Source organism: Symphalangus syndactylus, chromosome 21 (genome assembly GCF_028878055.3).
Source record: "Symphalangus syndactylus isolate Jambi chromosome 21, NHGRI_mSymSyn1-v2.1_pri, whole genome shotgun sequence".
NCBI lineage: Eukaryota > Metazoa > Chordata > Mammalia > Primates > Hylobatidae > Symphalangus > Symphalangus syndactylus.
The window spans coordinates 26,316,939-26,389,027 of NC_072443.2; the positions used below are offsets into that span (position 1 = coordinate 26,316,939).

General features: G+C 35.9%; 1 protein-coding gene across 1 annotated transcript; it reads left to right on the top strand.

Annotated features, from left to right (window-relative positions):
* Positions 1–4,451: 4,451 nt before the first annotated feature.
* ZPLD1 (zona pellucida like domain containing 1) lies at positions 4,452–50,112 on the top strand. Its single transcript, XM_055259539.2, has 11 exons — positions 4,452–4,491; positions 7,780–7,893; positions 22,174–22,394; positions 25,429–25,610; positions 27,090–27,162; positions 31,548–31,645; positions 33,406–33,486; positions 39,229–39,400; positions 40,654–40,762; positions 47,285–47,314; positions 47,715–50,112. The coding sequence occupies exons 1-11, from the start codon at positions 4,452–4,454 to the stop codon at positions 47,888–47,890; spliced, it is 1,296 nt and encodes a 431-aa protein (XP_055115514.2). The 3' UTR covers positions 47,891–50,112.
* Positions 50,113–72,089: the final 21,977 nt, after the last annotated feature.

Consider the following 72,089-nt stretch of genomic DNA (forward strand, 5'->3'; position numbering starts at 1 on the left):
ATTTTAAGTCATAATAAAAAGACTAACCAGTTACTTAAGTAGGTCAAATTCTTTAACTCATTTGAACTGCTAAAAAAAACCAACATGCATAGATTCTTTAACATTAAAACACTTATCTAATTGTTATTTTAAACATGTGCTTATACATGCCTGGGGTTAAGTGATACTTATCTACTTGAAACGCATTTATCTTCTAAACTAACTGAAATTAGTCGAAGGTTTTGGCTGGGACTATGGCTAGATTCTTATTTGCAGCCATCATGCAACATAATCCTATTTATAGTCTATGTAAGGGCTTAATAAATTAGGGAAGTTCATGTCATTGTTGTTATAGCCCACACAACTCATCTAACTCATGTAATCTAAGTGTCTAACATCCCTTAGATGCAAATGACACATTACCCAATTCTCTCTGCAACCATGCAGCTTTTAATATTTGATTAAAACTTTGCATTTCTTGATTCTTAACATATTTGAATTACTTGTCATGCCACTTTATTTCTGATTTAACAAAATCTTGCATTTTCTCCCATTCTTCTGGTCTGGTAGGACCGTGGAATTCTTACAGATTTAAAATGTTATCTGAGGAGGGGGAATTTCTATATTACAAGAGACTAAAGGAATATAACAACCAAATGTAATACATCATCCTTTTCACTTAGTTGTATTATCCCCTTGGACTCTTTTTAGGGTTTACTGGATTGGGGGGAAAAGCTATATAATATATTTTTTATGAATTGAGAAAGTTTGACTATGACTTGATATTGGATGCTCTTATGAATTAATTGTAACTTTCTTGAGCTTGATAATGCCATTGTGGTTATGTGGAGAAGGGCCTTATTCTTATGAGATGTGCGCAGGAATATGGATCAAAATGTCTAAATCTAACTTCCAAATGACTCAGTATCTACCACCATCACAACAGATAGATGGATGGATAGATAGATGTGTATGTGTTTGGATAAATACATAGGTAAAAAAGATGAGAAATACAGTATCTGATTGGAATCTCCATATCTCAAGGCTGTATTAGATTCTGTTATAGTCCTAGTTTCTGAGAATATAACTTGTGAGTCGTTCTTGATTCCTTTTTCATACTCACTCTGAACCTAGAATGCAGCAAGTCCTGTTATTTCCTTTTCAAAATAATATTTTAAATATGTTTACTTTAATGCCCCCCTAGTATTATAACACTAGCACTCAATTCAAAGGTCTTCAATGATTTTCCATTCCACTTAGGAGAAAATGTGCAGCCCCACCCTGCTGCCTACAGGGAGACTTAACTTCTGGCCCTCTCCTCCTAGCTCAGGATGATGGACTTTCTTCCAAAAAAGTTTCACAAAGTATTGACTGTTTTGACATTTGAGGACCTATGGTCATGTGATGAATGCTACCTAGTTCACCTTGCTCCAGGCTTCATCTGACTAACTTGACTCAGTCCTTCAATACTTTTCAACTATCGCATTTCTCAGAAAGTCTTTTCTTGACACCTGCCATCTAAATCAGGATCTACTGTGCTTTATTTTTCTTTCATAGCACTTGCCTAACTCATTTTGCAAACATTTTTTAATGTGCTTGATTATTAATTTACTAACTCCCTCTGTCTTTAGTCTATAAGCTCCGTGTGGGTAAAGCTTATGTTTGTTTTGCTTACTACTAACTTCCCAAGACCTTGAGTCCAATGCTTAGAAACTGCTCACCAAAAATATGTGAAATAAATAAGTTAATTAATTAACAGAAATCTCAAAGACAGGAGTACTATAGGAAAAAGAGCTGTTTTATTCTTAGGAAAGGGTTGACAAAGATGTGAAATTATATTGCCATTATTCATTGTTGGTACCCATGAACATACTTTTGAATATTGGGGAGTGGGTTTATATTCAGGCAAAAGATACTGGCATTGTGTCCCTTGTGATTGATTCCTGTGCTGTGCCTTCTCATAAATATTTTGCCTATCATCTCTATTGAGAAAGAAATATTTTTATTCTGAAGTAATAATACCAATAGTCAAGTTTTAATTGGAGGGAAATGAGCAATTAAGATAACTAGTAAAATTATTATTTTATTGTCAATTTGTTATGATTACACTTCATGAATGGAGGAAGGAAGTCAATATGCTAGCGTATCTTCAAAGCTGCTTCAGAAGAATAAAATGTGCAAATATCTTGAAAAGGAACCTGGTGAATTATTAAGGGAAAGCTTTTAAAGTGACTTAGTTCCACCTATCATTTCACTTACTCCCCCAAAACTAAGGTACTACAAAAAATGTTCTCAACACAACACTGTAGATCATTTAAATGCTGTAGATTACTTGAGAAAACCCTCTACAGAAAGACAAATGAGGAAGGCAGGCAAAGGGAAATAAATGAACAGTCACTTTGTGTCAGGGAAAATTGGAGTAGGTTTTTCTCTTAGGAGCAGCCTTTAGCATTCATATTTCCTTATGGTATACATCAGCATCTTAAGAGCCATAAAATTTCTGAATGTCTTCTTGATGGCTAAACATATTTCCTTCTTTGTTTGAGGCATTATTCTGAAAGTACATGGTGTGTTTTTTTCTTTGGTTAGCAAAACAAGGACTTTCTACATTAATGAATGTATATGTACATAATAGTGAATATTTCCAATGAAGGTCATATATTTTCATTTTTCTTTTAATATATATGTTGACTCTAATGTCCAAGTGCAAGATAAAGAATATAGAGCTTCAGTCTAGACACCCCATCAGAAAACATGTTTCTTTATTAAGGAGTTGTGATCCTTAGCACTTTAAAACTAATGATTTAGGGCCAGGTGTGATGGCTCATGCCTGTAATCCCAGCACTTTGGGAGGCCAGGGTGTGTGGATCACCTGAGGTCAGGAGTTCGTGACCAGCCTGGCCAACATGGTGAAACCCCGTCTCTACTCAAAATACAAAGATTAGCTGGGCATGGTGGCGGGTGCCTGTAATCCCAGCTACTCAGTAGGCTGAGGCAGGAGAATCGCTTGAACCCAAGAGGCAGAGACTGCAGTGAGCCAAGATTGTGCCATTGCACTCCAGCCTGGGTGACAAGAACGAAACTCTGTCTCACGAACAAAAAACACTAATGATTTTGGAGGGCGAGTTAATATGTACTTTTCCTGGAGAGAAGACTGTGTAACATCATGATTCTTAACTGGGCAATACAGTTGCCTACCTGTGTGGCTTCAGTGCCTGTTTACCTAGGATCTATTAGGTGTCCAATGCTGGACTAGAGTTTCATCCTTTAACTTAAACTTTGATCCCTGTTAAAATACGCACATGTTTTTCTCCTTTTTCCTGAGAACTTTTAATGTTTCCAGTACTTTAAGCCTTAATGAACTGTTGTGATCTTTTCTGCAGAGCAGGTTTGAATGAGTGATACAGAAGCACCAGGTATGAGGCCAAGAATGAGAGGATTGCGGCATCACGATGCCAAAGAACTCGTTTCATATTTTTGTGAATCTGTATGATAAAAAATTAGCTTTAGTTTAGTGGGGAAAAGTGCATAAATCTCAGATTGATGTTTAACATTTGAAGAGATGATATTTAGTTTGAATTTTCTATTTTTATTTCAAACTGTAACAACAGATCAGCCTATATCAAGGCAATGAAATTAAGGAAATTTAAAAGTTTGATAAATCGTTGAGCTCATTTGTCTCTGTAAAAGTTATTTCTTGAGAGCAGATAAAGGCACTTTCGAACATGTGCACTTTTTTTTTCAGGTCACAGGGGTGCTATTTAATAAAGTACTTTTCTCAGGCACTAAGAGCCACCTTTATTCATCTGAAAAGGTTAATGCAGATTTTTAAAGTATCCAAGTTATTCCCAAAGAGTAATTTGTGCACTAGGAAAGTCTATTTTATTTGAAAAGTACCTAAATGGCAAGAAAAAAAAAAAAGCAAGTGAGGTATACATTATAGACACATAGATCTGGGTTGTTCATAATCAATGTTGCCCCCAGTAAGCTTCATTTATATGGGTTAGTTATATATCTCTGACCACTTTATTTAAAACTTCAATATTTCTTCCCTTCCACCTTAGAACTTCCTACTATTCTTCTTGCTATTAAAATCCAAGCAGAGACATTGGTTGCTGCACTTAGATGTGGTGGAGAAGGTGAAAAATGCTTCTGCTCAGATTCTCTGTCAAGAGTTTGCTGGAGACACAGTGGGGCAGCAAGCACCTTAGATTATTCCAGAGTAAACCACAGGAATCAGGTTCTACATTCTGAAAAGAAACTCCACTAAACCTTTATAACCAGATCAGAGCTAAAATACACACGTCTGGAATTGCACCTGTCTAAGATCTAGGGAGACGGAGCAGCCAGGATGATATGTTTTTGAGGAATGTAAAGGGTGTTAACATAAACCCCCAATCCCATACAATTCAATTTCAGAAAAGTATTTAGGGACTGTGCTAAAATAGCATCTCCAAGCTTGCTATGGCGAGATGATGCTCAGGTTTTCCATGTGCAGGGGAAATGATGAAGGTAAGGTTGAGGATGGGAAATTTGCAAGATAATATTTCATCAGTTTGTTTTAACTTGTAGTTGAACTATAAAGAACCTCCAGAAGGCTTGAAAATGTCGTAAGCCCTGCCAAGAGTATAGAGATTCAAAATGGGGATACTGCCTTTATAAGAGATGTGGGTGTCCTTTTAAAATTCCTTGCCTAATGTGCCTTAATATTAAAACACAGATCAGCATAAATATCATTGTGACTCAAATAGAGATTCAACCAATTAGGGATGTCACTAGCCCATGAGACAATTTGTTTTGTAGCTTAGCTCTAGAGTACATGGCTAGTCCAAAGAAGTTCAGACCTAGACATTGTTTTCCTGCATTAGATGCCCTTGTGGAGGGTACAACCTGCACATCAATATGTGGTGGCCTTGAAACTAAGCTTTCAATGCCTTCTGTATGTCCAAACTATACTATTCTTTATGCACTTATACTTTGTAAAGTCTGTGATCATCATCTTGATTTTTTTTTTTTTTTTTTTTTTTTTTTCTGAGACAGAGCCTTGCTCTGTAGCCCAGGCTGGAGTGCAGTGGTGCGATCTCAGCTCACTGTAAGCTCCGCCTCCTGGGTTCACCCCATTCTCCTGCCTCAGCCTCCCAAGTAGCTGGGACTACAGGCTCCCGCCACCACGCCTGGCTAATTTTTTGTATTTTTACTACAGATGGTGTTTCACCGTATTAGCCAGGATGGTCTCGATCTCCTGACCTCATGATCCGCCCGCCTCAGCCTCCCAGAGAGCCACGGCGCCCGGCCATTATCTTGATTTTTAAATGACAAATCTAGAGAATGGCTGAGAAGGGATTTTTCTGAATCTATACCTGCTAACATAAAAATCAATATAGTTTCTGTTAAAGAAAGCTGCCTTCTACTTCCACCTCTTATTCATTAAAAAATGGTTAGGGTATTAATCACTGTGAAAGTGCTGTAGGTTTTGTTAAAGAGAGTAGGATAGTGTCATGCCTTTTTGGGACAACCTGAGATGTGATTTAAATCTTTAAGGCTAAGAGTTTACTACTTGTTCTCAGTGAGCTGTTTCAATTAACATGAGTTTTTCATTTATTTTTGGTCAACACAAATGTGTCTAGTTTAGTTAACAATAAATTTTTTGCTGTTTTCACAATGAGAAATAAGTCTGTCTCTTTTTTAAAAATAATTTTATTTCTCATAAAGCCCCATTATAAAATATATCTATAAAGAAAATTGTATTAATTACATAAAAATTGTTTACTCATTATAAATGAACAGATCTATTAAAAGATACACAAAGTAAAAAGCTAAAGAAAACAGCTGATGATAAACGGCAATAAAGAAAATCTTAAATTTAATAACAGATGAAATTTAGGTAGCTTGTTCAACAAACTTTACTATCAGAAAGACTTAGGGTTGAATTCTAGTTCTTCCACTTCATTTTCATGTCATTTAAACCTCCTGAGACTCATTCTTTTTTCTGTACATGTAATAATAATTGCAACCTCACACATCATTATAAAAAACGTAAATGAGCAGCTATAGGAAAGTTATCTGGCACAAAGTGCTTTCTTTGTGCAAAGTGTACATTCAATAAATGTTATTTTCTCCTGTGAAAAAATATAGTAGCTAGAAAGCATTTCAGAACCACAAAATAACTCACCAACTTAAATTCCTGATTCTGTAATGTCTTAGGATACACCTCTATGTTGGGGACAACAGTGTGGGTCTAGAGTTTCCAATGTCTTCCAGGAGTTCTTGGGACCCATCATGAGAAGGAAGTGGTGGGGCATGGAATAAATGTGGGTGCAGTGGAGTGTATTGCTTATTCAGGCTTCTTTCTTTTCTAGTGTCTTCCAAAGACTCCAAAAGAGCAAGACTGTCTTATTCTATTTGAAGTATCTTGAGGAGCTAGATAATGATGGCACAGGTATGGCCAAGAGCGCCTAGGGTCTGGGTCAGCCACTGGTGTGAGTCTTTTGCTTATGGACTGTCACAGGCAATCAGAACTAACTAGGCATACAGCTGTTCTCTCCAAAGTCTTTAGATCTGTGCCTGAGTACTATGTGATAGTGCCAGAGGAAGGAAGTGCCTGCTGAATTAATATTTTTTTCAGTCTATTTTTGAGAGTAAGCATGCCTTTCTTTCCCACATCCTCACCAAAGTGACTTTATTCACTGTAAACTTGTTATTCTGAAATGATGATTCAAAAGCAAGATGTGTTTCCTTCCTTTTCCTAAAGACTTGATTAATTATCTAAGGGCTGATCTTTAAGGACAGCTAAAACACCATTTTCCTTCCAAAACCCAAGCTTTTAAAATGCACTAAATTATTTGAGTAAACCATTTGCAATTTTATTTTCTTTTTGCTTTTTATGCATAGACCAAAACCACCAACCCAAAAGATTCTTTTCAGTGTACAAACTATGCCCTGAGAATAAGTTAGGTATTCCTGAAAGATATTTTAACTCTATCAAGCCAATGCATGGGCATCCAGGAAAAAGAATTATTAAACACAAGACTGACCGGTGTTTAAGTATTAAAGTCCATTTCTATTTAACTGTTCAACCCACACTGACATATTTTAAAAATTCTTATCCTGAGAATTCAATGTTTTCTTATGTCTGTATCAGTCCTTAATACCCACCAAGGAGCAGTCGTGGGAGGAACTGCAATGTTGTTCACACACAGAGTATTTTCCTGTTCTTCCTTTTGCTTTATTACTATGTTTCCTAAGAAAATGACACACAAACCATTGATTTTGAAAAGTGGCAGTAGTCCGGAATTCTTCTGTTGGGGGAAATTTTTTTCTGCTGAGGGAAAGTTGTTATTTGGTCATTAAGATTATTGAGATTCCTCTTAGAATCAAGTATTCAACATTTAAATTCCTCTGACTATATATTTGTTGGTATTATAAAAAGTAGACTCATCTCCAAATTAGTCTTCCTAGTTATGCTGTTCCAATCTGCTAGATACTTGGTTTAAGTTCTTCCTACGCATAATAAAGAATTTTCCTTTTGTAAACTTTGTGATTTATACCTTAGCTCTTCTACTGTGAAAATCTAGCTTCATCACCCTTAGCCAACAGAAGGCAACGATGAAAACAATATTGAAATGTTATAACCCAAATATCTGCCTTTACTACCGATAATCCTCAGTTATTTTGTGAGCTTTGGCTGCATGGATGTAGACTGCTTATTCAACAGTGAGCTGAGATCAGCCTCAGTTTTTCCAGTAAGTAGGAGTGAAGGAGTAAGTGGGAGTGTCCACATGATAGATATCTCTTTTCCAGGTTTTGCAATGGAACAAATATGGTTGCTGCTGCTTCTAACAATTAGAGTGCTTCCAGGGTCTGCTCAGTTCAACGGCTACAACTGTGATGCCAACCTCCACAGTAGATTTCCTGGTAAGTGTAAGCCTAATCTATTCTCTAATTGCTTCTGGAAGAGTGATTATATTTGAAGAGCAAGTCATTTAAATATATATGGAGAACAGGGGGCTATCTCTTTACATTAAGTGGATATTAACAAATGGCAAATGACAAGTCATTTTTCTGGAGCTGTAATTTACATCCATATTAACATACAAAGTGTTCATCATAGTTAATATTATTATAATGGCTGCTCACAGATATGAAAAATATTGCCTACTGTGTAAAAAATTGGGAGAGACTAATTTCATTAAAAATTTGCGTCTTTTTTTCTCATAAATTAATTCAGACTTTAAAAAACTGCTCTTAAATGCTAATATATTTATTTAGGAATAATCTTAAGAAAATGATTGTGAAATATTGTGCAATACAAAAAAATGCTATTTCAATGAAATGATGATTACCACCAAAGTACACAGGTGAGCTTCAGAATGAATTTCACAGAAACCCATCAACGTTATGACAAATACGAGATTTGGCAACATTGATGGGCATGTCCCACAGGTTTCTAAAACCTGCACCCAATGAGAAGTTACTCAAAGTTTTACCTAGGTATTCATCATTTTATATTAGCTAAAGTAATGGAACCACAATTCAACATTTACAAAATAAATATTAGATAATTCAAAACACTTTTCCAAGTCTGCCATGCAAATGGAATCTCTTTGGCCGTGGTTTACATTCTCAAAACCTGCCAGTCCTCCTGTGTTTGGAGCATGCTATGAAACAGCAAACCTGTATAGAGCAATCAGTAGGTAGTTACGTAGATAAAGTGCGATTTCTACAACAGAGTCTACACCAGAAATTGTCTGAATGTCTTCATGAACTTAGACCTAGGATGTAAGCACTTGGTTTGTTAGTAAAATATGAAGGTCATGGTGGGAATGACCAAAGGAATTCGAGAAAAATATGCTAAGGCAGAGTTGTTAATGGCTTTGAATATCAAAAATGAGCTTTTTTTACATTTATTATTATGGAAAATATTAAATATATACAAAAGTAGAGGTTAGTAGAAAGAGCACTCATATTGATTATCTAGCATTATCAATTATTAACATTTATAAATTTTGTTTGATCTTTGTCCTTACCACTCCCATCTCTGGCATATATAAAATAAATGTATTATTCATGCTTTGGTGTTTATATGTGATGGAAAAGAACTTAAAAATTATTATCTTTTACATATACGTCTAATAAGCCCAACAGTAATTTCTTAATATCATTAAATTCAGCCAAGTTGCCTCTAAAATCTTCACATAGAGTATTTGTTGATATATCTTTTATTTCATTTTGTTTTATAACAGTTCTCCTCTGTCCTTTGCTTTTACAAAATGCTGTTTATCTCTTTGAGCAGTTTGGTCATTTGTCTTGTAGAGTTCTGACACTGGATTTGGCCAACTGCAACTCTCAGTTGTCATTGAACAGGCTCCTCTTTCCTGTCTATCTCGTAAACCAATGAGAGCTAGAAGTTTAAGTAAATTCAAGTACAATTATTTTGGCGAGAACGTGTGTTATGTAGTGTAATAAAAGTGTTTTCTCTTAATTTTGAATGCAATCAAGAGTCCCTGAGTCTTTTTAAACATACCTTTTAAGAGGTTTGATGTGGTCACATTTTGTTTTAGGAAGAGACATTAGGAGAAGTGTGCAAGACAGAATCAAGTTAGAATAGATTAGAGGCAGAGAGAAATATCCTGAAGGCAGTGGCAGTGGAAGCACTACAAGGGGACAGTTATTAAGAGATATTTTTGTGGTAGACTCAGCAGAAATGGAGAATTGATTTGATTTGGGAGGTGAGAAAGAGAAGGTTAAAGGGTGTTTTTAACTGGAACAGCTGGATGTTGATGCTGTTAACTGACAAGAAAAACACAGGACACTTGCATGTTTTAGAAAGGAAGTTCAAGTTTGGAAATAACGGGCTTGAGGCATTTTCAGAATATATAGTGGCAGTTTCTTTCTATTCAGTAGTAGGAAATATGGACCTGGGTCTGAGAAGAGAGATCAAAACTGAAGATTGCTGTATGAGAGTTGATTCCCTGTGCAGTGGATAAGCAATGAGTAGGGAGTAGGAAAATAAAAAGTATGAAAATAGACTACGATTTAGATAAGTTTCGTGGTTGGAAAAAAAAAAAAAAAAAAAAAGGAGCAACCTGAGCCAGGAATTGAAACAAAAGAAAGGAGCAACCTGAGGCAGGAGTTGAAATCAGTTCCTGGGACTATAGAGGCCTGAGCATACATGAGTAAAGGGGAGTATTAAAAAAATGGAAATTCTAATAAAGAACAATTGATGAAATGAGAAAAGAAAATACCGAAGCGATCAATGGTACAGATGAAGGAGTTAACCTTGGAAAAGTAGTAGCTGTTTGTTTAGGAGAGAAGGGGAGATAAAGACACAGTTGGAGAAGGCGAGAGACACTAATTGTGTTCACTCCCTCAGTGTAGTGGGAAGCAGTGGCTCTCATCAGAGTCACTGGAAGCCTGGGAAGGGTGATCAAGCCATGACCCTGTTATGGATGGATAAGAAGGCCAAGTAATAAAATGATTGCTCAACAGAGAAGATCTGACTGGTGTGGTAGTTATATACTTGTAAAGGTGAATAAGACATGTTAAAGAGCCGTGAAATAACTATGACAGGAAAACGAAGTATTTATCATATGGTGAATTTTTTAAAAATCATGTTAAAAAGTCTGTTTACAATGGCATCTACTGACCACCTGTATCAAAATCATATGGGTTAGTTGTTGAAAGTGGGACTCAATCTGTTTCACCTCAAATAAGTGATGTTAGAATCTCTGAATGGGGTCTTGGGAATCTGTATCTTAAACCCTGCAGGTGAATCTAATGTACATTTATGGTTAAGAACAACTGATAGTGTATTCTATCATTTTCTTGAGCCAATTATTCCAATTAAAAGCACAATTATTTGTTGCGGAAATATAATTAAAAACAGAATCTTCTCCCAACCTAGAAATCCTCTCTGCCTAGGTAGTAGAGAAATAAAAAACACTTTTATCATTAAATAAGCATTAAACCAGAATGTGATGCACATCACAGGTAATCAGTAAGAGATTACAAAAACAGAAATAAACCTCGCCCTTTTATATAGCCAAGCAGAGACAACTCATTACATATGTTTTCAATATAGACAATAACTAGTCCTCAAGTAAGAGGACTTGACAGGACCATTTGTCACACATATGAATCCTCACTTTACCTGGTAAGTAGGGTGACCATCTGTGTTAGCTGATTTGTTTTATCCAGAGGAAAAAGTAACTTCTCGTATCTTTATGACAGGAGGTAATTTTGCAATTTGGAGCAAGGCTCACATCAAAATTAGGCTCCTACCCTAAGCGCAGAAACAGGGACATAAGGCTACCATCTCCCTTGATGTTTACATTTCAAAGAGATGGCTCTCAGATCCTTGAGAAAGACATTCCTGGGTCATAAAGCTTACAAGAATCCTATCTAGTTTTCAAATGGATTAATACACACTTAAAAGAGAGGAGAAAGTACTTCTAATTACAAGTTTTCTAAAGTAAATGCTGTCAGAAAAAGGGAGGGAGAAGTCTCTTCCTCTATTTTCAATTTTATTTTTGTTTTGTTTGTATTTTTTCTTACACACATCAGCACTTTAGGTATTATCTGGGTTAGGCAACAAACACCCAAACTTTCCAGATGTATATTCATAAACACATACACCCATAAACACACACACACACACACACACAGTTACAATTTTAAAATTTGTATTTTAATAACACAAATGTTAATAAAATCTAAATAACGCTGAAGTCCCAGGAGAGACTTTGTATTTAGATGGGTATTATTTAACCCATGTTTTTGGAGGTTGTTTGCAAAAAGATCAGAGTGAGCAAATAAAGCCTAAAGATTAATTGCTTACTGCCCTCTTGACTCTCAGTATCTCTTCCACATCATGATCACCCTTGATGTCATCAGGGGCTCCACAAGCTGCTCAGAGCCTAAGCAATGGGATGGAATGAGAATGAGTCTGGCAAAGGAAAGGGGCTATCTAAATGCAAAGCAATGTTAATAATGATGAGAGTAATCATCTCACCCTATCTGACCTTTGCTGTTTCATGACATTAGAACTATTTTCTTTAATTTCCATGGCATTTATCCTGAGGCCAAGAGACGCACCATGGTCTAATTCATTTAAATTTAAAGGAATGCCATTTAATTTTAGAGGTGGTTAACTCTTGGTTATCCAAGCTAATAGCAAAAAGCAGACTCATGAACCACTAAAATTACAGTTGTGATGATTCTAGAATAAAACTCAAAGTATAGTTGAATTTAGAGTACCAAGGAATTATTTGGTTAAAGTAAAACATACAGATGAATATACTTGGCCTTTGTGACTGGTGTATATTTTGTGAAGCCAGCCCCCCTTCTTTGGAAGTATATGAGGATGAGGCTAAACTTTCTGGCCTCTAAAGAAATCTTTAATGATAAAGGCACATCCAAGGAGAAAAATGGCCTTATAGCACAAGAAACTTTATGGCTTGACGCTGTCTCATGGTGAACTAAGTAGTCATGGGAAGCTGAATATGAGTCAGTGTTTCGTAACATTATGTTGTAAATAATACTAATAAGGAAACAAGCAATAAGTTCCATGTTTTGAGTACCAGGCACCTCACAGAATTCTTTCATTTCTTACGGTAAACTTACAAAATCTTTTTAAATACCCCCTTTACAGTAGGAAAACTGAGGATATAAATTTGTTAAATATCGCAAATCTGCAAAATAGAGATATAAAACTAGGATTCTTTCCATCAAACAATGATGTCTAAAAATGAAATTTGAATAGTAAGTTTTAAAAATGATGTATGTATGGAGATTCTCAATGGAAATTGCCACGTCTAAGGATCGGAAAAGTCATGTGTTAGGGGAATTTGTTTCGTCTTTTCAAGACCTGCTTGACTAAGGAAATCTTTTATTCGGTAATATTTTTAATATTTTAATATTCAATGAACACAAGTGTTCCACAGGAGGTAAAATTGAGAATCAACTATTTAATCAATAGAATTCATGAGTGAGTTCAGTAAATTGAACTGTCTACTTTTGTGTTAGGCTTTGCTTAACCATGGCATTTTTCTGTGCCCAAAGACAAAGTAAGAGAGATTAGTGGAATAGTTATCCCAGGGAATATGTTCTGGTTCTCTGTGTAGAAAGGAAAGCCCAATTCTCCTTTATTCCTACTTTTTAGTGGTAGTGCTTTGGTCTCCAAGTTGTCAAGAGGATGCCTGCTTTCCACTTTGCACCTGTGACTGCAATTACTACAACAGATGAGGCTGAAGAACAGATCCAGGCAGCTATTGCTGATCGCATTCTGATTAATTTACAATGATAAAGTGCAGTGGAGAAAATAGCAATTAGCAAGTTCAATGAGTAATTCAGGGTCCATATTCTCCCATATTTTAATAACAGCGTTCTTCATTGCATGAATTTTCACTTTTTCTGTTTTTATAAATAAAACCCATTTGCTTTTTTTTCTGCCTGAAAAAGATGACCAAACTTTTCTGGTTCCAAAGAATGTGGAGCAGCAAGTGTGATTATAAGTCTGCAAAGTTTGCCTCAGACTGCATATGAATTTCCTAGAGCACTGGAAACAACAGCTTGCATTTGCTAACGAGAAACAGATGTTGTGATGAGAAACTGAGGTGGCACAAAACCTGTTCAATATACAGAGGAAACTTGAATTCCTAATCTACTTTAAGTTCTTCATCAGCTGTTGGTATTTCATGTAGATGAAATATCAATACCCCTTTAGGACTTCTAGCTCTTTTAGCACCAAAACCTCAATCTTATATAAAAACTTGGTAAGAGCAAATTTTAACTTTCAAAAATGAATTAAAACAACATATGTAGCATCTGATCTCTAGGCAATTTGTAAGCCCATGTAGTACCAAATATCACCACTCTCGTTTTAGAGATAAAAGCAGAACTGATATATAAATTATTATTATGGTCTACAAAGATGGTATAAATTAATATTGGAATATTTATTGGAGCCCAGAATGTAAATTATTTTCAGGTGAGATTTTCTACCATGCCACAAAGCACTCTGCAGCATACAGAAAAGGTTCCTCCCACTATATTGAACAGATTGCTGTTTATACTATCAGTTTTAAACCAATACTACTTTTAAGTACATACAAACCAGTACATCAATACTAATGTAATGATATTCACAGGAATCTCTGCATCTGAACCGTACAGAGCCTCCTGCCTGCTCTCTGTGGACTAGCCACTGTACCCCTGTCCTCTCCAGTTGCTTCTGATTCCCGAAGACTGCATGTCACACATGCTCAGGAAAGATCCACTTAGGTTCTTTGCTCTGGACTCCTTGACCACAGTGCTACAGGCACCACCTCTGCCAGAAATGCTTTTTTATGAAAACACTGCCCCGCTTGGCGTAGCTGCCTTTTGTTGTGGGCTGCTCTGCTTCCTCCGGGTGTTAAACTGCTATGGTTTACAAAATGAGACAGAGGTGGGGGTAAGAGAAGAGGCTGATCCTGTTCCCAATTTTGTTTCACACATTGCCACTGGAGCACTAAAGGAGGCTTACTTAGACTCAGCCTTACAGAGTATTTTATGAGCCTTCTTTCATTGAGATTCAAAACCAGTCAGTTCTTCAGACGAGAAAGGGAGTCAGATGCAGTTCTAACCCCTTCATGATTCTTGTCTCTCTCCCTCCCATCCCTTTTACAGCCAAACTTTTCTCTCTTGAAAGCATGTAAATCAGACAAATCGATATTTGGTAGGAGGCTTAAACTCACCAGGTGAAATCCACCTATGAGCTATCTTCTGTCCAGTCAAAATACAAAGCTGTGACTTAGCACCTGAATTGACTGAGAAGTTGTAACATCAGCATCACCTGGAAGCTTGTAAGAAATGCAGAAACTCAGGCTCCAGCTCAGATCTACTGAATCAGAATCTGCATTTTTATAAGATTCTTTGGTGATTCATCTGCACAGTAAAGTATAAGAAGTGCTGGTTAGAACATGGTACCCATGATGGTCTACTAGCTTTATGTTGTTACAAAACCACACGGTATTTACACTAGCCCGAGCTGGCCATCGTGCGCTTGCTTGCTATTGATAGTATAGGTATCAACAAACCTATCACTGTTAAAAATTCATTTTTAATGGGGTAAGATAACTAGTCACCAAGGCTAATACACTTAAAGAGATAAAATACAAATAAACAAATTGCAATAATCAATTAATTTTATATTATTTAATGAGTTGCATTTTCTCAATTTGAAGTTAGACATGAAGGATTTTGATGTTCATTGAAAACTCTGAAAACAGAGGCATCATCTCAGGCAATTGGCAGAATACAGATAGATGAACATTCAAGATGAACCCATATCAACTGTACACATATTTTGTTTGTAAATGTTGGAACTTGATATTAAAGACTTACACACCATTGAAATAAATATATTTTAATAAATATTTGCTGAGTATTTGTTATATACTCTAGGAAAACCCAGAACACTCTATTAGTTTATAATTTAACAGGACAGTAAATATCCACTCTCAGATATAATGTAAGTGAGACAGTAGACCCACAGTTAAAGTGAGATAGGATAGAACATGAGGGGATGATTACACTCCATTGGGAAAATTACAGAAAGGCTCATTAAAGGTCAGCTTTGAAATTATTTTTCTGTTTTAAGTTTATTTCTCTTCTTATCTGAATACTCTCATTGGTAATTTCAGCTATTACTATTATTATTGATATACTGAGTATTTGGTGATTCTCAAATTTGTATTTCTTGTTTTCTGTCCCCAAATATTAGACTCATATTTCCAACTATCTGCTGTACGTTTCTGCTTGAATGTCTCATATGTAAATCAGCCTTTCAAAAACTGAGCTTATCATCTTTCTCCCTGAATTTTTTTCATCTTAGAGCATAATCCACCCACTCATCAAAGCCAGAAACCTACACATCAGTGACATCCCTTTTTCTTCATGCAGTCTTCTAATCACTTCCTTATAGAATCTAACCAGTTGGAACTATTTTATTTCTTCCTAACAATCCCTTTCAAACACCTCTTTGCTACCAAGACAAGGTTGTTTATAATGTTGTTTACAAATCTCTAGTATATCATTATCAGGCTGTATTGTAATTGCTTACTTTTCTTCTGTCTTCTTTATTCAGCAAGTTCCTTAAAGAAACGGAGTCTTTTGTTAATGTTGTTATCTCAAAGTCTAGCACAGAGACTGGCACATGATATGTACACAATAAATGCTTTCCTGAAACACATTGTTGATATGAAGTGGCATGTAGTTTAGATCTTGAAAATAAATAAAACCAATTGCCTCTAGACTAGTAGAAAATTTATGGTACTGATTTTTCATGCTTGATTCTTGTGCATCTCATCTTTTTTTTTTTTTTTTCCTTTGAGACAGAGTCTCGCTCTGTCGCCAGGCTGGAGTGCAGTGGCACACTCTTGGCTCACTGCAACCTCTGCCTCCTGGGTTCAAGCCATTCTCATGCCTCAGCCTCCCAAGTAGCTGGGATTACAGACATGCGCGACCACACCCGGCTAATTTTTGTATTTTTAGTAGAGATGAGGTTTCACCATGTTGGCCAGGATGGTCTCGATCTCTTGACCTTGTGATCCACCCACTTCGACCTTCCTAAGTGCTGGGATTACAAACGTGAGCCACCACACCCAGCCTCCCCATCCTTTTTCTTTTACACTATACACTGAACTCCAGAATTTCTTTTCATACAGATGTTTACTTTTTCAGATCAATGATGAAGAAATATCTTGAGTCATTGCACTAAAGTGCTGAGTACCAGCCTACAGCCAAATTTTGGAGTGTTGCCATCTTTGTATTGCAGAATACATACGTGCAAATTCTTTGAATAATTTATTAATCTGTACTCATTATTCTATAAAATAACTGGAAAATATTAAGCATTCTGATGCTAGTGAAGGGAAATGAAGGCTCCGATGGTATTGAGATGATCTGAAAATGATGCAGTCTATCAAAAGCCTCACCATTAGCCTCAATTAAATGCTGTTAGATTTAAGCAAGTTGAGTATAAAATTGTTAAAACAAGAAAAAAGTTAGATGTATTATTAGATATGTAAATAATACATGCAAATATATTTTCAGTAATTGTGTGTAAAGGACAAGGTGTAATTAAATGTTCTAGGAATAGAACTTTATTGGGGGTAAAAAAGTTGAATGAATCCTTATTCGTATATATAGAACTGGATCCATACCTTCTTTACTTCCATTTATATAGTAACCACATTCTATGAACCTCAAATCAGGACACATTTTATACACGGAGAGACAGATGGCTGACAATATGACAGGATATTTAAAATTTGCAAAATTTTAGAAAATCTGAGATACATAAAACCGTTGCCTGATAGATGGACGACAGAGTACATAACATTATTTTACCCTATTCAATTGAATATTCAATTATTGTTAAGTTCTATGAAAAGCTTAGCTTGATTAAGATAAGGGGAAAAAACATTGCTGTTTTGGCAATGTAACTGCACATAAACTCTGTCTGCAGGCCTGCCATTTGACATACTTAGTATCTTTAAACATAAAACATTAAAAATCAAACCCCTAAAGATATCTACTCATTAGGTTGTTTAGTAGTCTTGAACATCATAATTCAGGCCAGGGATTGGACAGTAAACTTAAAAAATGTAGCTGTTGAGAGCAACTGTTATTTAGTAACTCTGAAAAAACTCTCTCTCCTTTTGGCAGAAATTGCCCTTTGGCAACTTGAGGTATCGTTCTTTTTTCCTCCTCAAAGCCTCACAAATGGTAAAGTTGTGCTGAATGGATGTCTTTAGTACCTACAATCAGGAAAAGAATGTGTTTCTCTGACAACAGTGAAAAGTCCTTAGAAAACTGGGTTAGGAAAGATTTGGACAGATCTCTTTTCTTACACTGCAGAAAGCCTTTAGTTTGTCATCATATCTTAAAGTGGGATAAGCTTGTAGCAAATTCAGTTTCATTGCAGGAGTTACAAATTGGTTATAAGAAAACAGAAAAGAGCACTACATCTGGTCACAGTAATCATTTGCCATTTGTTAAGATATTCTAAGCATTAATTAATCCCCTTAAACAGAGCTGAGGAAACTGGTCTTTAGTTGGTTTATGTTAAGAAGAATGATACCTCTCTTTTGTGACATATTCATTAATAGGTATTCACTTTGGTATATTTATGGTATATCAAGGAGTGCAGTGATACTTGTTCTATTTCACCAAGCATAAAGTGAAGTTGTAGTGAACTCTCTAACAGCTGAGGATTTGATTTGACATTCAGGTAGATGGTATCTTAGGCCATTTTATATATAAAGGTTCCCTGCGATCTCACCTGTGTCTAACACATGTCTTCATTGCCTGCTATTTCCTCCTTTGCATTTTAATTACAAATGGATGGGAACTACCTGGCTCCCAGCCAGCCTGAGCATATTTCATTATTCACATTTGTCCCCTCTGTGTTATAAAATTTCCACTCCTCTATCTAGCTAACTCCTACTGATACTTCAAGACTGAGCTAATGCCATCTTCTCCAGGAAGCCATTCCTAACCAGCTGGTCTGGGCAAAGTTGGCCTTCTACGCTACTCCATAGCTCTCCACGCAATCTTTCTGTCAATGTGGGTCACGCTAATGTGTCTGTCTCCTCTAATGGACTGTAATATACAGGAGTTCCCTTTATCTGCAGTTTCATTTTCATAGTTTCAGTTAACTGCAGTCAACTGTGTTCAGAAAATACTAAGTGGAAACCATAAATAAACAATTCACACATTTTAAATTGTATGCCCTTATGAGTAGTGTAAAGAAATCTCATGCTATTCAGCTCCATCCTGCCCAGGATGTGAGTCATCCCTTTGTCCAGCTTATCCATGGTACATTATCTACTAGTCACTGAGGAGCCATTTTGGTTATCAGATTGACTGTCTCAACATTGCATTGCTGTTCTCAAGTAATCCTGATTTTACTTAATAATACTTTACTCATAATAATTATTAGCATTATTGTTAATTTCTTACTGTGTCTAATTTATAAAATCAACTTTATCATAGGCATGTATGTATAGGAAAGAACATACTATATATAAGTTTCATTATAATCTGTGGTTTCAGGCACCCACTGGGAGTCCTGGAATGTATCCCTAGAAGATAAGAGAGGACTCCTGTGCTTGGGAATATGACCACTATGTTTTGAATCCTCAGTGCACTCTGTTGCTCCAGTACCTTATATGATTAATTAGCTAATTACTCACTGGAGTACATTGGTTAATATAAAACCTTTCCTGCCTATAGGACTTACAGTTTATTAAGAAAAATATACAAACACATATATGATCCTAAGGCAATACAAAAGCATAAAACAGAGTGGCATACCTTAGACTTGGGATCAGGTCAAGTATTTGGGTAAATAAAATGTGAAACCTGAAGAATGAGTAGGAGTTACTTAGGCAAAGCTTTGGGGTAGGCGGAGCATTCCAAACAGAAGAAAGAGCTCTGATACACGTACTTTGTGTGTGTTCCTGTATTATGCTTCCAAAAATGCCCACAGTATTTTAGTGAGGAATAATTTACATATAATAAGATGTGCCAATCTTCAGGGTACTGCTTGAAATGTTAACACATGTTTATACTTATATACCCTCCACCCAAATCAAGATAGAGAACATTTTTATCTTTCCCCCAATTGTTCTCATGCTCCTATTGTAGGAAATTCCACCCCGGGAGGTAACTACTTTTCTGGTTTCTATCACTCAAGGTGATGCATTTAAAGACATGAAAAATGTTCAGATTCAAATTTAGGAAGCAAGGTTGATAGAAGAGAGAGAGAGGGAGGAGCATGCAGAGGTAGGCAGGTAACAGATTATGGAGAGACTTGAATACCTAGTTCAAGATTTGGGCTTTTGGCCTATGTGAAAAAGTAGCTGTTGAAAATCTGAGCATGAGGATGACATGACTGGATTAATATATTAACAGCTGTACTAATTGAAGGACATTAAGACTGGAAATAAAGGAACCAGTTAGGAAGCTAGTGCAATATTTCAGGGGAGAGATAATGATGGCATAAGCAAAGGAATAGCATGTAGATAGAGAAAAATCAGTAGATTTGAGATACACTTCATAGATACTCATAAACATTTATTAAAATAAACTACTATTTTAGAAAAAAGTATCATTTAAAAATTATCTTTGCATTTAAATAGTTAATGTTGCTGAAGGCTATGGAGATAGCCCCTTAATTTTAAGTGGTGTTTATTATTTTCTAGGTTGGCAAAGTATACTTCATAATTAATTCATTATTTTTCCACCAACAAAGGAAATATTGCATCGATTTTCCTATAACACCTAGCCTTTTGCCTTTTGGCCATGAAAAAGATTTTTCATCTTTCTTTATAGGTAATTTTAATGAGTTTAAACTTACTACAAAACATAGACATTTCCATATTGCTTATTCACATTCCCCAAATATGACTCACTTTGCTAGAAAAAAAACCCAGTATGTATATAGAATAAACACTCTAAAGAGATAATGCTATTGAACATTTCTACTGTTAAATTAGGACTGAATTATTTATGCAAATTAATTCTATGCTAAAAACCTTGAATGAAATTTACATACTACTTAGGTGAACATGCCATCATTCACCAAAAATATGTGTTATTTTGTTTGGTTTTCCTCTTTTGAACAATCAAGGTCATTTCCCCATTGAAAAAAGCATAATCAGTTTTTGTTTGTTTCTACATGTTGAAAACTTGAGACTTGTTTCAGGCTCTTTATCTAATTGGTATAACAGGGTGATAAAAAATGGTAAAGTCACTCTCTTAGTTTTCTAGGGCTGCTGTAACAAAGTACCACAAACGATGTGATTTGAGACAGCAGAAACTTGTGTTCTGGGGTGATTTAAAACACAGAAATTCATTGCCTCACATGAATGTGATGGATGCCAGAAGTTCAAAATCCAGGCAGGGCCATGCTCCCTCTGAAAGTCTGGGAAGAATACTTTCTTGTCTCTTCCTAGCTTCCAGTGGTTTGGCAGCAACCTTGGGTGTGCCTGGGCTTGTAGATGCATCACTCCAATCCTCTGCCTTCTCATGGTCTCTCCCAGTGTCTCTGTCTCTTCATTAGATGTTTCTTTCATAAGGACACCATTCATATTGAATTACAGGTTCATTCTACCCTAGTATTACCTCATCTTACCTAATTTAATCTGCAACAACCTATTTCCAAATAATGCCTAAGGTACTGAGGGTTAGGGCTTCAGCATATGTTTTTTTGGGGGGACATAATTCAACCTATAGCAATTACCAAAACTGACGAATATAAAATAATCTACCACTAGGGAATTACCTACCAGCCACTCTCCCCATTTCCTTTATACATTTTCTACACTACATGTAGAAAAATAACTAAATAGAGATATGAAGACCGTGTGTGTGTGTGTGTGTGTGTGTGTGTGTGTGTGTGTGTTCACTCCTATAGACATGGACTAGACCCCATCAGAGATAACCCGTGGAGTCATGGAGAGCCATGCAAATTGTGTTTTACATTTCCATGTTTAGATCTTTTTTTTTTTTTTTACTGAGGCATGCATAGTCATTGGCAAAATTTTCTTACAGTGAGCTGGGCATTTTATCAACACTATTTTTCATTCCCTTTCTCTCTAGTGTGGTTTAATTTCGGCAAAATAAAATTGAATTCTGCTGGATGGCTTTTATTTATACAACCCATAAGATGGGTTACCAAATACCAAAGTGCTTGACAATTTGGTTTAGGGTGGATTTCAACTGCTTTCTCCTTATACTTGGGAAAGTGCATCATTTGTAGTGATTTTCACTACTCTTGACAGGTGATCTGAATAATCCAGTTGCTCTAGTTCTGAATTTCCTCAGTAACCTGATTGGTTTCCACTCAATTCTCTGGTCATTTGGCGATACTTGATCAACACTTAATGTACATCCACTGGACATCAAGCACAAGGAAACAGAGGTGAACTGTAGTCTCTACACTCAAAGATCTCTCCTTAAATAACTAAATAAAAGGCTATTTTTCTTGTCTACTTTACTTAATAGCTGGCACATTGGATTATGGTATATCAAATATAAAAATGAGTTAAACAGACAAAGGAGATGAATAAATATATCAGTGGGATGTTAATGTTATTTATCTTTTTGCTTTTCTGACTTATGTTTGTTTTTTATGTATTTTTATTTCAGCGGAAAGAGACATCAGTGTCTATTGTGGAGTGCAGGCCATTACGATGAAGATTAATTTTTGCACGGTACTTTTCTCGGGTTATTCGGAAACAGATCTGGCACTGAATGGAAGGCATGGGGACTCCCACTGCAGAGGGTTCGTCAATAACAACACCTTTCCAGCAGTGGTCATTTTTATCATCAATCTCAGCACCTTGGAGGGCTGCGGAAACAACTTGGTGGTAAGATTAGTGTGACATTGTGTGCTAGGTCTGGGGTCATAAATAAAAATCTCCCCATTTCATGAAAGAATAAGAAGCCCAATCTATCTCTCAAGAAAAAAAAAATTGAACAAATCACCTTCCTTTGACTGCACTCCCAAATATACAATTCTATCTTCCAATAATGGTTATGTTTATAGTAGTGGGGCAGTCAAAGGGCCTGAAGTCAGCTGTGCCCCTCTAAGCAGCATTATTTTGTGCGAGTGACACTGATGGATCTGTCTCTACAGTTTAGCATTAGCCATATTCCTCAGGCTTTATAAGAAAGTATCTGACCATTCAAGCAATGTTTGTTCCAGTGAGTCTGGCAGTGAACCACTTGGCCTGTTCTTTCAGTGACCTCATTTAGAAAGAAAGATGAAAGATAGAATGGGAAGCTTGTAATCTTCTTTCATGCTTACCATTGAATGATCAACATGAGTGCTTTGTAAAAAGGGGCTGTCAGTATTTCTGGTATAATATTCTTAAATGTGTGGGACTGTCCTTTGAATTTCAAAATGTTTATCATATCCAGTCTTACCATGAAATCCCAGTAGCACACTCTCTGTAGTCATTGTGAAGATTGAAACATCTCTTCAAACATTTCCACCCTGAATTAGAAATACTAGTTTGTAGCATTCATTTGTTTATTAATGCATTGAACACCAAAAATAGAATTGAATAAGGAATCGACTCTCCAGTGAATTAAAATTAATAGAAGTGAATATATTGTGAGTATAGTTAAATACTTATACTGAAATTCACTTAGTACTTTTTTTTACTTTGCTTATTTAAATATAATCTTATTGGTAAATTTGCAAATATAAAAAGGAAGTGCAAAGAAAGTGCAATAAACATAATCACTTAGCCCAGGGAAGGAGATATTGACTTTTACTATTCACAAGTTATTATTTTTTATTAAGGAGAAAGGATTGATTGTTCCAAGGCCAGGGTTCCTAAGACTTAGTGGGAGATGGAAGACAGAGAAAATAGATTTCCTTGAATCTTGTTCTTTATCTTTTCCCAGAGGGCAGTTAGAATATTGTGCCCATGACCATTTCCAAGCCTGCAGCTTGAGTATTGTTGACTCTTTTTATTAAAAACGTTTATTCAACTCTCTGAGTTGTGTGCAGAGAGGTTATGAAGTGGGCCTAAGGGAGGGTGATGCAGGTTGATTATTACATGTCCCTGTTCTATGTGGAAGGAAAGAGCCTGTGTGGAGATGAGCAGCATTTCCCCGTCTCCCACCATGCCCTGAAGCCTTCCCTTCCCTTTCTTGTCTGGATGTATCACCTTGCCCTGCTGCCTCAAAAACGATTCAGGAGAAAAGCCAGGAAAAGTGTGCAATGTGTGTGCTGTTTACCTTTTTAAAAAGCTGAATAAGTCTGCTATAAAAATTGCTAGGCTGGGCACAGTGGCTAATTCCTGTAATCCCAGCACTTTGTGGGGCCGAGGTGGGCAGATCACCTGAGGTCAGGAGTTCGAGACCAGCCTGGCCAACATGGTGAAACCCCACCTCTGCTAAAAATACAAAAATTAGCTGGGCATGGTGGCGTGTGCCTCTAATCCCAGCTACTTGGGAGGCTGAGGCAGGAGAATCACTTGAACTCAAGAGGCGGAGGTTGCAGTGAGCTGAGATTACACGACTGTACTCCAGCCTGGGTGACAGAGTTAGATTTTGTCTCAGAAACAAAAAAGTTGCTATATATATGTATGTATGAGTTTTATTTTCATAGACAGAATTGGTTTGTTTAGCTATCGAATCAAGCAAGTAGTGGGAGGAGGGGAAGATTTGCTTATCTTTCATTTTTGCCTTAGGTGCTACCAGCTTTGGCAACTGCTCTAAGATCATTCCTTCATGGGAAAAAAATTAAGTAGGCTACTAAGTCTCTGGATTGGAATAATGATGTTTTCATTCATAAAGATTCTTGTCCCATTTATAAATTAACTAGATAATTGCCACAGCTTTGCCCATGTGCTGTTAGGTTCATGCATAAAGTTTACTTATTGTTGAAAATTATCACGGATCTTAGTAATATAGTAATATCTGCTAAAATATTTATTGAGTGCCCTCTTGTATTTGACAAAGTCGAAGAAGCTAGAAGAACTCTCTGGTATTATGAAGGTCAAAAAATTATTGATTATTCCTAAAATGGTGGATCTTAAATTTTAGTAAGACTGGTGAATTCAACGAAAGCTAAGCAGACCCAAGAAAATACACATGGACAACATTTTTACGTAACTTCTGAAAGTTCATGAGCTCCCCAAACCCATCTATAAACTATTGTCCTAGAAGTAGATAAGTATATGAACTAGAGAGGAAGACCCTGAGAAGATTAATCCTCAGAAAATTTATCACCTTCATTCATTTGTGTGAAAATCCTTTCTGGGGCCCAAGATGCTGGTCGCTGTGCTATGCTGAGTTTGCAAAGGTGGACAAGATAGTCCCTGCCCACAAAGAGTGTCAATGATGGCTGAGGGAACTGCCCAGTGAGCAGGCTGCTCTTGCTCTGCCTACTAATATGATGGAGATAAACATTGCATATGGGGAGTCAGGGGAATTTCCTAGGGAAGGTGAGATCCTGGGGAGGAGTAGGATACATCATGGGAAAGTGGGGAGAGTGACAGCATTGTCATCAAGAGTTGGAGCCTGGAGATATGAAGCTAACAGGGAAAAGGATCAGATTAACAGGGTTTTTTTCCAGCCATGCCAGAGAATTTTGGCTTCATCCATGAGTGTTTTCAGATTACTTGTTGTAACCCTCTGAACCTATAATCTCCTTTCTTTTTTATAAAGTATGAGTAAAGTGTCTTTGGTAAATATGAAGTTTCATTTACTTACATGTCACTTATAAATTGCATTTCTCACTTATAAACTTGCAATTTCAAAACCTTCTCATTTTATAGTTGAACTAAACCCTAGAATTGATCTTGCTTAATGTTTTATTTTGCATATGAAGTGCCTAGATGTATATATAGCCATTTAATCATTAAACTGCATCTAACATTCTAACAGGTATCCACAATTCCTGGAGTCAGTGCTTATGGAAATGCAACTTCAGTGCAAATAGGAAATATTTCAGGATACATTGATACTCCAGACCCACCAACAATCATCAGCTATCTACCTGGGCTTCTTTACAAATTTAGTTGTAGTTATCCATTGGAATACCTGGTTAATAATACCCAGCTTGCTTCGTAAGTTTGCATTTTATTCCTGCTTTCTCATATTGCATTTTTGCTTCAGTAGTTTCATATCTTTCAGGGACTTAGAAAGATAGCAGGATTTATTGAAAATAGTTAAATTCTAACAATGTAATGGGAAGCATATTACATCTAATATATTTATCTCTATCTATTCTATCTATCTATCTATCATCTATCTATCTATCTATCTATCTATCTATCTATCTATCTATCATCTATCTATCTATCTATCATCTATCTATCTATCTATCTATCTATCTATCTATCTATCATCTATCTATCTATCTATCTCTAATTGTTATTATCCATAACAGACCCAAACCATTTTTTCCCCCAAATTAAGCTGACTCAAACTAGCCAGTTGTCTGCCTTGGGTTCTCTTCACTCCCTTTGCCCAAGAGCCTTGGGTGCTTCATGGCCCTGAAGGCCCTGTGGTGTCTCTAGTGTGTATGACATTTGGTAACTACATTGCTGAATTTTGCTTGGCTTCCCTCTTGGCCATATGCTTTCACTGCTGGGCTCTGCTACCCCAGATTCTGGGATCTCCATTCCTCTGTTGAGCTGTCACCTGGAAGGGTGCTCATGATTCTCCCAGAAACATGGCATGGCCTATAGGCAAGGAGCCTGGGGTGGGGGTAGCCTTTTGTTTATATTCATGTGTTCATTATTTCCAAAGCACATACTCCAGGAGAGGGCTATGTCCACATTACAATATAATCACCTGGATTTGTTGAGTATTTTTGACAAAATGGGATGATTAAGTGAACGCTTTCTCCAATTTTAGGATTTGCTATTATTAAGTCTTAGTTATTGCTTAATCTTAGTTATGAGAAAATGTGGAGGCCACATTCCACTTCACTGAAAAAATATTCATAGCTGGTTTTAATAGCACAGTGTTATAAGCACCTTGGGCAGAAGCAAGACTTTGTTGTGGAAAATGAGAAAGGAAAGGCCTTGAGTCAAAAGAATATGGGCGTACAGGGAAGCATCTCTCACTCTGCCCACCCCCCCCACTCCCCACGCTGAACACATTCCTGAGCTTCAATTCCATGGAAATTCATTGATTATTCAATTTATCACTTACCTACTATTTACCATCCAATGTTCTAGCAATGAACAAAGTAAAAGAAATTTCCTGATTTCATGAAACTTCTAATGGAATTGATGAAAGTGTATTTGCATCAGATTCAAGCCCTTATCTGCCAAAAGTCTCTTAAAAGTAATGCAAAACAAACAAAAAAGATTGCTTTAAAAATAAAATGATCATAAAGAATAGCTTGTCTTTACTTGTTTCCTCTGGCTTTTTTATTATTTTCTCTCTTCAGAGATTTAAACAGTATAGCAACTCCAAGCATAATTAACAGTATGTCAGAATTATTCAGGAGTTTTAGTGCTTTAAGTTTAACATCTAGGTATCACTTTTACTTTAAAATCTCGTCAGTGCTTTCCTTTTTCTAAATGTGTGTTTAGGTCCTCAGCTGCTATTTCTGTGAGAGAGAACAATGGCACATTTGTCAGCACTTTGAACCTGCTCCTTTATAACGTAAGTTGATGCGTGAAGGATGTTATTTTCTCTTTCACTGTTGTGAGGAGTCATTTATGTGAATGCCTTTTATATAAAAATCTACTGAAAGCCACATTAACCCTGTTATGCCTTGGTAACATTTATCTATTTTTGCTACCATTTTCATATATCTTAGTGATAAAGGTGTAATAACATCTCTATTAAATTTTCTAAAAGTTGATAAAAGATTTAAATTTTATATCATAAATGTGATTTTAAATAATTACTTCAAATGTCTACCTACATTTACATGTATTTATTTGTTTATTTAGGTAGGGGTGTGTGAGTAGCTACAGTTAGCTTCAAGATTTAGGAAATTTTTTTTTTTATGTGTGATACAAAGATTTTAACAGTACAAATGGTGTTTCCCTTGGAGGCATCCTTGGTGATGAATGTGTTAATATTTTCGATATGGGTTTTGGCTGATGACAATTCTGTCACATCTGAAATAATTTGGATTGACTACATAGCATTATCTAAATTTTTGTCATGTAAATATCGACAGTGGCAGCAAAACGTGAAAAATACATGGATTTCTATTTATAACTCTAACATTAATCCCCCAAATGATATTTTCATGTTGATTAAAAATTTTTATTCTTACATTTTAAATGCCTGATTTAAATATCAATTTTTCAATCTATCAACCAACATTTTTGTAAATTATGAATCAGATTTTTGCATTATTATTCATGCCATCATGGCACTGAGTTATAATTCATGCAACTGATTTAAAAGTCAGTGCTTTATACTTTGAATATAATGAGCTATAAATATTGTAGTAGGACATTTTCCAAAGGCATTTAAAAAAATCATGTTTATAAGTTTGTAGTCTGACACCACAGAGTTCTAAACAACAAATTAAAATGTGTTAGAATCAAGATTGCCTTTCTGTTGTTTCTAAACTTTCTTCTGCAAAGAGAAGCTGTTGGCTGGGTGCGGTGGCTCACGCCTGTAATCCCAGCACTGTGGGAGGCTGAGGCAGGTGGATCACGAGGTCAGGAGATCGAGACCATCCTGGCTAACACGGTGAAACACTGTCTCTACTAAAAAATACACAAAATTAGCTGGGCGTGGTGGCGGGCGCTTGTAGTCCCAGCTACTCGGGAGGCTGAGGCAAGAGCTTGGCGTGAACCTGAGAGGGGGAGCTTGCAGTGAGCCCAGATCGCGCCACTGCACTCCAGCCTGGGCGACAGAGCAAGACTCTGTCTCAAAAAAAAAAAAAAAAAAAAAAAAGCTGCCAAGATACTTGGTTCTACAATACTCAGCAAACGTGTACCAATGTTCATTTTTGATGTGGCCAGATGTTTACTATTGTTGTTAACAATATTTATATAACTTTAAACTGGATAATTCCTGTCTGTTAATTTATATGCATAAGCTCTCTGTGGTAGAGTTGAGATTACTAGTTGGATTTAATATTATTTGTTATAATTGAGTGACACAAAGAAGAGAATTCCTGATGCTAAAAAGTGAAAAATATATCCATATGACATTTAATGATACTATTATTTTCTGTGAAATTAAACTATTCTCTCACTGAAATAGCAGAAAATCAAAATTTAGAAGTGTGGATTCCAGGAAAGCTTTGTTATTAAGATCCTTCTTTTATCATTAGAGGTGGTACTATAGTTCTGTTGCCAACAAGGTATAATCCTTAAAAGAATCTCTGAAATTGTAATGCTTAAAAAAGCCTATAATTAGATGATAACCTTAATATTTTAATTATACGGTAACCAATTTTTTGATATTAGACTGCAAGTGAAATAGATGGTGCCAAAATACTTCTGTTTTTAAATCAGTTATAGAGCAGTTTTAGTTTGACAGAAAAATTGATTAGAAAGTACAGAGTTCCCACACATACCCCCTCCCCTTGCACATATTTTTTCTATTATTTACATCTTGTGGTAGTGTGATACATTTATTACAATTAATAAACCAATATTGATACATTATTAACCAAAATCCATAGTTGACGTTTCTTTTATGTTTAGGTTACTCTTCCTCTTGTACATTCTATGGGTTTTGACAAATATAAAGTGGCATTTGCTCATTATTACTGTACAATACAGAAGAGTTTCAATGCCTCAAACTAAAAATTTTTTAACACAGTGTCATCATAGTATTTCGCCATGTTACAGGATATTTAAAAATCAGTAATTTACACTAGAAAAAATTTTGATATACTTTCTTTAGTTGATCCAAAATAATACTTATTGTTTGAAATATTAACATGTAGCTAGCCAGATGTAATTTTATTGTAGCATTCCAAATGAAATATTATAATCTTTTGAAGCCATTAATTCCTATTTCACATGGAAAGTTTTTTATTTCTAACCCTTGAGGATAATGAAATTTTATATTACATCCCTACTACTTTCATTTTCTGATTTGTTATTTGGAGAGGAAAAGTTGTACTCAGTTCAATGCAGCACAATAGTTTATTTTTATATGCTCTGGGATTCAGTAAGTATACTGAGGGGAAATTATATTTAGAAAACCAATGACTTCTATCAACTGTGATTTTCATATATGCAGATTACTAGTTGAACTGTGGCTTTATTTTGTGCAATATAAATATGTCAGTTTTGTTCAGTGTGGAAATGAAAAGTAAGGATGCCTTTGTATATTGGAATTCTACCTAAATGTTAGATTCTTCTGAGAGGGTGGAGAGTCAGTAAATATTAGATAAGGTTATTATAATTATGAACATTTTTTAAATGTTGGAGAAAAATTAAAATGGATATAATTGTTTTTAGGAACAATATATTACTAATGAGTAAAAGCCACCATACAAATTAAAGTCGGAAAATTACCTCTTAGAAGCAATTTCAGTAGGAAAAAATTGATGATTCATAGTTAAACCACAGCTGAATCATATGTCATTTGCAAAATGACTCAGCAATATAATGTTGTAAGGAAAGTAAGCATTCTTCTGGACAATATTGATGCAAATATAGATGAAAGGGCTGTATAGTTAATGAAGTGTAGATTATTTGGAGAAGTTGGAAAAGGGAGCCTGAAACATAATCACATAAAAATACTACCTATCAGACATGGTTAGAGGAGCTATTATCATTTATCACCAAAATATAGAAAACAAAAGACTGAAGAGTATCAGTTTTTAAGTATATCTCTTATTTGTTTGGCTTTATTTGGCAATAAAATGTTCCGTATTAACATTTTTTTCAAAAGTGAAGCATTCAAACTATTACTGTCTTAAATTATAAAATTCAAAATATTTTGCTTTCTTCCAAGCCTTCTAAAGAGAGTATGGTTGATATGTTGTCTTTCCCGATGATTTTAAGATTTCATAATGAACATTAAAAACTTTTCTGCCAAACAGCAATGTCTTCAGAATTACTAAGTTTAGGGAAACAATTGGCCTCTATGTTAAATGATGTGTTTTTTTGGTTTGTTTTTTGCACTCTATTTTTTCTGGTTTTCTTCATTATCAAATTATACCTGCTACTTCTTAATTTCCAGTCTGATGCTTTAATCTACTGTGGATTTGAGAATAATACAAATAAGCTCTCTAGAATTGGTCAAAAATAAGGGTAGAAAAGTAAAAATGAAGTCCTGAGATACCCTTCTATAAATGACCTCTAAGGAATTTGTGCTGGAACCATATGGCATGTATTTTAGCAGCTTGGAGTCTGTTTGTCTCAAAAGCTGAATCTTGCCCTATAAAAAATGTAATGTGTAAATGTCTCATTTTGGTTTTCTGTGTATTATTATTTAAAGTTTGCATCTTGAAGATATTGATATATTCTAGAAATTTGGTTCTTCTGTACTTTCTCCTATTCTCCCTAGAAGAAAATGTCTATTCTTGTGTGACTTTAAAATGGTCTTACTTTGGTTTTCAATTAAATTTTAACAATTTCAAGTTGCCAGGTAAGTGATTTTGGGTGAATAAAATATTATCAGAAGTATAAGAACTACAGTGCCTATAGTAAAGGGCTTAAATTGAAGCAGATGTAATTTAAATAAACTGAATATTAGTCTCTAATATAATCAAATAAATGAAACATTAAGTAAACTAAATATTGACCATTGAATATTAACCAAACTGAATATTAACTAGTGATGAATGAATATAATTTAGATACACTGAACATTAGCCACCATATATGGTAAACTATGGAAACAAAAGGATTTATGCATGGAATCAATTTGTTACATGAATATGGCTTAATAACAGTTCTGCCAAGAAACCAGAGGGTCACATAAATCCTTTTTGGATTGATTCTGTAGATTTATGTTGATTTACTTTCTTTTTTTTTCTCTCTAACATTGTTGTTTTAAGTAGTAAGTGTTCTGTTGTTGGGGAGGTAATAATAGATTTTTTATTGTCTTGTCATTAGGATTCAACCTATAACCAGCAGTTAATTATCCCCAGTATAGGATTACCTTTGAAAACCAAAGTATTTGCAGCTGTCCAAGCCACTAATCTGGATGGCAGGTAATTTCAAACTCTTATCTTTTTTAGGTTAAAACACTTTGCCCAAACCCTCATGAGTCATAAAGTTGGCCCATTCATTTTTAAATTCAGTTTGAAAATATTATCATTGCCACAACATTTAGGCATGCTACTAAAAAGAAATAACAAATTACAAAGTTTAAGAGGTTACACTCATGTTCTGTCATTAATTGGAAAATAACAAGTCTTCCCATAAAGAAGGGGGGTGGTTCTTGGAAGGGGGGCATGGGAAGATCTGGGATGCCGAAATGTTGTATTTCTTCATCGGAAAGATGATTAACCAAATGTAGTCATTCTGTGAACACTTGATTTGCTTGCTTTTCCATATGTATGTTACTCTTCAATATGAATTTATTAAAGAATGAAAGGACTCTGCATAAGAGTGTGCCAAAATTACATAAAATGATCTCCAGAAACATCTCTATAAAAAGCTATTAAATTTCAGATGATACTTAAGAAAATTCAGAGCAATCAAACTGAAATGGAACTCAAAAGCTGAAGCTCTAACCCTGCCCTATTAAAAAAAATGTAATGTGAAAATGGCCTATTTTGGGTTGCTCATGTATTATTATTTAAACTTTGCATCCTGAAGAGATTGGTATACTCTAGAAATTTAGTTCTTTACCTTCTCCCTTCCTGTCCTGAGGAATATTTCTATTCTTGTATGAGTCTTTAAAATTGTCCTTTAATAATGCAGGAGTTTTTTCCATTTCATTGGCATTCACTTCCCATGGATTAGTATTTTTTTTTATAACATCGGAGTTGGAATGGACTAATGTATAAATGTAAGCAAAAGCTAACCTTGTGGAGGAAGGCTGTGGATGTGTATGTGCCTCATGGCTTTCTTCACCCTAACACAGTGTCTATTGTGGACTCCACAATCACCAAACCACTGATTCTGATATGCTCTAAACTCCTTTGCTGTATTTGGTGTTATAATATTCTTTGATTCTGTAAGAGACAGTAATATCTAGAAACAAAAAGCTATTGTTTATAGTGAGCATATAAGCATCTATGTAGCTCATTTTAAAGTTTACTTCTCAGACTTTGACCATTGTCTTGTACACAATTATTTTATGGCATTAGACTTGACGCCCCTTAATGTGAAATTGACAATTTGGTGCAGATTTTTAAACACTTTTGAGTTTAGGAGAAAGTTATTACTTTTTAAAAACTTGTATGGGTACATAGTAGGTGTATATATTTATGGGGTACTTGAGATGTTTTGATACAGGCATGCATGTGAAATAAGCAGGATGGAATAAGAGAAAGTTTTAATAAACAATAAACCTCTGCAAATAACAAGTAATAAACAATTATATTCCATGAGATAAGAAGTTTGTCAGGCCGAGCACAGTGGCTCACGCCTGTAATCCCACCACTTTGGGAGGCCGAGGCGGGTGGATCAAGAGGTCAAGAGATCGAGACCATCCTGGCTAACACAGTGAAACCCCGTCTCTACTAAAAATACAACAACAACAAAAAATTAGCCAGGTGTAGCGGTGGGTGCCTGTAGTCCCAGCTACTCTGGAGGCTGAGGCAGGAGAATGACATGAACCCGGGAGGCAGACCTTGCAGTGAGCCGAGATTGTGCCACTGCACTCCAGCCTGGGCCACATAGCAAGACTCCATCTCAAAAAACAAAAAAAAAGAAGTTTGCCAATATTTACTTCCCTTGTATTAGTAACTAATACCCAAAAGGAAATTCTGACTCTAGATTATGTTTGCTTACGTTCTTTCAGATGGAATGTTTTAATGGATTATTGCTATACTACCCCATCAGGAAACCCAAATGATGACATTCGATATGATCTCTTCTTTAGGTAAGACTTAGCTGTTTAAGTATTGTATTGATACCAACGACCCAGTTGTAGATAATTGAAATGGAATATCTAAGTCAGATAAATTATAAAGCACTGTTATAGCTTTTGAATTTCAAGTTTTACATTTTGAACTTTGAGTCCTTATAAAGCGGAAAGTATAAAATTTGAGAGCAGTTTTCAACACAAAATGCTGATAAGGCTATTGTTGAATCAGAGTTGTAAGTAAGTTAGGTCCACCAAAGATGTTTTATTCATGTTTAGGAGATATGGGAATATTTCACTGTCTTAGGAAAAGCATAGTTAGGATATTATTTGCAGGAAAAGACGCAATAGAGGTTACTATTTATCTGCAACTAGACCATCTCATGTGTCAAAAGGAGAGTAAAATTAAAGTAATGGTCTGGATAATTTAGACCCCAAGATACTTTTGTTTGTTTATCAGTATTTAGTATAAAACTATAATATAACTTACCACTCCTTTTCTTATTAGAGCCAATAACTTCATCCTCCTTCCCCAATAGACAGTGATAGAGTGAACGTAATATACATTTGAGGAAAGAGGACATTGATCATAAAACCATTCAATCATCTCAGTTCCTTTTCAGCATTTTTATCTGACAGCCGAACAGACTTGAGAGTCAAGCAATGTCTTCTAATCATGCTTATAAATTGCAGTTGGCTCAGCTCACTGCAGCTTATTGATACATGATGGAAGTAATATAATGGGAAACCAAAAGAATACACTTTATTGGCTAATCAAGGGCAAGATGATGTTCAGAGGGTATGGTCAAACTGTTATTCTTACATATTCTATTTTTGGAAATGTTAATTTGGGCAACATTTTTGGGAAAAAATGTCAGTATGTATCAAAAGCCTTAAAAGTTTCATATTCTTTGATTCTAGCTTTACAAATTGGGAAATATATTTTAAAATATTTATGATATTCTTGTCTATCAGTGATATTTAAAATAGTAAAACATGGGAACAAATTATATATTCAGCAGTAAGGAAATAGCTGGGTGGATTATGGACAACCAGTAAGTTGAGAGTCCATACAGGCACTACAATCATATAAAGTTATGTATTAGATAGAAAAAAAAATGGTTGGCTTTCTCTTACCTTCTCCCTTTCTGTCTTATTGGTATTTCTATCTTTGAAAATAATTGATTCTTTAACATTTAAAGGTATTAAAATATCAAGGAAAAGGATCATAATGTATAATTCTATATATAATGAGCTTCATTTGTATAACAGAAAAGACTGTAAAGAGAAACAGCAAAAGGCTCACAGTGGTTATTTATGCTTGGTAGGGTTATGGATTTTTTTTGACAGTTCTCTTATTTTCCTAAACTTCTATAATCTTCATATATTGATAATCTGGAATATGACCATCAGACTTCTGGTATGAATATAGAAGCAGCTTAGTTCTGAATCTTTTCAGTTTTTGTATTGGAAACCGTTCAGAGTGAAATGTATAACTAAAGAAAAAAATTTCCCAAATGTCCTTTTTTGTGACTCTAGGAGGAAAAGAAAACCTAGAAATTCTAAAGTAAACGTTACTGTTGATGAAAACAGTTAAGATCAAGAGAAAATGGTGTAGAAAGCAGTGTAGAAGAGGTGGTAAGAAAGGCAGGGAAGAAAAGTGGGTGCTGAGGGGTACTAAGGGAGTCAGCTCCCAGAAGCAGCTGGAGAAATACACACCTAGAAGGAAAGGGCACTACTTTGTTTTTTTTTGTTGTTTTTTTTTTTCTTTTTTTATTTTAATTTATTATTATTATTATACTTTTAAGTTTTAGGGTACATGTGCACAATGTGCAGGTTTGTTACATATGTATCCATGTGCCATGTTGGTGTGCTGCACCCATTAACTCGTCATTTAGCATTAGGTATATCACCTAATGCTGTCCCTCCCCCGTCCCCCCACCCCACAACAGTCCCCGGAGTGTGGTGTTCCCCTTCCTGTGTCCTTGTGTTCTCATTGTTCAATTCCCACCTATGAGTGAGAACATGCGGTGTTTAGTTTTTTTGTCCTTGCGATAGTTTACTGAGAATGATGGTTTCCAGTTTCATCCATGTTGCTACAAAGGACATGAACTCATCATTTTTTATGGCTGCATAGTATTCCATGGTGTATATGTGCCACATTTTCTTAATCCAGTCTATCGTTGTTGGACATTTGGGTTGGTTCCAAGTCTTTGCTATTGTGAATAGTGCTGCAATAAACATACGTGTGCTTGTGTCTTTATAGTTGCATGATTTATAGTCCTTTGGATATATACCCAGTAATGGGATGGCTGGGTCAAATGGTATTTCTAGTTCTATATCCCTGAGGAATCGCCACACTGACTTTCACAATGGTTGAACTAGTTTACAGTCCCACTACTTTGAATGGAAACTGCTATCCCCAGGGCTGGGGAATCTGAAGAAAAAAACAGTAGAGAATGCTCAGAGCCTCAGAAGTGGCAGATCTCATAAAGTACCAGGAAAAGTACACCTTCTAAAGGTGAAGGAATCGCCTGGGAAGGCAGGGGCTCTGCCCTTGGTGGCAAGGCTGGTGAATAAACCTCAGGAACCCAGGGCTGATGGCAGAACCCTGTGAATATCTTTTAAGTTCAGTCAGCTGCACAGTTCTGCTATATTCAAAGAAAATTTTTTTTTCTTTAACACATTATAAATCTTCTTTTACTAGAGAACATTAACATTTACTTTTTTGATTTCTTTTTTTATTAATTTTTTTTGCACACAAAACAATAAACATTTTCTAAAAATACATACAAACAAAAAGATGCGTATCAAACATATTAGGAAGGTTGCACATGGGATGACGGGGAATAGAAATGGGGAGTGGGAATTAAAGAAAATAAATGAGAGAGGGACTTTATATGGATCAATGATAATAACTCAATCCTCTATTTGACAAAGAAGAAGGAGAAGGAAGAGGAAGAAAAAGAAAGTGGGATAAAGGATCAGAAAGGGAGGAAAATAGAAAAAATTAGAGTATGAAAATTGTTATTGAAAAACAGAGGAGGGAGCCCTTGAGTTGGGGAAACCCTTAAGGAAGATATTTACCATTCCACATTGCCTTAGGGGTTCTAAAAATTTTAGGTTTAGGGAAATCCAGCTCTTTCAAACTTGAATGATAAACAGATGCAGGTATTTCTTGCAGTGTTCCAATATTCTACAGGAAAAATATCGAAAATGGCAGAAAAGAAATTTTAAAGATGAATTAAACTCACCAGAAAAATGTTGCCATGGAATATATAATATATACATTCGCACCTTAATTTTTAAAAAGCAAAAAAAGCATCATGGTTATGAAGATAGAATTATGAGAACTTAGGTAAGTAAGGATAGGACAGTAAAAGCCATGGCTATGGAAATGTGAAAAGGAAACTGGGATGAGTGAAAATAAATGGAAATATAAAAAATGTATGAGAGGAAGGGACGTGTAATTAGAAAGCATTCAAAGGAGTGCAGATCACAGCAGAAACAGTGTGGGACATGGAAGATAAGTACGAGAAATACAAATAAAAATAAACAAATGTAAAGGAAAATAAAAAGAGGATTAAGTAAGAAAGATAGAAATAAAAAGGTGAGAAAGGGAATTCAATATATGTATAATATGCATAATTAGAATTGTCCCCCCAAAAGCCAAAATAATAGAACACATGTTTAAAAATATAACCCAGGAACACTTTCCTAAATTAAAAAAAAAATCTTACATTGATATAATGAAATGATGCCCTGGATGAAATTGAAGATTTCATTAAGTGGAAACCGGGGGAAATATAAAAAGACATAGCTATACAATAAAAAAATTAGAGATTTTACCTCTTACAAAACTTACTTCTGGTGGCCAACAAGTAAGTAAGGAAGTAAGGATATAGAAAATCTAAATGACATAAGCAATAAGCTAAATACAGAGAGACAGCAATTCATAACAATATCAAAAACCAGAAAGTCCTCACCACTTGGAAGTTGCAAAATGCATAAATAAGACTTGTATCAAAAATGAAAATATGAAGCAATGTTTTGGAAGAAGTTAAGAAAAAGTAGGTTCCTTGAAAAAAATACATTAATAGAGAATCACAAGCTAATCAAATCAAGAAAAAAAGGGATAAATGACAAATGCAAAAAGATAAGGGGGGAATCAACTTGGAAATGAGCAGAGTATGGTTCTATCAGATATCACAGTCAATAAAATGTCTACAATTATTAAAGGAATGTGATACTATGCAAAGCTAGACACATAGACAAAAATCACAGAACAGTAAACTGAGAAATAGATCCCCAAACATATGGGAATTTAGTGTAAGGTAGAGTGTGGTACCACCAATCAGTGGGATAAGTAGATTTTTTAAAACAGTGTTGGACATGGATAACAGTAAGATAAAAAATAGTATTGGACCTATACTTCAGTCAGTATACCATAAGAAAACCTAAATAGATTATTAAATTAAAGGCAAAAACTACAACTTTAAAAGTGGTAGAATAAAACAAGAGAAATACCTTTAAAACTTTGGAGTAAGGAAACTGTCTTCAGCCTAAATACTAGAAGCCACAAAATAACATATTGAAAATTTAACTACATAAGAATAAAACTGTACACACACACACACACACACACACACGCACACACACACACACACACACACAGAATGTCCAAAGCCAAATAACAAAGTGAAACAATTTGCAACTTACATAACAACCAGTAACCACTCTTCTTAATACATAAAAGAACTCATAAGAATTAGAAAGAAAATGGCCAAGAACACAACAGAATTTGATCAAAAGACATAAACCATTTTCAGATAAAGAAATGCAAATGACTATAAGGTATGTGAAGATACACAAACTCATTAATTATAAGAAAATATAAGTTAAAGTTATAGGGTGATAGTTCATTTTTACTCTCAAATAGGGAATAATAAAAAATTTTGTCCATACATTTTCTGATGTAGCTCTGGAGAAGTAAGCATTGTTTTCATATATTGCTTGTGAAGTCCAAAATTGAACAATATTTATATAGAGCAATGTGACAATATCTATTAAATGATTATACGGATGTATTCTGTAGATAATCCTGTACATGTTCAACATGATATATTGTAAGGCTATTCATTATTACTTTGTTTTTAAAAAGCAAAAGATTCAAAAACAATGCATGTACATAAATAGGAAACTGATTAAATAAACTCTGAAACATGTCCATGATGAAATACTACACAGCTGTGGAAAAAAATGAGGAAGCTCTCTAAATATTGATACGGAAAGATCTCTAACACTGCTAAATCTTTAAAAGGCGAGGTACAACATAGTGTAGACAATATGCTATCGTTTGTTTAAGGAGGGAGGACAATAAGAATACATTGCTTCTGTTTCTATTTTCATATACCCTGGGAATGATGTGAAAATAAATGAAAATAAATGAGAATGAAAATAAGTGAGATCACCTCTGGCAGATTTCTATATATTTTAAATTATTTGGATTTTTGAACTATATGAGAGTATAATTCTTCCATTATTGCAATCAGAAACTGATCTGTTTAAATTTTATGATCCAGGTTTTATTGTCATATCTGTTGAATTAGCTTATGCTATGACTAAATATCTGTAACGTGGCATGGTTCTGTTAGCTCTTAATGTAATGGTGGATCCTTAATATGGTAGAAATTAATTTACAAGTCCCAGTAGGTTGGTACTTTCCAGTGATGTCCTGTTTTCATGTTCCCTAAAATTTAGCTGTGACAAGGACCCTCAGACCACCGTCATTGAGAATGGCCGAAGCCAGCGGGGCCGGTTTTCATTTGAAGTGTTCCGATTTGTGAAACACAAGAATCAGAAAATGTCCACTGTCTTCTTGCACTGCGTTACCAAGCTCTGCAGAGCAGATGACTGCCCTTTCCTTATGCCGGTATGTTTTTAAGGAACTTCATTCTAAGTTGTTGAATTGATCTAAGCTGAAAGGTTATCAAATGTCAGAAACTAATTTCTACATAGAAAGTGGATATGTGTTAGGTCAAATAGTTTGAAGTAGGATTTATTCATTTGTCTAGTAAAGATCTGCTAAATATCCTACTTTGTGCCAAGCATTATACTGAGGATACAGAGATGAGGTGTGCACAAATTCTGAATTTAATTAGATTATTCTTTAGGATCATGAGCTAGTCACAGAAGAAATCAAGACAAAAATCTTACGGTGCAAAGGCAGACAAATATATGTAGTAACAGGCAGTATTCACCATTGTGAGAGAGATGAAGCAGGAGAGGTTGAGAGGATTGGTGGAAATGAACTCCAGCTGTTACTTCGAAGAGGACTGAGCCCCAGAGAACCAAGATCAAGAGTGTGAGAGACATTGCTGGCCAAACGATGGCCAAAGACACAGACACATAAATTAGTGTGATCAGAGAGCTTCTAGTTCTTCAGTAGGGTTGTAGAGCAGAGTAGAGATGATTGGAAAACCCAGGGAGCGGACTGGGCTGGTGCTGGAAAGGTAGATTGTGGCCAGATGGTCGGGAAATCACTGAGATTTAAAGTTAAAAGCAGTGAAAGGTGTGAATCTGAATTGCATACAGCCACCATTAAAATAAAGAGCCATTTAAAGTAGTGAATAAAAAAAATTCTATTCTGACCAGCTGTCTAGGGTCACATCATTATCAACCTGAGAAAAATGCATGCCCTTTTTAAATTTGAAATACCGTTAATATGTTTATATTTATGTTTAATTTATGCATAAATGGGAAGCTATTTCTTCATGCTCATTGATCCCTTTGGACTAATAAGCTATGTCAGATGGGGGTAAATGGAGGGTCCGCATTACCTTGAGTCCATGCTGACCAACATTTCTGGGAAGGATTTATTAAAGGCTTGAGAGAAATAAAAGTAGAAAAGTTTGATAAACACAGCACTTTTTCAAGAGAGCCATTGAGCTATGTAAATTAATGAGGCAGTGCACAATTACAGCAGGAGGAAATAAGAAATGTGGCCCAAGCCAGGGTAAGAAACACTGTAGCTGTTACATGCAAAGTAATTAAATAAATGCACGGAATGAAATGAATAAAATTAAACATGTGGTATCTCTTCCAAAAGAATCTGCTTTCCAAACGGCCATAAAGAAACAATTCTGCGCCGGTGTGGAATTTCATTTGTTTTCATTAACACTTCAGATTTGCAGCCACAGAGAAAGGAGAGATGCTGGGAGGAGGACGACTTGGAGCCCCCAGAGCTCTTCTGGCAGCGCGGTGCTCTCTGCTGGTCCCATCATTACTCGGAGTGGTAAGTGTGCTCCTCCTTCTGTATGTAGTAATAGACGGTTCCAAAATGCCTCGTTACTTGGCTTCTGACGAGAACTCAAAGTGGTTCCTAAACAGCACTAATTAACTATGAGACAAGATAAACTACTAAGCAACTTTAATTTCACAGTAGTTTCCCTGTTTACTCAACTTTCACACAAAGGGCAATATTGTCTTTACTACATTTCCTGTTTTCACACACACACATACACACACACACACACACACACACGAGTATGCCACGCTGGACCTGTTTTATTTATTTATTTATTTTTATTTTTTGAGACGGAGTATCTCTCTGTTGTCCAGGCTGGGGTGCAGTGGTGTGATCTCGGCTCACTGCAACCTCCGCCTCCCAGGTTCAAGAGATTCTCTTGCCTCAGCCTCCAGAGTAGCTGAGATTACAGGCGCCTGCCACCACACCTGGCTAATTTTTGTATTTTTAGTAGAGATGGGATTTCACCATGTTGCTCAGGCTGGTCGGGAACTCCTGACCTCGTGATCCGCCCACCTCGGCCTCCCAAAGTGCTGGGATTACAGGCGTGAGCCCAGCCCATGCTGGACGTGTGGATCCGCTTGGATACCCTGTGGATCCGCTTCACCGTCCTCTGCCCTGCTGTCGCCCATGACTACTAATTTGAGTGTACTGCAGCCTCTAGCTCCCTTGCCCTCTAGTTTCTGGTTGGGCTTGACCAATAGGTGGTGCTGTAAGCAGATGGGAGGGCACAGAAATTGTGGAGTCCACAAGGCTCCTCCCAGACAATTCTCTCCCTAGAACTGCTCTGAAAACCCTCTCCTTATCCCTTCACTCTACTCTCTCTTGTGAATTCTCTACATCTTTATAAATAGGCTATTAAACACTCCGTATATGGCCCAGTTTGAGTACCATTTGTTTCCTTTCAGAATTCTGCATATTACATACTCTCATCTACTGCATTCACTTGTACTCATGAATTTATATGATCTAATGGACACAACTCTTTATAACTCTTTATAAACATATTCTCATGTATACAAATATATGTGCATACATGTACCTACACACATACACACACACACACATACACACACACACAATGTAAAGTGATACAGATTTTGTAGATTTAAGTCAGTGTGAACCCAGAGACTTCCAGAGTCCATTGGATAAAACAGATGCGGCATAAAAAACTCTGAAACTAAAGCCGGAAAAACTGATTCTAGGTTTAGCTTTTGTTCTAACATGCTATGTGACTAGAGGTTTTATTTCATTTCTTTGGGCAAATGTTTCTTCATTTTTAAAGTAAAAGTTTTTAACAAGTTTATAAAGTTTTAAAATATTTCTTCATTTTTAAAATAAAAGTCTTAAGATTTTTTTATAACTCTGTAGTTCTAAATTTTCCCCCAAAAAAAGAGAATTCTGATTTGGATTATATGCTAATAATGTTTTCTCCATTTTATATTAGCCTTAATGCTGTTATTATGCTTCAGTTACATTTTCGGTACCTTTTCTCCATGCTGCCCATCCCACAGTCAAAAGAAAGTTTTGCCTGAAATAGGCAAGTCAGCAAAAAGTGGTTTTGGCCCAAAAAATTCAGACAATTAATTGCTTTAATTACTTTCCTCCCTGTGTTTGTGTAGACCTAACATTATTTAAAAACAAACTAATAGGCCCTTTCAATAATGCAGAAATATATTAAATATGAAATTTCAAACTTAGCCCATACTCCCTGAAGATTTTTGGTATGTGCTTTGACTGGTTTAAAAATGACTGGTTTGGCCGGGTGCGGTGGCTCACACCTGTAATTCCAGCACTTTGGGAGGCTGAGGAGGGCGAATTACCTGAGGTCAGGAGTTCGAGACCAGCCTGGCCAACATGGTGAAAACCCGTCTCTACTAAAAATACAGAAATTAGCCAGGTGTGCTGGCATATGCCTGTAATCACAGCTACTCGGGAGGCTGAGGCAGGAGAATTGCTTGAGCCAGGGAGGCAGAGGTTGCAGTGAGCCGAGATTGTGCCACCACACTCCAGCCTGGCTGACAAAGTGAGACTCTGTCTCAAAAAAAAAAAAAAAAAAAAAAGACTGATTTGTGGCTTGTGAAAGTTCCATTTTTGATGTCTATCTAGCTTTCAGAAATGGCTCATAGAATTACACTGAATAGAAACTGAGTTCTTGTTGCCAAATAATTAGGATTGCTTTTGGGTAGGCACAATAAAAGAGATTTTTATTTCCATGGAGCATATCTAGAGTCAGTTTGTTATAAGAAAAGAACTTTTAAAGTGACATTTCTTCTGTTCATCTTGGGTAGATGGCTTTTTCTCCTTAATTGCCTTCTTACTTCCTTCTTGCCTACGCAAAACTAAGTATTACAAATTTTAAATAATTTGTTAGCTGTATTCATCCATTCTCATGCTGCTAATAAAGACACACCCGAGACTGCACAATTTATAAAGAAAAAAAGATTTAATGGATTCACAGTTCCACATGGGTGGGGAGGCCTCACAATCATGGCAGAAGGCAAAGGAAGAGCAAAGTCATATCTTAAATGATGGCATTTAAGATCGCCCTTTATAAAACCATGAGATCTCGTGAGACTTATTCACTATCATGAGAACAGCATGGGAAAAACCCATCACCACAATTCAATTACCTCCCACAACATGTGGGTAGTATGGGAGCTATAATTCAAGATGAGATTTGGGTGGGGACACAAACCATATCATTAGTGTAAAATAATTTTTAAAAATACAAAAAAAATTCTAAGACCCCCGAAATCCCAGTAAAGATAAATAAGTAGAAGTCTCTAATTCTAACATAAGTAACCAGCTCTCCAGGTTCAGAGGTTTCATCCATTCCACATCCAGTTGCCCAAAATATCTATGTTAACACCACAAAGAGCTATCACAATGCCTCTGATGTCATGCCTGGATTTCTTTCCAATTTTCAACCAGTTTCCACCTCAAGAATGTCACTTATTGCCCAACATGCTAGAGGAGTTGTCTCGGGGTCACCTCAGGTTTCTCCACCGGCAGAGCCCCCAGAGGAGCACACTCATGCTTTCAGGGTCCCCTTGAATCCTCTCTCATTCTCTCTTGAATTATTTTTAAATAATTTTGATAAATAAAATTTTGGCGTGGTCTTCTTTGGTCATCATGATGGTCTCACTGCCTAGAGGAACATATATATAAAGATGTTTACATTGTAATACTATGATATCCATGAAAAAATATATTTTTAAAAATTCCACATGAACACAGAACTCAGAACTCAAGCCATATCCATCCACATGCAAAATCCTATGCAAATTTCATGTTCAACTTCATGACCAGAACTACCTTTTTTCCTTAGTTTCACTTTATTTTTACCTTAGATCAGCTAGAATTTATCTCTTCAGGTCCTGTGGCCAATTTTATATAGACAAGTCCAATTTCAGGCTTGATTTGCTCTCTTCAGAGCTCTCTGATGCTTGGAAGTTTTGCTCTATTTGCTCATTGAACCACTCCTTTTCCCTAGACATCTAGCTTAGGTCAAGTTCAGTAAGTTGTTAAACCTCAGAACTCCTGTTTTGTTTTGCTTTTTAATGAAATCAAATCCATTCTGGATATTTTTTACCCAACATAGTTAATAGTTTTGTTACTTGACTTAGGAAAATCTTCACACCCTCATAATGCAACCCCTCAAGAAAAATTTCCTGAAGCATTCTTATTTAAAACTTCAAAATGCTAAAAGTGCTTGGATAGGGAAAAGCTTATCAAAGGGTACAATTCTGGAAATCTAAAGGCACCAACACCAGAAAACAATACCTAATTGTTTTGTTATACTTAATTCCTGTGGAGAGACCCAAGCCGTATTCTTGTTCAATTAGAATTGTTGAGTTTTATGAGTAGTTAATAATTCATTTGAGCATACTTGTTTGTCCCTTCATGGGACTGGCACTCTTCTAGGAACTGGGAGTACAATAGAGAACAGGCCGCAGACTTTGTCCTCAGGGATCTTAGAGTTCAGAGGTAAAAACAGACTATTAACAAACATAATACTGTGAAAAGTAAGAAGGTTGGTGCTTATTAACTTGAAATGTGTGGTCCATTTTACTACATAGGTTATTAAAGTTTTTTTAAAAAATACTTTTCTAGTGCTAAGAGAAAAAAATAATTCTGCATATATCTTTGGTGGTCATTTTTTTAATTATTATTTCAACTACTTACATGAGAAAGCAGAGAATGACAATTTATCTGCCACTTCTGGCTTTCAAATGGCTGTGGCATTGCTGCCGCCACCTTTCTCCTATAGGCTTTCAAACAGATAAATATACTCTCGGAGAGCCCCAAAAGTTTGGTATTCCAATCAGTTCTAATTCCAGAAGGCTTCAGGTGTTTCTTTTAGCATATATGTACATGTCAAGACCAAGTGGGTTCAAGCAAAAAAACAAGTGTGGTGGGATAAAAGTCTCCTGAAAAAATGTCTACCTTCCCTTTCAAGGCGATACAGTGCTTTGATTTTTTGCTTGTTTGTTTGTTTTCTTTGCAATAATACAAAAATTGGATGCTACCAGAAATAGCAACTAGATAAAGCAATTCTCTCTACCTTTATCCACTGTCAAATACAATTCCAAATAGTATTCGAATATCACAGGTTTCGATTTCAACCACCTGCCAAAGGTAGTATGCTTTCGTTTTTTTCAGAGTCCTGGAACCTGGATTTTGTAGTTCCAGTCTTATTTGGAAAAGGGTGTGTCTTTTCCACACACACGGGGATTTTTGTCCACAGCGAAGTCCTCATTAATGACACCTGAGATATTATTTGTATGGAAGTGTTGGTGGTAATATGGGGAGTGCAGGGGACAGTCTGACTTTTGTTAACCTTAGGATGCAGAAAATAGCAGAGAGGGCATCTAGTCATAGCACTTTTGTCTTATTTGGAACACTTATTAGGAAGGAACTTTCTATTTTTTAGTTGAAATGTTTTAAAGCAATTAAGTGTGATTTCTAAAAAAAAGAATAGCTTTCAAAAAGAAATTTTGTAGCATTATATATTCTCCTCCTATGTTCCAGTGAGGCAGCTCATCTTGGGAAAAGAGCACATGGATATTTTGGAAGAATTGATCACAGTCCATTCATCCCACCTGTTTCCATGAGAAGGAAGTGTTATTATAAAGTAGTGTTGGTTAGAGGTTAGGATTTTTCTGAATGTTCTATAACAAAAATGTGTGTTATTTTTCTTTTTGTCCTATAGCGATGCATTGCACCATTCTAAAGAATCCTATGAATGAGTGCTGTATTAATTTTGAACATTGTACTTCAGGATCAGACAGCAAAACCATCATTTCTGCGAAGATTCATGTGTCTGAAAAAAAATGGTGTCAGATATTTTATAAATATCTCACCAGGTTCTCCCAGTACCTGTTTAAAATACTAATCCTAGAGTTTCAGAGCTTGAGATATTCATCTTCATAACCAGAAATATTTTTCATACTTGGTCAGTTTATATTATTTTAGAAAAAGGACTCTGAAACTGAGCTTTGTTTTAAGCATATGTTTACTCTGTCATAAAGGCTGTGACAGATGGAAATTTCTTTATCTGTAAAATGGGAGTAGCAATAATATCCAAACCATATGGCTTCTGTGAGGATGAAATGTGATAATATATGAAACTGCCGTTTATGAACTATGTGGTTTTATACACATACTGATTGTAATAATATTTATATTCCAGAAATAAACAATTGCGCACATTATATGGTTCAAATAACAAACACAAATATTAAAACACAAATACGAAATTACTGTTATTTCAAATATGAAATATGAGCTTGTACAAGCTCAAGGGTTGGTGGCAACATGATGACAAATTGGACAACAAAAATTGGGAAATCAAGTAATATGTTTATCACATCTATTATTGTGTTTGGCAGGGAAAAGTCAAAAATCAACAGCTTCAATCTTTTACTTAACAGATGCAAATAAAACTGCAACCCAAGCTCAGGAGTCATGTTTTCCTTTCATATAGTTATTAAGTGTAAATTTATCTTCTTGGAACTTAAAATGATGTGTTTGCAGATTATGTTGGGCAAATTGGCAATACTTAAAATAGAGTGGCACTAAATAATGAATATTCTGTATAACAGAATAACAAATAGCAGGTTATAGGGCCATAAAAAAATGTAATAGCTGTTAACAATTACTGTCCCCACTAACCTGACTGGAGAGCTAATGATGAAACAAAGTTGGCAGGCAAGAAAACAGCACACGATATATTTTTTTCTATTACATTTGTATACCTAGGGCAGGGGCAGGATGTGGGCTTGGGGATTAGAAAGATGATGAAATCCAGGACATATGAAACAGGGCATGGAAAAGCAGAATGGTTTAGGAGGACATTCATTTTTGCCTTACTCAAGGAGATTATGGGTGGAAGTAAGAGGAGATACAGGTAAAAATGTAGGTACAAAGTAATTATTAATCAGAATAAACAAAGGTAAATATTTGGAGAGATGATGTCACTTCTCTTTTTCTGTTTTTTCCCCTCAGATGAGACTCCAACCAACAATTCACAACTTGGTAAGATAATTAACATATTTTGCGATGTTTTTTACATTTTTGGTGATTAGTTACAAAGCTGTAATCATCTAAGTGTAATGAGGTTGAGTTTTCCAAGCTTGGTCCATTTTGGATAACAGTTCACTGAGGGTTTTCAAACTCATATGTGATCTATTGGTCAATTTTTATAGCATTTGATAGCTTTTTGGTATTTTGATTTTGGCTGCCCATGGGCAGCCTCTAAACCATACAATCCTTTGGTATTGGGTTGAATTACCGTCAAATAGATTGTAGCACAATTCAGTGCCATGCTGCTATTCTATGAGATGCTGATGAAAGATGTTTTGCAGGTAAAATTGGGTTAAGGTGAGATAAATATTATGTGGGGCCTTTACAACAGGGTGTGTTTCATTATTTGCAGGTTCTCCAAGTGTGCCTCCCTTCCAGCTGAACGCCATCACCAGCGCACTGATATCAGGAATGGTCATTCTGGGAGTTACGAGCTTTTCTCTTCTTCTGTGCTCACTGGCCCTTCTGCACAGGAAGGCACCCACCAGTTTAGTGTTGAATGGCGTAAGAAACCCAGTCTTTGACTGACTATAACAGGTCCCTGCTCTCTGGAGAAGGCTTCACTGACTAAACTATGTGTCAATGCAGTCAGTGTTCCATCTGAATTTCATGTCAGTCCACATTCAATATTTGTAAGTTTGATAAATTTCACAGTGTAGCTTTTCAGCATAATGATAGTGAAAGAAGTTTATAATATTGCTATTGTCACTTATGTACGTGGCCAGCCGTATTTTTATGCCACCAATGACTATATTGACAATAAGTGAAAAATATTCAGGACTTAGGGCTTACAGGATCAGTAATATTTCATTTTATTTCAGTTTTCTTTTGATCGTTGGTTAAAAGATAAAAGATGAGAGTAGACAAAAAATGAAATGTGTTGCATTTCCCCCTTAAGCATTAATGGCATTTAGATTTGCACACGTGGTCCTAGAATAAATGTTGCTTTTTGTTTTAATCCAGATATTCCCAGCTTCAGGATGTGTTTTAATTGGACTGGCCAATTTGGATACCTGAGATTTAACTACTCATTCTATGACCTCCTGTGTTTTTGGCTGATTTTCATGTCTGACAATATTCATTTTAAAAGAACTCTTGGGACATGTCTCTTAACCTGGGGCACCCTTTTGTGTAGAAGATAGTGAAAATAGTTGTTAGCTTCCAAGGCTAATACTAAGTGGCCCTAGATCATTATTCATTAGAATAGGAATAGCTGTGATCAGTTTTCTTCTTCGGGTTCACGTGAGAACACCAGCAAATGTTAACGCTCCTCCCAGGTAAACAGTTCAGCTGCTATTGCAGCTGTGCTTCCAGCACTGAGGTAACTATGCAAAGATTATTTTTAATTCAAGAATCATTACATGTGAAAACAAGCTGTAGTTGTGAAAAAAGAACATTATCGTCAGCTCATAAGCATACTGTTCCTAGAAGGGTTTTTAACAATTTAGATTCCCTTTTTCCTAAAACATAAAGGAAACTTAGGTTAAGTGTAGTTTGCAGAACATTGTTGGAATCTACATAAAAAGATATTCCTTCCCCCCATATTTTTGATGCCAGGCAATAAATAATCAGGAGAGGGTTTCTTTTTAAGGTGTCTTCTTGTAGGTGTCATAATTGCCATGAATAAACAATATTTTCCTCTAATAGTAAACTGCAAGAAGCATTTGATCCTTTATCAGTTTTGCAAAAAAGCAAGTTTTAAGCAGCCCATGTTCTTACAAAAAAATCCAACATTCTCTTTGTTTAAGCTACCTATGTGATGAACAAATAAAATAATTTAATAGCCAACACCAAAATCCAGCATGTGAAGTTACTAGAAGTGCCATGTTAACTATAAGCAATTGCTGTAATCACTAATTTCTATTCAACATTTGTGACCCATTAGTTGGGACTTAATTTACTATACTGCATGCAAATCATCAAGCAATTGCTTCAAATGAAATGTCTACAATGTGAGTTAATGATTAAATCAATCCTCAAGTTGAAAAACACTTTTTCTCCAATTTGCCTGAATTTTTCAGGAGGAAGCGTTTATATTACAATAATTAGCTATATAATTGCATCAACTTTTTATTTCAAGGTATAGACACCAAGTGAAGTGGGATCTGGAAAGTCTCTGGATAATTTCTTTACAAAAAAAGTTTAAATCACATAAAAAGCCAATCTACTCTTCCCTGTGTTACTTCAAAATAACTTTGAAGTGACTATTCTGAGTTTTATCTGTGTTAACATGATTAACTGACCATACTACTAATGTGACCCTACATGTACATGGATAGTATTGAAATATGCTGGTAAATCTATTTCAGATACTTAAAGTGAATTGCCATTGATTCTACAATTAAGTTCTGTGAATAGGACATTATATCATTTAAGCTGTTTTGTCAATTTGATTTTTATGCTTTTGGAACGGCCGCTGTTTCAGCTGTTGACCTTTTCAATTCTATACTCCATTTTATAGAATTGAATAATGGACACATATCACTTGGGAAACAACTTAAGTATCACATTATTTTTTGCCACCCTTTCATCATAAATGGAAGAATCAGAGTTATAATGAGATAAACCAGGTCTGTTTTTTACAACTTTGTTCTTATAAATCTGCAGTTATATGGAGTATTTAGTTATACTGAATTTTACAGTTATTATAGTGTGAAAAACCTTACAAAATACGTGCAAATGTTTCTTCAGTTTTAATACCTCAAACTGTTTTTTGCACTTCAGGGGTAAGGTCTGATGACATGTAAAAGATGATCGGTTTAATAAAATAATTGTTTAAAATGTTGACTTTTTTTTTTTTAATTTTCTCCTTCCTGCTCTCAACATCCTATTCCTACTTTCACAAATACAGAGGGTCTCCAACTTATGATGGTTACATTTACAATTTTTGACTTTAAGATGGGTTTATCAGGCCATTAAATGCATTGTTGACCTGTGATTTTTTTTTTATTTATGATGAGTTTTTTGAGACATAACACCATTGGAAATTGAGGAGCATCTGTACTGAGAAAGATTTAGTCTAAAATAAGCTGCCTAATGCAACAGGGAAGGTCAGTGATCTCTGTAGGTAGATGAAGTCTGCCCTCTTAGTACTGAGCCCTGTGCTGGGAGACACATTCTTGATGTTAGCTAAAGGTAAGGAACTACATTTTTCTTTGAGCTTGAGCTCTAACTAAAATGGAACTTACAATTTTAAAAACTTTGGTAGGGACAGAAAAAAACTGGAAAGACAAGGAGCTTGGCTTCTGCCCGGAATTTCACAGTCTCTCTTAAGTGCCAGCAGGATCTGGCTGTCCTCCTTTGTCTTGGGGGAGGGTTGGTAGGAAAGTGACACAGTGTTGAGGCAAAATCCTTTTCCTGACCCAGAGATAATCCAGTCTCACAAAACTGGGCACTACCTTGAGCCCTAAGTATTGACAATTAGCTTTGGGGGCATCACAAGACATGATGGTTCATGAGGGACATTGTCAGCTGTGGAAAATGTAAGACCACTTTATGAAGCCTCACAGACAGTAAACTTCCGGAGGTTAGAATAGAGCAGAAGTTCATGGGAGACCCTTTTTTGTGAACACAGGTCATGAACATAGTATGAAGAATAGTTTGAAGAATTGCAACAGGCTGGAGGGCCAGCACACATTTATTTTGATTCAATATTTATAAGAAAAAGAGAAAGCTGATTATAGAGCAACTGCCTTTGGGAATGAGGTTCTTCAACTATTTACAAGTGGGGAAACATTTAAAATAAAACAATCTAAAGTCATAATTTAGAAAAAATTTTTAAAAATACTTGGATAGTAAACAAAACAAATATCAGAGTGAGCTGGAGTTGGTGTATCAGTCAGGGTTCCCCAGAGAAAAAGAATATATAAGATATTGGTATATATGTCACATATTATATGTAATATTTATGTGTATAATATATATTTTATATATGATATATATGATATATATCATATATATAATATATATTTTATATACATGATATATATATATATAATATACCTTATATATATAATATGTAGTATTTGTGTGTGTGTAACATAAGGAATTGGCTCACATAATTCTAGAGACTAAACAAGTCCTAAGAATAGAATCGCAGTTGGCAAGGTCGGGACCCAGGAAAGCTGACGGTGTAGTATCAGTCCAAAAGCTGGTAGGCTTAAGGCACTGGAAGAGTTGATGTTTTCGTGCAATCCAAAGGCAGGAGAAACAAAAGTCCAAGTTTGAAAGGCAGGTAGGCAGAAGGAAATCATTATTAATCACAGGAGGGCCAAACTGATTGGAGGTATCATACTGCTAAAAGACAAAACTTCCTGGTCAGTCCAGTGATATTAGGCAATTAATAAATAAAAGTGTTACAAAATCTGACAGTGCAATTGAAATGGTTTAAAAATATTTTCGTCTGGAGGTAAGGGTTCATGAATTGAGGGTCCTCTTTTATATTACCTGAATAATATTGATCAAATGAAAGAAAGACAGGGCCACGAGTAGGTGGGGAGTGATGAACTCTAAAGTTATACAAAATTATTCCACAGCATCAAGAGAAACAGAATACAAGGATACATGGCCAGGCGGTATTTATTGGACCCATATCCTACAGGGTTGGCATTGGGGTGCTGGCAGCCAAGAAGAAGAATAATGACATCAGCAGTGACAACAGGCTAGAAGCAGTAAAGAACATAAAACAGAGTAGCTGAGATAATAGGGGGCAAATGCAACAAGGGACCACTGGACTCTGGGAGAAGAGGCCACTGCCACTTCTTAGAAGGAACTAGTTATTTGGTGGGAGACAAAATGAGAATCATTGACAGCTGTTACCCACATTCCTCATGACAGCTGCCCATCCTCCAGAAGTTCAAAGGAAAGTGGAAACTGAATAAAAAAGTTATATTTTCATGTTTGCGAGGGTATCTTGCCTGACAGCTTATTGGCCAACACAGTCTCTGAAAATTTCAATAACACATGAAAACTGAAATAGCCTTAATTAATGCCACGTTTTGCTGAGATAGCCAGAAGAAGATTCGTTTGGGGACTTCTGCTCATGTGGACTAGACATAATCTTTAGAAATCTCTGCTCAGTAATCTTCATTTATAAAATGCTTTATATTCTTGGCAAAGCGAAATTGAGAACTCAGGTTGTTATCTGCTTAGTTCAAATCTCCAATTCCCCTTTGCCTCAAGTATCTGGATATTTCCTTTTTTACTTAAATTGCCAACATAATTACTTCAATTTTCTCTTTCATTTTCTGTGTAGAAAGGAGCAGTGCTAATCATTACATGGAGCTTTAGTCAAAGGCAATGCGGCCCAGATTTCAAGGTTAGTTTTCATCAGGAGCATAGCTGTGTTAGCATTGCCCAGAGCAAAATCCATTACTGAATAATCCTGCTGGTTTGACTAATCAACTAATACTAGAAGATCTTGGGAGAGCTGTGGTTTGACAATTTCATGCAACCCTGACTCAAAGTTATACGGGTCCTGAAGCTATTTCTTCTCCTATATGTAGTTTTGTAACTTATTTATTTATTTTTATAGTAGTAAACAACTGGCTAAACTGAAAAATTATTCTAGAGGAAATATAGTTGTGTTTAGCAATTATTTATGACTTGGAAATTAGAACTCATTTATTTAAAAGCTATCATTTTGCTAATGTATATTTTGTGGCTGATAAAATTAGATGGCAGAAAATGATGTAGGGTTCTCATTGTAAAGAAAATGGAACCCAATAATTTCTGTTGAATCCTGTAAAGATGAGACATGGGTGCTTCTTTGGTATCTCATCTCACTCTATAAATACAATGTGGAACAAAGGCAATTCACTAATGCTCACTAAAAACTTTAATGCAGGTGGAGTATGGTGGCTCATGCCTGTAATCCCAGCACTTTGGGAGGCCAAGGTGGGCAGATTGCTTGAGTCTGGGAGTTCAAGATCAGCCTGGGCAGCATAGTGAGACCCTGTGTCTATTTAAAAATTTAAAAAATTTAAAAATTAAGAAAAACTGTAATTCTTTCTACCTTGTCAATGGATATATATTGAGAGTTTCTCTTATTTCACAAATTAATCATCAACATGGATGATGGATACCTCTAAGGCTTGATCAGAAACTCTTTTGAAAGTTACCATGAATATTGTGACTAAACCAGTAGGACCTATGGTTATTTTTACAAAGATATGCCAGGCTGAAGAAGTGTGCACACATTTGGCCTTGGATTAACAGCTGGATGAGTAAAGAACTTTGCCTGGTTACCATCGCAGTGGTTTCCAAATCCATGCGGCCCACTCCCCAAGGACGGTATTTCCACAGACCCATAGGAATTCTCCTCAAACTTGTCTTCCATAATTTCCATAATTTTCTTCTTTTTTTGATTCCTGAAACTTTCAAACTTATAGAAAACTGCAGACAGCAATGTAACAACCACAGAAGTTTTACTATCTTGGACTGACAAATTGCATTTTTTTAATTGTTTCAGATCTATAAAAAAATTTGCATGTAAGTTGAAGTCCATTTTGTCCTCCTCTCTACTCTAATTCTTCTGTGTGTCCAGAGGAATCACTGTCAGTAAGTTGCATGCTTTCTTTCCATCCATTTAAAAAATAATTACTACATGTGGGTATTTTTCAAACAACAGAGTTTTAATGTTATCATATTTTATACTACCTTATCACACTATATGTTTTCTTTTGCATGCTGATTTTTGAAGTCAACAGCATGTTACTGAAATCTCTTTATCTGGAGACAGGTCAGTTTCATGACATCTTTACATTCCTGCCTTAATAACTTCTGGCTTGAATTATGCTCCAATAGTTATTACTTTGTGTATCTTATAAGAAAGTCCTTTTCTCTTCCTCTCTCCTCTTTGGCCTTCAAAATTGCCTTGGCTCTTTTTGCATCTTACTTTTATTCAAAGCTGACATCATGAGAAAAATTATGTTAAATACTTTGATTGGATTTCATTGAAGTTGTAGATTAATGGGGAAAAATTGCCACATTTTTGATACTGAGGGATTTTTCCATCATCAATCTTGTTTTATTGATCCATTTATTCAAGTCTTCCTGTAATACCTTCAATCGAGTCTAGTACTTTCTCTATAAAAGTTCATAATATACAACTTTTGTTACAGTTATTTGTAGGTATCATAGGTTTTGGCAGCTATTGTAAATGAAATCTTTTCTAGAAACTAAACTTTTTAATGACATATTGCTGTTGGATACAAATGTTAGTGATTTTGTGTTTATATTTTATTTACCACTATTGACAGAGTGTCAGGTTTGTATTATAACCCTTTGTCTGTGGATCCCCTCAGATCTGTTCAGGGCACCCAAAGGCCACAATGAGGCCCTGGAGCCAAACGCTTTCATTCAAAGTACCGTTTATTTTTCTCAGCAACATCCTTGGAATTTTTTTTTTTTTTTTTAACAGATTCTTGCTCTGTTGCCCAGGCTAGAATTCAGTGGCATGATCTCAGCTCATTGCAACCTACACCTCCCGGGTTCAAGTGATTCTCATGCCTCAGCTTCCTGAGTAGGTAGGATTACAGGCATGTGCCACCATGCCCAGCTAACTTTTTATTTTTAGTAGAGATGGGGTTTCACCATGTTGGTTAGGCTGGTCCCGAACTCCTGACTCAGGCAATCCACCCACCTCGGCCTCCCAAACTGCTGGGATTACAGGCCTGAGCCACTGTGCCCAGCCCAAATTTTTTATTTAATCGCATTTTATTATCTTTATCTCTTACCTGAAGGTTTCTCCAAAGGGCTTTTTGGAGTGCTACTAAATAGTGTTAGTCATTCAGGAAAATATTTTGTGTCATGGGGAACTTCTGGAAGTGTTATTAGCCCAAGGCTAGTTCTGAAAGTCAAACTCTGCCTGGCAGAAGTAGGTGAATGACAACGATCAGAGGACATTGATTTTTGCCAGCTCTTACATGAGTCATAAATGTGATGATATTTGTGGATGCATTTGGTAAATACATATATGTTGATTGTTATTATGTTTTTTCATCAAACTTACCTTATGTTTTAAAATTTGCTTTCAGAGGTGGGTATTAGTGTACCATGAGCCAATGAGGATGAGTTACATGCTGCATATGTTGCCCCTTAGCACTCATCCCAAGCCAAGTGATGTTGACAGAGATGAGGAGTTCCATAGGTAAACAGTCCATGCACTTGGGTCACTTAAGGTACTAAGATTAGCCATCTGTCTCTTCTAATGAGGAAAGCAATGTTGGAATAGAGGGCAGGCACATATGGCCAGGGGCGGACTTCTCAGCCCACTTTTGCTGAGGGAAAAGATGAAGCAACAAAGTTGGGAAGTAACAGACTGGGCCACTAGGTGCCCAGTAGTGATGCTGGTGAGTGCTTGACTCAGTGTGCCATGTTTTATTTGATGCCTACATGATGGTGACTCTTGTTCCCTCACTTTAATCTCTTCAGGTTGATAGGACATGGGGAAATACTAAAAGGCTGGTTGCCTTTATATATTTTTATCTAGAGGTAGTCACTTACAAATCACCCATTTTTTTCAGTTTGTAAGATAAATTTTACAAGTTGTTAAAACTTATATTGCTTTTCCCACAGATTATCAAAGAACACTTACGGTTACATTAAAGTTCCAAATTTCCTGACCTCCTTGAGAGATAAAGGAACTGTAAATAAATTACACTGAATTTCTCTTAAAAGTCTTATCTTAGGGGATTAGTAACAATATCACATTTTTCAGAAGCCTTGGGGCAATAAAATCTCCTTAGTGTAATTGAAATCTAAGTACTTATCTACTAGAGAATTATATATTTCAACAGCTTTTAAAAAATTATGTTTCACTCTTAAAAGAAATCTGAGTTTTTAAATTTATATTAAATATTTTTTTTCTAAGGCAAAGACAAAAGGCAAAATCTACATACAGTTTAATTTGATCTCATAATTTTTTTGCAAATTAGATTTTTTAAGAAAAATTGTGAATTATAATTGAATCATCTAGCTTTTCTTATTATATAAGTGATATTTTAATCTATATGTAATAGGGGAAAACTAAGAAGAAGGGAATACTTACCATTTGTAGATACTTTTTATATCTAGTACATATTGTAATAACTTCACAATGTAGATGATATTTTCTTAACTTACTTAGAAAAATTTGAGTCATATTTTATTTGAATATATTGGAGGTGTAATATGCCTTCTAAGTTTTATTAATTAGTTAACTTTTTGGAGTCATCGTTCTTTTAATGTTTTAATTGTTTCCCTTGACTAAGTTCTCATTCACCACTTGGGACGTGAGAGAAATGGAGGGAATAAAGAACTCCAGTTTACAGAGTTGATCAAAGTTCCTTGTATATTAATAGGTGTGGGTTAGTGTGTGTGAGTGAGAGATAAAGGTTGCAGAGCTGAACATTGATTACAGGGAAATTCGTTAGCATTAATATAGTTTTATAGATATTGTACCATTAATAGACAGCTGGGTAAACTAATAACTTGACTTAGCTGTTTAGTAAAATTTTAATTATTATAGATAGCATTAATTTGTGTTAGATTACTTGATTGTTAGTTTCATGTCATTTTAAAGTACATATTTTTGTATTGGTTAGAATTACAGTCCATTGCAAGTAAAAGAGATGCAAAGTAGCAATAACTTAAATAAAATAGAAGTTCCATGTAAATGTCTCAGGCAGACATGCATTTCTGCCCCATGAAGCCCTCAGTGACAAATGTTCCTTTAGGCTCATTGCTGTACCATCTCAGGCCTGTAGCCCTTGTGTTATGGTTCAAAATGTAGAAAGATCCACAAAGAGTCAAAGGGTATACACCATCAATAGTTCAAGGAAGGTTCCTGGAAGCTGCCACAGGACATTTTCATATTGCAGTTAGTGATAAAGTCACCTTACTGGCAAGGATGTTTGGGTAATGTAGTCTTTATTGTGGGTGTCCTTGTGCCCAGCTATCAACAGAGGCTCTGTTTTACACCTATGTTACTCACATAGTGTCATCATTTACTCACGGCTGTAAAATGTTATACACATTGATTCATGTACAAGGGTGTTTATCGCTGTATGGTTTTTAATAACAAAGTATTAGATAACACATGTTCCCAAATACAGAATTCATAGCTAGATCAGGATTTTTTCTGTGATATAGTAATATGTAGACATTGAAAAATCAGTTATAAAAATTTTCAGCAAATAAGAAAATGTTTATGCTATAGTCTGAAAAGAAAAAAGCAGGATAAACAACTTGATATGATTTTGCTCTGTGTCTCCACATAAATCTCATCTTGAATTGTAATCCCCAGGTATTGAGGGAGTGACTTGGTGGGAGGTGATTGGATCATGGGGACAGTTTCCCCAGGCTGTTGTCATGACAGTGAGTGAGTTCTCATGAGAGCTGCTGGTTTTTAAAGTGTTTGGCAGTTCCCCCTTCTCTCTCTCTCTCTCTCTCTCTCCTGTCACCTTGTAAAGAAAGTATTTGCTTCTCCTTCACCTTCCTCCGTGATTGTAAGTTTCTTGAGGCATCCCCAGCCATGTGGAACTGTGAGTCAATTAAACCCCTTTTGTTTCTTAAATTATCCAGTCTCAGGTAGTATCTTTAGAGCAGTGTGAAAGTTGACTGATACACAACTATATAAAAAATAGGAGTTCACACAGAAATAAGACACGAAGGAAGTTGATAAAAATATTGACTATGAACAGTAAGGAAAAAGAATTGGTTTTAATACTAGTCTTCTTATGATACTATCTATGATGCTATCTTTTTATGAGAAAATATTCAGGTAATTTAAATCAGAACAGTTTTAGTTGTCTGATAATTGATAAGCAGAATAAAGTGTTTTATCTATACTGTTGAGATAATTACATCAATTTTCAACTTCATTTAGTTTTGCCTACTGAAAAAAATTATTTTTTACCTAATCTAATGAGTACATACAGCAAGCAAATAAATTTCCAAATCTTTTTTGAGATATACTGAAAACACAATGGCTTTGTTTGTTCCTAACCAGTTCTAACATTTTACTCAATGTGAAAATGGTCTGTAATGAACTTCAGATTATACAATAGCAGCATATTAAGCAGATTTGGGGAGCTGTGGCTCCTACTGACAGCAATGAATGAGCTATCTGACTCATTGTTTTTCATTTGTGCATTTGTTTTTCCCACATCACTAGCATTTGTTATGGTCACACTGCCAAGCTCACACAGGAAATGAGTTTATGCTTTGGGAAATGGTTGAAAAGCAGCATCATCTTCATTATGTCAACAATGAAAATTATGTTTGTCCATGCTCTCTGGAGCTGATGGCTAGAATGTTTGAAAACAACATCCAGGCATTTTCTCACTCATCCAGAAAAAAAATCCATGCCAGTGTTATTGTTTTTTAGTTTACAAATAATTTGTTTTCCCCTTGCCCTTTAGAGCTGAGAAAAGCTGCATGTAATGAATGCTATTTGTACATAAAGGCAATTTCCAGAATGAGTATAACACCACTGCCTGACGATTTTTGAGAGAAATGGCATGTGGAAAAGATACAGCAACTCTTCAGATTGTCCCCTTCAGTTGAACACTACCCATTTTTTGGAAGTAAACGACTAACTCTTTTTTATGCATTTCCACCTTACCCCATCTCTGCATGAGAACAGTGATAATTGCTTTGTCAACTCTCAAATGTTTCGTTCATTACCTATTAAATATCTTAGAATGGGTGGCCAGGACTCCATTATAAAAATAACTATAATATAACTGCATTGTAATATAACCGTAATTCCTGCATGTCAGAAGAGAAAGGCTACAGCAGCTTTCCTTCATTGACTCTATTCACGTCAGTGTTTTTCCTCAAAATGGCAACCAGTAAAAGTAATTTTATACATACCCAGGGATTTAAAATAGTGCTTTGAAGACTGTGTGGTTTTCTGATGTCAACTGTACAGTTCAAAAGGGATCACATTTTTTTCTCAGCTTAAAATCAACATTATTTTTCTTCATATGGGATTAACAGAGTAACAGAGCCAAGGAGAGCACATTAATGTGTTCATCCTTTGCTCTTTAATCAAAATCACTTCTCCCATTATGTAAACTCTGGGTTAACTCTAGATGGAAGGCAGGAAGCGAAGGATAATGTGCTGTTTTAAATGTAGATGGAAGATAAGATATTGAGACTAAATTTTAAAAGCCACACCAAGCTATATTCATTCTACCCTCATATTTAAATAATTCTCACATTAAATAATTGTTCCAAAGGAACTGTCAGAATGAAACAGTCATAGCTTTTCCTAGCTGAATGTTGACAACTCTGAAAGTCCAAGGCTTGCTGTGAAGCTATGAAAACTATTTTTAAAAAAATTTGCAAAACATGAGCAAAGTCTTATTTCTTTTTGATTATTGGCAGAAAAATCAACAAATTCTACAATATTGATTAGGTGAAGCTTTCTATATTATGTTTATTTTGCAGGGTTACCTCAAGTAATCTAAAAAGTATAGGACCTATGCACACATTGCATTTGTATGCATTATTATTTTTAACTTTTAGTTATCATCTATATCCATGTTTTTAGCTTAGGGAAAATGTGGAACTCACTATGAAATGCATAAGATCTGCAAATCAGTACTTAGTTTCCTAGAGGTCTTGTTATACTTGAAGTCAAGGAATTCAGCACTTAGCTCAAAGAACATATTGCTCATTTCTAAAAGCTAATATTGTGTCATGGTGAACATAGGTCTGGGGTAAAGAGGAATAAATTGGAAACTTATAATAACTCTAGAACTATAGTCTTCAGAGCATTGTCCCCTGACCAGCACAATAAGTATTACTTGGGAACTTGCTGGAAATGCACTTCCTCAGGACCAAGTTCAGACCTTCTCAATCAGAAACTGGGGGTAGAACCCCATATTTTCTGTTTAACAAGCCCTCCACTTGATCCTAAAGTTTGAGAACCACTGCTCTAGAATAAAGTTGAAGTCAATTCCAAAAAGCTAAAAAGAGATCATCATAGATATGTGGCATCATTTGTATATCCTCAAATGCAAAGAAGTATACACACCACGCAATGTCTACAACAGAGTGTTTTTTTCCTCATAGCTCCTTGTTTATTCTTGGGAGGCATTAATATATATGTTCCATTAAAAGGGGTGAACTTTTAAAACTGAGAAAGACTGCTCTTTGGTGAAAAATACACTTATATGAATACCTCTGCAGATTACTTCCATAGACTATCATATATAATGAAAAAAAAATGACCTGGTGTGGAATTGGACCTGATATGAACCACAGTTCTGTCATTTGTTAGTTGAATGACCTTGAGGAAGTCATTTAGTCTCTGAGCTTCAGCTCCCTTACCTATGAAGTAAGATTCTCATAAAAATTTTTAGGGTTAACTTGAGAACTAGGGATAATCTATGTAAAGCAGCAAGCTGAAAGCCAGGCACATGGTAGATATTAGACCTCCCGACTTGCCAGGCTTCCCCTCGCTATTCCAAAGGCTGCTCTTTGCCATCGTTGTGACTTCTGACTTTTAAATTTGATTCTACCTGGAGCAGTGGGAGCTAAGAGCATGGGCTGTGGCGTCACCCTATCTGAGTGTGAATTCCAGCTCTAAAACACATCCTGTGGTTTCCTCATGTGTATAATGTAAAAAATACTACTACCCACCTTCGTAAGTTCTTCCAAGGAATAAATTAGCATAAGATGCTTATCAAATGACTGACATATAGTAAGCATGTAATTAATGTTAACTATGACTATCATCTTCATTCATCAGGTTGGTATGACTTCACATCTCTACCTTACTTTGCTTGTACCTTAAAACATAATACTTTGGTGGAAAAAAGTCATCCATTACTTCATTCATTTAGCAAATAAATATTTTCGAGAATCTACCACGTGAGAATGTGTCTGAAATTGGTGGGTTCTTGGTCTCACTGACTTCAAAAACGAAGCTGCAGACCCTCACGGTGAGTGTTACAGTTCTTAAAGATCGTGTGTCCGGAGTTTGTTCCTTCTGAGGTTGGGACGTATTCGGAGTTTTTTCCTTCTGGTGGGTTTGTGGTCTTGCTGGCTTCAGGAGTGAAGCTGCAGACCTTCGCGGTGAGTGTTACAGCTCATAAAGGAAGGTGGTGCAGACCCAAAGAGTGAGCAGCAGCAATATTTATTGCAAAGAGTGAAAGAACAAAGCTTCTACAGTGTGGAAGGAGACCCCAGTGGGTTGCTACTGCTGGTTGGAGCAGCCTGCTTTTGTTCCCTTATCTGACCCCCACCCACATCCTGCTGATTGGTCCATTTTACAGAGAGCTGATTGGCCCATTTTACAGAGAGCTGATTGGTCCATTTTGACAGAGTGCTGGTTGGTGCATTTACAATCCCTGAGCTAGACACAGAGTGCTGATTGGTGTATTTACAATCCTCTAGCTAGAAGTAAAAGTTCTCCAAGTCCCCACTAGATTAACTAGGCACAGAGCACTAATTGGTGTGTTTACAAACCTTGAGCTAGACACAGGGTGCTGATTGGTGCATTTACAAACCTTGAGCTAGAAACAGTGTGCTGATTGGTGTATTTACAATCCTTTAGCTAGACATAAAGGTTCTCCAAGTCCCCACCAGATTAGCTAGATACAGGGTGCTTATTGGTGCATCCACAAACCCCAAGCTAGACAGAGTGCTGATTGGTGCATATACAATCCTCTGGCTAGACATAAAAGTTCTCCAAGTCCCCACCCAACTCAGGAGCCCAGCTGGCTTTGCCTAGTGGATCCTGAGCCAGGACCGCGGGCGGAGCTGCCCGCCAGTTCCGTGCCACGTGCCTGCGCTTCTCAGCCCTTGGGCAGTCAGTGGGACCAGGTGCCACAGAGCAGGGGGCGGTGTCTGTTGGGGAGGCTTGGGCAGCGCAGGAGCCCACCTCTGGGGGCTCAGGCATGGCGGGCTGCAAGAGGACTTGAGCACAGACAGATCCTTTGCCTAATACTATTGAAGCACAAATTTGCATTTATTACTTTGTACTTCTTCAAGTTAGTTTCCTAATCTGTAAAATGGGGATAATAATAATTATCTCGGTATCTATGTTAGATCATTGTGAATAAAATGAGGTAATGAATGTGACCCAAAAAACTGAAATAAAAAGCTCCAAGGCCATGTGCAGATAATTGAACCATCAACACCTCCCCAGATTATACAACATGAAGGCGGAGAAAGATAGCTAAAGCTGCTCATTTCAAATCACATTCCTCAGTTTGCTATTTGCATTTTCTATTTTATTTTATTGTTTTACTTCAGATTCATGGTATACATGTGAAGGTTTGTTCCATGGCTATATTGCCTAATGCTGGAGTTTGGGCTTCTAGTGAACCCATTACCAAAATAATATACACTGTACCCAAAAGGCAATTTTTCAACCCTCATTCCCATTCTAGCTTCCCTCCTTTTGAAGTCCTAGGAGTATATAATTTCCATCTTTATGTCCATATGTACCCATTGTTTAGCTATCACTTATAAGTGAGAACATGCTATAGTTGAGTATCCGTTTTTGACTTACTTCCTGAGGGTAATTGCTTCCAGTTCCAACTATTTTGATGCACAGGACACAGTTTTATTCTTTTTTTTATGGCTGCATAGTATTCCATGGTGTATATGCACCACATTTTCTTTCTCCAATGGACACATTGTTGACACCATGACTTTGCTATTGTAAATAGTGCTCCAATAAATATACTTACGAACAGCAAAATAAACAATCAATAATGTAAGCAGACAACTTATTTGCATTTTTTTGGCAGCCTTAGTGGTCTTGGTAGAATGAAATGAGGGGAAAAAGCAAATGATTTACTGCCGTAAATATGATCTATATTACTAAGTTTATTTTTTGGAGTGAGCATTTATATGTCACCAAGATTTCTATGATCTGAATGTTTGTGTCTCCCTCCCTCAAGTTTATATGTTGAAACCTAATCTCCAAAGTGATAGTACTAAGAGGTAGGGCTTTTAGGAGGTGATTGGGTCATTAGGGCAAAGACCTCATGAATGGGATTAGCGTCCTTATAAAAGAGGCTTAAGGGAGCTTTTTGCCCCTTCCACCAAGTGAAGAGACAGCCAGAAGGCGTGGTCTATAAGGAAATGGGCCCTCACCAGATACTGAATCTGCAGGTGCCTTGTTCTTGGACTTTCCAGCCTGCAGAACTGTGAAAATAAATTTCTGTTGTTTATAAGCCACCCAGTTTATGACATTTTTATTATAGACATCTGAATGGACTAAAATAAAATTCTTGTTCTGAAAATGAGAACTCAATTTTTGAGCATCATGTGAGGGTCACTGGATGACATCTGAGCTTCCATTAGATCTCTGGGAATTCTCTGGACATCTGTATATCCATCAAGTAGCATCCTTTTCTGTTACTGTCACCTCTTAAGACTAGACCTTAGCTCTAATCTTTGACTTATTCACTTTTCAGATAATCTCCATAGCCCTTTTCCCTGCCTCTGTCCATTGCTCCCCAGCTGTATTTCCTGCTATATAGGGGAATCATGAGCTGCAGTGCTTCCTGACCAAAAGTATCACAAATGTTGCAAGATTTCTCTTTTGTGTCTCTTCCATCACTTCCCCCTTTTGGAATTTTACACTAGCCCAGATCATGTCTAAATCTGTCTGAGGTTTGATTTTGAATTTTAGGTGGTCGGCCAATGCCATAGAGTCCAGTGCATGTGTGTTCTTATCCATTACTATTCTCAGCTTACTTCTCTTATGCTATAGTCTGCTGAGCAGTCTCACCATCTCTTGCAGCCTGGATCGTGTGGGTTAAGACAGGGAACCTTTCAAAGAAAAGAAGTCATTTCAATCTTCCTTAGACAGCAATTTAAGATACCCAAGCCGTTCAAATCATAACATTTCTAAGAAGGCAAGCAAAAATATTGTTAATTAAATATTCAATCTGTATTATAGCTAGCATATTAATTTTAAGTAGTTTTAATTTATAGTATAGTATAATTTAATTTATGTGAAGCATATATACTTTATAGCATAGAGTGCCCTCTTGTATAATCAATGTGTATAGGATATTCATGCTCATTTTATTGGGCTCTGAGCATAATTTTACTATTAAATATATGGAAGAATTTTATGGTGTTTTTATGACATCGTTGGCCTAAGCTAGGCTTACTTTTATGCCGAATCTCCTGTCAAGAACAGAACTCTCAAATTTAACATTGTTTCTATGGGGAAATACACAAATATATTGTCTTTCATGAACATCTGCTTGTCTATAATTTCAGTGAAGCTAATGGATGGAGAACCAGGTTTTTCTTCTTGCTGTTAGAACTTTATTTCCTCCCTATGTTTCCTTTTTGAAATAATGATTTCGCTTAAAATTACGTGGTTACTTTATGTAGTGGTGGAGTCTTTTACTATGAGTTAAGCACACATTTCCTTGAGATACAAAATTCTCAGTAAACTAAAGTTCTTAAAATGTGCCTGTATGCGCCTGTAGTCCCAGCTACTTGGGAGGCTGAGGCAGGAGAATGGCATGAACCCGGCAGGTGGAGCTTGCAGTGAGCCGACATCGCGCCACTGCACTCCAGCCTGGGTGACACAGCGAGACTCCGTCTCAAAAAAAAAAAAAAAAAATTGCCTATATGTGTGTATGTGTGTTTGGGTGATGTAAGAAAGAATTGTTTGCATAAATGTATTACAACCCCCCTCCCCAAATCCTTAATTAGAAAACAATTTTAATGAAGAACAAAGCTATTGAAATATAAAATAAAATTGACTTTACCTACATCTGTCTTTTATTGTTAACGCTTTAGCTAGCCATTCTTCTATCAGTGTATTTCAATTCCTAGCCCTATTCAGAGATGTAGGTTTTACGTGGCCAATAAGTCCTGAAAACTTTCTCCGTGGTCCTCTGATACAAGATGGAGTCTGACAGATGTAGATGCAGTGGATCATACCCTCAAAACACTGGATATCTGGTGTTTGGTGTGGTATTAAGAGTAGTTGTAGCCAGGGCCTTATATAATGTGCAAAATAGTAAGAATTAGTGATATACTAGAACAGTGGGAGCTAAATGATGAGAACACATAAACACATAGAGGAGAAAAACACATCTTGGGGTCTATTGGACTGTGGAGGGTGGGAGGGTGGGAGGAGGGAGAGGATCAGGAAAAATAGCAAATGGGTACCAGGATTAATACCTGAGGAATGAAATAATCTGTACTACAAGCCCCCATGACACAAGTTTACCTATGAAATAAACCTGCACATGTAACCCTAAACTTAAAATATTTTAAAAAAAAGTGTTGAGCAAAAACTTGGAAGAATTATTCATTTTGGCAAATCATAATCTCTCTAAACTTCCATTAGTCTTTATTGTTGTGTTTTATTAATTCCTATAAGAAGTAAAATTAGCTTTACCTTGATTTCATGTGTCGAACCACTTTAATATATTAACATTTTAATAAAAATAGTAAAATTACATGTGGAAACATATGCATTGCAATTTAAAGTTTTCCACACTTGGGGAGAGAAAAACTGTTAGGCCTAACCGTGCAGCCTTAAGTTAAACCAGCAATAAATGTAATATGATAATATAAAATTATCATCTTCAGACTTTATAAAGTATACATGCTAAAATAATAAGATCTCATAAACAACAAATACCTAATCATCTTTCATTTGTTATTGAAAGCTTTTAATTTACTGCCAATTGTTCTTTGTCATGATATATTGTAAAATAAAAATGCTCACAACTCTCTTTTTATACTAATGAAAAATCATATAAATGTAAAAACTATTTCATTTCATCCATGCAATGTTAATTTCCATCCAGAGTAAGTAAAATATTTCATATGCACACAGTGAATCTCGTATAGTCCCATTTTAAGGTTGTCAAATATTCTGATTTCAATCCTATTTGACCAATTTAAATTGCAATTTAAATGGTTAGATTCTATCATTAGATTTTAATTACCTTCAATTCTATCAGAACAGGGTTCCACAGCCCTTTGTAGCAAATTCATTTCCTGCTTAACCAAAGAGACAATGCTCTTTAAATAGATTTTTCCCCTGCCAGTGCTTTCTCTGGAAAGAAATAGTTTTAATACAGCCTGTTGTTGTATTTTCTCCGGTACTTCAGGACAAATTTTTGAATAAAATAAAGAAATGCACCATATAAGGGAAAGACAAGACAAGAAACATAATAATGGTTACTTTGTGAATAAATGCTTACTATTTAAAAAAGTATTTGTGACTAAATGGCCCTATCATTTGAACTAAGAACCCTACATTCTCATAATAGTGTGACTTTGCACCTTTAAACATTTCTTTCCACAGATCATTTCCAATGCAGCCTCTCTTGAGAGTGAGTGTATAATTGTATAATTAAATGAGGTGCATAGAGGAAAAGAAATCTGTACTAGTTGTACTGTGATTTCAAGCACAGCATAGAAAGAAATCATAGAGAAACCATCAGATAGTGCACATTTACACTTACATGAAAATACATTGTAGAAGATGTGGCAATTGAGAGCCTCATTTGTATTCTTGATTTAAGCTATTACCAGGCATTTCTGGACAACTCATTAATTGCTTCATGCCACCCAGGGCCCACTTAGCACATTGAAGCAGTAACCTATTAAGTGATCCCAGGGGCCTGAAAGATTTAAGGTGGGCTCCAAAAAGAAATCTACAAGAGTTGATACAGGATTGCTAAAAGTGAGACATGTTGGAAATACATTTTGTGACTGCATAACAATAACTTTGAGAATGCAAATATTGTCATATGCGTGTGGGTGGTAAGAGGAAAATGATTTTTGTCACTTAAGCCTTGAGGATTTTTGATATAACAGTTTCTGAGAGTGAAGGTGACTCTATCATGATGCTGCAGCACCTTGGCAGAAAAGCTTCCCATTATTTGCACACCATCATGTTTAAAATCTAGTGTGGTAAGAGATTGCCAAGTTTCTTTAAGTGGGATCTGTTGCCATTATAATCAATTCTGACAGGCTTCTGGCTAATTTAAAATAAAGTACTGTCTATCTTGAATCAAATAATGAATAACTTAAAAAGTCAAATTAAAATTTTTTGCAAGACCTCTATTTCTTGCACAAAATCAGGAAAATATAAACAAAGAGAGTGTTTCTATACCCATCACTAACCAGTATTAAAGAAGGCACTAAATGTTAAAGTGGTTGACAGTTTCAAATTCAAACTAATATTGACTCTGTCACTTGCCAGTAATGTGATTTTGAACAAATTTCCTCATAGTTTTTAATGCCCAGTTTCCTCATCTCTAAAATGGGAGTGACTACACGCAGTTGTGAGAATTAAAGGCGATCATCTCAGAACAGGGCCTAACACTCAGGATGTCCTCAATATATTGTTGGTGGTGACGATGATAAGTAGCTCTCAGCTAAGACTGAAATCTTTTGATAGCTTTTGTATTGTCCATGTTTAAACAGCAGACAGATACTTCAATTCAGCCTCTACAATATCTCTCACATCTGTGCTTTCTTTTCAGTCCCGCCCTCCTCCACTAAATCAGGTACTATTCAAATGAGCAAACTTTTAATTTTGCTGTGTGTGAGAACTTTGTAAATTACAACACACCATAGAATTTTAAACATTTTATTGAAACTTACCAGAAGTATAGTAACTAATTAACTGATTTTCTACCTACTAGTCATTACACATCCTAATCCATTCTTAATGGTGCTGGCAGAGGTACATTTTAAAACCTATATTTTCAGATTACAACTTACTCAAAACACTTCTACGGCCCCTCAGCACAGTGGATAATGTTCTATTGAACGTGGCCATTGTCTTTTGTTGTTATCTCATCTTCTAATATTTTCCTGAAATCTCTCCAGCATCTTATTCTCCAGCATGCAAAAAGATGCCATTCCTTGAATTAGTTCTAATTTTTCTTGACATATATAACTAGTCAACTCTTTAGTTAATTAGACAAATATTGATTGAGAAGTTTTTCATATGTCCCCTCTCTCTACCAAAAGGTTTCTCTTTTCCACTATTTCTATCCCCCAAATCCCACCTTTATTTCTATGTATTTATTTTTGAGACAGGGTCTTACTCTGTCACCTAGGCTGGAGTGCAGTGGCACGATCATGTCTCACTACAGCCTCGACTTCCTGGGCCCCGGTTATTCTCCTACCTCAGCCTCCTGACTGGCAGGGACTACAGGTATGTGCCACCATGCTCAGCTTACTTTATATATTATAATTGTAAAGATAAGGTTTTGCCATGTTGCCCAGGCTAGTCTCCAACTTCTGGGCTCAATTGATCCACCTTCCTCAGCCTCCCAAAATGCTAGAATCACAAATTCCATCTTTAAATTTTGTTTAATTTAGCTTTCTCAGATCTCTTTGGTGGAATCAATCTCTCCTTCGCCTGTTTTCCGTTTTCTAGAATATATTCACATTCACCCTTCTCCCTTAGTTTTTCATTCACAACATAATCTGAGAGGCCTGGGCAAGAATCAGGTTGCCATTTTCTCTACAATGCTGAGTAGGACATCTTTTGCAAGATAGGTGCTAATTCATGGGAGGAAATACTGTCTTTTTCTCTTTAGATGTATTTACTAACACTAAGCTGCAGTTAAAAAAATACAGGAACAAAAAATACAGCAGCAGCTGGATTTCAAAAAAAATCCCCAAACCCATAGGGGACAGAGGTTGGCTTTGATGCCTCCTTCTCTTTTTTTAAATGTATTTCTCTTAAGCTGTATATTCCTTTGATATTTATTTTAACCAGAATCCAGTAAGATAAAAGTGTCAGGGGAAGGTCATGGATAAAAGATGGAGGGAGAAACAAAGTTTCTCCCCAAGCCAAAAGCGTCACTGTGGGCCAAAATCTGAAGTGTTTCACAAAGTCCCATAACAAATCCCCACTGTCATCCAGCGACTGCAACAAAGTGCATACATAACTCACTGACTTTTTTTTTTCTCTTTTTGCCATTTGATGGCAACCTGTTCTAACCTGACCTGGCCAGTTTAATGTTCAGAGTAAGGAGAAAAGTCATCACAGAACAAAATAACATTTTATCAATGAACATTCTTCTCATTTTCTGCATCCTAACTTTACCCCAATGTTTTATGGTTCTCTCTAGACCTAACTTGCTTTTCCAAGTGAGATGTTGAAAATAGAAGGGCAGAGTTATAAAATATTTTCTTGGCTTCCAACACCAGAAATATGCAGGTTTATGAATGTCTACTATGTCTATCAAGCAGGTAACATTTTGAGGACTACTTCAGGCTTTTCAAATGTTTTTTCATGCTTCATGTAAGTCACAGGACACTGCTGTGAACTGTGTCGATGATATAGTTGGGTGGGTCATTTAGGGACCACAGTGTTGATGGCTGTGGACAAGATACTCTTATAAACTTGCCATACCTTTGATAGAGTAATAATTTGGATAAATAGCATTGTCCCTTTAAAGATGTTTAAATCCAGCTAGAGGCACCTGTTTTTCTAAATGAATGAAATTGGTCAGCAGCTAAAGTTGCATCTCAACTGGACCTATGAACAATGAAAATTAGTCAGTTTTTACTGTGAGGAATGCATGATCTTAGTATCTCCTGTTTTGGATCTCAATTTAAACATAAGAATAGACGGACTGGAAAAAAGAAAGTATGTTCACCCTCAAATTCACAGTTATGCCGAGCAAAACAAGTAAGTTCGTAAACGTTCTATTGCCTGACTGACAAACTAAATCAAAGTGGAGAAAGCACCGCCATTTTTTCCATGGATCAAAATATTATTCTGGTCTCCTTGGTTCCTGAAATGGCCCTACAATTATGGCTTCATTCTCATGACATCATATGAGGCTTACTTTGCATCAGACAGGGAAGAGATTTGTATTAAGTGCTATTGTTTCTGTGATCAACTCTTCTCCTTTAATTTAAAGATGCATTAAACACGATTTACAAGGATATTCACATCACGCAGGTTTTCCTTTAAAGTTTTCACTTGATAGAACAGAGCACATCATAGCTACATTGCTGTTTCTACTGAATCCACTATTTCAGACAGATATTGGCTGGAAAACTGCTGCTAGCTATAAAATGAATAAAATATCAATGCTGAGCTACAACATGCACACCAGATGTAACCATGCTTCTCTGGAAACTATGCTATGTGAGAAATTGGCCCCGAGCTCTTTCAGTCTCATAAACAGGACTCTAATTAGCACGCTGATAAATACTTCAATGACTAACAGACAGAATAAGCATTCTGCAATCTAATTTATACCATTCTCCGGTAGGGAATGATAAACTATACTGCTGATACCAGGGATTCATGAAAGTAATAATAACATTAACCAAATTCTATTTACAAAATAATCTTATAACACCTCAACCTTGACTATCCCTGCAAATCATGAACAGAGATAATATGGATACATGCAGTTTATAGATACTCACCTCATGTAAACTTTTAGGTTCAGATTCCTTGACTACTTATCCCTTTACTAAAACCTGAAATATAAAACAAAATAGGTTAATGTGTCTAGGCTTTACTGTAATTCCCTTCTGCCTACCCTTACTGAAACGCTTTTGCATATTCAGGAATAAGCCCATTTTGAACCAGAAATAACAGGTTAATTTTACTGACACTTCCTTATATTAGTCTCTTTCAGTTGGCAAAGAACAAAAAGGTACACAAGTTTTGTTTTTTGTTTTTTTTTCCAGATAATGTTAGTTCTGATCAGGATTCACACAGAAGAACCAGGAAACATTGAAAAAGGCCTCAGCATGTACATAATCAGGCCTCATGGAGAACTGGAACTCAATAAGAATTCAAGCTACTCTAGATGCCCAACAACAATTCTGGCAGTAAATTATCCCCCCAACTCAGTTTCAATCTCTCTCTATAATTCGTTTTCTACCTGTTTCTACTATTGACTGAGACTTGAGCTAACTGGCTTCTGTTTTTGCAGTTATTCCTATATTATGGCTCTTGTTTACTGAAAACTCTTCATGACTTTTCTTCTGTGCTGCTATGTCTTCTGAGTCTCTCTATTCTTTGTATTCAAGTTCTTCAAGAAAAACCATCTAGTCAGGCAAATAATTATAGTACAGCATAGACTACCTACAACGAATGGATGTCTAAGTTTAGGACATACCTCAAAGGCTGTGTAGGTCATTGTAGGGTTGAGTGCCTTTGGTGTTGGTATAATGTGGTCTAAAGTTTAGTCACATAGGCATTAGAATCTAGCATCTTTGCTTATGTAAAAGTCACTTATTTCTTTTATGAGCATTGAATTGTGAGTAGAAAATTCAAGCAAGTTAATGAGTGATATGAACGAAAGAAATGACTAACGGAAGGAGGAGGAGGAAGAGCAGGAACAAGTGGCTTGGGGAAAGTTTATTAAAGTAATACTTGGCATGCTTTTTATGTTTTATTTGAAACTGACAATAGTATAACTTTCTAGGAAGAATTTTTTTTTTTTTTTTTTATTATACTTTAGGGTTTTAGGGTACATGTGCACAATGTGCAGGTTTGTTACATATGTATCCATGTGCCATGTTGATTTCCTGCACCCATTAACTCGTCATTTAGCATTAGGTGTATCTCCTAATGCTGTCCCTCCCCCCTCCCCCCACCCCACAACAGTCCCCGGAGCGTGATGTTCCCCTTAGGAAGAATTATTTTTTAGCTCTTGAAGAAACCAAGGTATTGAAATTGTCAATCACATTGCCAACCAAGAATACAGCATATAAGAATCAAAATTAGAAATGTGATAATAGG

Coding starts and splice junctions, on each gene's coding strand:
- ZPLD1 (XM_055259539.2), top strand. CDS start 4,452: ATGATGCTCAGGTTTTCCATGTGCAGGGGAAATGATGAAG. Junction 7,894..22,173: donor CCTCCACAGTAGATTTCCTG/GTAAGTGTAAGC, acceptor TTTTTATTTCAG/CGGAAAGAGACATCAGTGTC. Junction 22,395..25,428: donor GCTGCGGAAACAACTTGGTG/GTAAGATTAGTG, acceptor ACATTCTAACAG/GTATCCACAATTCCTGGAGT.